This window comes from Indicator indicator, chromosome 3, assembly GCF_027791375.1.
Source record: "Indicator indicator isolate 239-I01 chromosome 3, UM_Iind_1.1, whole genome shotgun sequence".
Taxonomy (NCBI): Eukaryota; Metazoa; Chordata; class Aves; order Piciformes; family Indicatoridae; genus Indicator; species Indicator indicator.
Window position 1 is genome coordinate 48,943,396 of NC_072012.1, and position 70,790 is coordinate 49,014,185.

The 70,790-nt window shown below is 43.1% G+C and overlaps 2 protein-coding genes across 3 annotated transcripts; both read left to right on the forward strand.

The window, feature by feature from the left end:
- The first annotated feature begins 1,301 nt into the window (after window positions 1-1,301).
- CPSF6 (cleavage and polyadenylation specific factor 6) lies at window positions 1,302-29,344 on the forward strand. The gene is made up of 10 exons (XM_054399504.1): window positions 1,302-1,361; window positions 10,424-10,633; window positions 13,065-13,168; window positions 13,951-14,096; window positions 14,821-14,994; window positions 16,124-16,628; window positions 18,990-19,105; window positions 19,393-19,546; window positions 21,172-21,363; window positions 29,057-29,344. Exons 1-9 carry the CDS (start codon window positions 1,302-1,304, stop codon window positions 21,356-21,358), a joined length of 1,656 nt encoding a protein of 551 aa, XP_054255479.1. The 3' UTR covers window positions 21,359-21,363; window positions 29,057-29,344.
- A 15,190-nt stretch (window positions 29,345-44,534) lies between these two features.
- On the forward strand, window positions 44,535-51,267 carry YEATS4 (YEATS domain containing 4). Of its 2 annotated transcripts, XM_054399641.1 has the most exons (7): window positions 44,535-44,585; window positions 44,766-44,885; window positions 45,751-45,817; window positions 45,919-46,013; window positions 48,027-48,119; window positions 48,757-48,844; window positions 50,754-51,267. In XM_054399641.1, the coding sequence occupies exons 1-7, from the start codon at window positions 44,535-44,537 to the stop codon at window positions 50,921-50,923; spliced, it is 684 nt and encodes a 227-aa protein (XP_054255616.1). In that variant the 3' UTR covers window positions 50,924-51,267. The 2 variants fall into 2 exon arrangements, with proteins under 2 accessions (XP_054255616.1, XP_054255617.1); XM_054399642.1 differs by lacking the exons at window positions 45,751-45,817; window positions 45,919-46,013.
- Window positions 51,268-70,790: the final 19,523 nt, after the last annotated feature.

Here is a 70,790-nt window from a genome sequence, read left to right on the forward strand (position 1 = left end):
TGTCATATTACTAGGATAGCAAAGGTTTTCTTGACTCCAGAGGCCAGAAATATTGTGTCACAGTGGTTTATATTGCTCTGAAGATTAGTCACCAAATCAATTAATCATTAGCAAATACGTGAATTGCATTGAATCTCAATACTTCAGTAGTGCCTGCAGGCACTGTGACAAATCCAGAAGCAAATTTTTCTTGCAAAACCAATGAATCATTTAATTAGTATGTGACTTGTGCACTTGTAGATGTGAACTTCTGCTTTTAACTTGTCTTCAAACACAGTATTATGATAGAAAACAGCTCCATGGAGAAAGACCTTGGGAGTGCTGGTGGGCAGCAAGTTCTGCATGGGACAGCAACGTGTCCTTGTGGCCAAGAGAGCCAATGGCATCCTGGGGTGCAGCAAGAAAAGTGTGGCCAGCAGGGCTGGGGAGGTTCTGCTCCCCCTCTGCTCTGCCCTGCTGAGACCACAGCTGCAATCCTGTGTCCAGTTTGGGGCTCCCCAGTTCAAAAGAGACAGAGACCTATTGGAGAGAGTCCAAGGGAGAGCCAGGAGGATGCTTAGGGGACTTGAGCATCTCCCTGTGAAGAGAGACTGAGAGCCCTGGGGCTGTTTAGTGTGGAGAAGAGAAGGCTGAGAGGGGATCTGATCAATGTCTCTCAATAGGTGAGGGCTGGGGGTCAAGTGGAGGGGGCCAGGCTCTTTTGGGTTGTGCACAGCAGTAAGCCAAGGAACAATAGAGACAAACCTGAACATAGAAAGATTCACTTCAACACGAGGCTATTAGGCCATCTACGTGCTCTGCTTAGCCAGAGGAGCTCTTTCCTCAGAGCCGAGGCCGTGCAAGAAACACAAGCACCCATCTCCCGAGGCAGACGGGTTCCAAACAGCCGCTTTGCAGCACACCCCCGTACGGTGAAGGCCCAGCACCGCCGGCCCCGGGCGCCGCGGTCCCTTCCCGCGAAGGCACCGCGGACACGCGGCCTGGCATGGCCGCGCAGAGCAGAACAGAAGCGCGGACGTCTTGGGGGCGGGAAGCGGCTCTCGTGGACGACGAGCAGCAGGCGCCGCAGGGCGGGGCGGCCCCGGCAGGGCGGGACGAGACGGGACACGGCAGCCCCCCTCCCCGCCCCGGGTAGCCGCCACTTCTGTAGCCGCCGGAAGTCTCTCCTCTTCGCACGGAACTGACGATTCGCGTCCCGCCCCCTCGCTCGTTCGCTCGCTCCCTCCCTCACTCCCCCCTCCCGGCGGCGGCTCCGGAGCCGGGCGCGGCTGGCGGGGCCCGAGGCACGGCCGGGCGGGATCATGGCGGACGGCGTGGATCACATTGACATCTACGCTGATGTGGGCGAGGAATTCAACCAGGTACGTGTGGCCGGCGGGCGCGGCGCAGCCCCTCCCCTCCTTTTCCTTCCCTCTCCGGCCTTCACCGCCGCGCCGCCTGCAGGGCCCTCGGCGAGGCGGCCGCGCCGCCGCCGCCATTGTTCGGTCGCTGCGCCGCTGGGCTTTCCCGCCGCCGCTGCCGAGGGCACGGATCTGCGCAAGGATGGGGCGGGAGCAGGCCGCGCCTCAGGTCCAGCCCGTCCCTGCCCACGGGTGCTGCCGGGACCTGGCTTGGCGGGGAGCGGCGCGCCCCCCAGCCGTGGTCTCTGAGGGGAGGCTGCAGGGCGGGAGAGGCACCGCTCTGCGCCGCCAGCCACTGCTTGCCTTCTCAAGTGCCCGCGCAGGAGCGAAGCCAAATCCCTTTTCTGCCTCAGGTCGAAGGAGACCATAGGGGACGGGGCCCTCCCGGATGCGGTGGGGAGAGCAGCTTCTTCCCCGTGGTGGAGGGGAAATACTGCCATTGTTCGCAGATGAATAAAAAAGCCTCCGAGCGGCCCCTCTTTGCGGTGGAGGCAGGACTAGTGCAGCTTTATTCTGTAGCGCTAGAGAAACTCTTTTCATTTCCTTTTTTTGTTAAAGTTTTTACTAGTTATTTTTTCCTAGTCGTTAAAAAAGCCACGCAGCTCTTCTTTTGAGGAGGAGCTTTGTTTTGATGGGGAAGTGTGGATGGAATAAACAGAACTTCCCTGGCTCATAAGCAGTCCACTTTTCTGGGTCTTTTTTTACCCCTCATTTTCCCAAAAAAGCTTGAGCCTGCTATCCTGCCGAAACTTAGTGTTCGCATCAGTTTCGTGTGCCATCTGTCCCGTTTGTCACGCTTAACGTTTTGCAGGTTGTGTTGCCCCAGATTGCATTGTTCGTGCCCTAGAGCATAAATAATCAAGAACAACTGCACTTTCACACATTTACTGGGTTTACTGAGTGGTGCCCAATTGTATGCCTGCCTACCCCTACAGAGAACTGGGAAATAGGTAATAGATTATGAAAGTCACAGTTAATTTGGATAGCAACTTATAACTCTCTCAAGAAAGTTTAATTCTTGAGATACTTATTGACAAAGTGATTCAGAATATTAGTAACCACATAAAGGTATGCCATAAAAGAATGCCACACTAGAGAACAGATGATGGGAAGGACCTGATATGCTCTTAGTTTGCCTACATGTGAGGGTTTTCACTTACCGTTGAAGACCCATTATATGACTTTAAATAGGGGTTTCTTTAATCACACAGTATTGATTTAGTCAGTTCCAGGTAAAACACTGATAGCAAATACAGTTTTTCAGAAAAAAAATCATTTTAATCCAGTTGTGTTTGTGTAATGGGGCCAGAAGCCCTCAAGAGTAGAGTAGTTTTGTGATGTAAGTATAGTGCAGACAGATATTCCCATCCCTTCTGTTTTGGCAGTGATTGGTTGTACTGGCCTGCCCAGATTGTGGTTAATATTCCCTCTAGGCATGGTGCAAGAAGTTGAAGGGAGTCTTATGATGGTTTGGGAGACCCTTTTGCTCTTTTTTTCTGTGTTCACTCCAGTTGCTGTCCTGCTGGGGCTGTGCTTCTGTAGCCTGCTTCCTCAGTTTGTGAAACTTGCAAAATATAGGGCAGAAAAGTGAGAAATGGCTAGTGCCCGTTTTCCCTCAGCTTTGTTGGGAGCGTTTTTGTTGTGCTTTTGTTGTTACCCACCTGCACCCCCACCCCAAAAATTTTTTTTTTCTAATTGCTCTTTGTTCGTCTCCAAATTTTATTTTTTGTGACTTTAATATTGTCTCAGGACCTGCTTGGTTAACTATGTTAATTAAAATAGGAAGTTTTGCTGGGAGAGATGGATGCCTTTGCACTTTACTATTTCCTTCTGTCAAGTATGAAAGAAGGCTTAGTTGTTACTGCCTGCAATATTACTTCTAATTCTAATTTTGGTGGGTCCTCTAGAACCTTCCATTCATGAATTGAGCTGTTTCTGACTTGAAGCTAGCAGCTTAAGTTAAGATGCGACATGATTCTGCATACTTGTGGATAGCTGAAGATGATGAGAAAATGCTATAGAAACAAAGTGATTTGCATTATTAATTTATGTAGTGGGCATTTTGTGAGATGTTATTTGTAAGGAAAAGTTTGCTCTACGTGTAAATCAGTAAGATATAGTTTCTTCTTTGTGCTACATTAATTTGACTTGATATTAGTTTGAGGTGGACTATAAGAACCCTTTCCATTAGTTTTGCTAGTAGCAGGGACTGAAAAACCACACTTGAGCAGCATTGTTGTTCTGGATACAGTATAACTTTATTTATACCTGAACTGGGATGAAACTTTTTGTTTTCATCTGCAGTAAATGGATCTTTTAGGATTTGTGACTGAATGGGCCTCCCTTGGTGTTTTGCCTTGTTCTGGGCATCAGGGTACTTCTCCTTGTGGCTTTTCTGGGATTTTTATAGGGCCTTTTCAGAGGAGAAGGAAGGGAGGGGATCTTCTGCTTGATTAGCCTTAAATGATCCACAGGTTCTAAGGGTGAAATAAAGACCACAGAGCCACAGGTTTATGAGCTTGCTAAGATGGATGGCCAACTGAGAAGTGTCTTGGGTTATATTTACTGTTGGTTGAGTTGACTAACTCAATTTTATGTCAGATCTTTTTAGTAAAATTATGTCTTTTCCATTCCATCTGGAGCTCATCAAAACTATGTCAATGTTGCCTCTTGTTTGTTCATTAACTTACTGTTCATTGTAATCGTATTGTTTGTCCTTGGACTTACAGCTTTACTTAATTTGGCTCCCACTTAGTTGTATTTATTTTTTTAAATTGTGCTTTCCTTTCCTTTTTTTTTCCTTTTTTTTTTTCCTTTTTTTTTTTTCTTTTTTTTTTCCTTTTTTTTTTTCCTTTTTTTTTCCTTTTTTTTTTCATTTTTTTTTCATTTTTTTTTCCTTTTTTTTTTCCTTTTTTTTTTCCTTTTTTTTTCCTTTTTTTTTTCCTTTTTTTTTTCCTTTTTTTTTTCCTTTTTTTTTTTCCTTTTTTTTTCTTTTTTTTTTTCTTTTTTTGTTGTTAAGGGTTGGTTGAGTCATTTTCCATTTTGCTCTTCTAAACTGGCTTCTACATCCAGGGGTCTTTTGTATTTATTTGAAGTCTTGTTTTGAGACAAGTCTCAAATGTAGTACTTCTTGCATACATTTCTTGCAATCTGTAAGAAGTAGGTGTTGCATGGCATTTGTTTACTTTGACCACCTCCCTATGCACATTGCAGCTCTTCAAGAAAAAAAGAGATCTGTGCTTCACATGAGGTCTGCATAATCTGTATGCAAATAGCTGAGGCTGGCATTCTCTTGATGGCAGAATACTATAGGTATAGAGGTGCTTTAGCAAATATTAGGGTGTGATTTTATACACAAACCCCTAGTGTATCATTGCATGATACTGGGATAACGAGAAGCCTGGGCATGAGAGGCCAGCTTGTGTCTGACTGAAGGTTGCCTGCACCTTTGGCCATCAAACCGTTACTTTTCTTCAGTCATGAAGATGTGACCACCTTGCATTGCCAAGTTTTCTGGTGCTCTGATCAGCTTTGTGTTTCTCAGGTGTTGCTTTTGTTTGTTTTTTTCCCCACATACTCAAACAGTAAACAACTGTTTTTATTATACACACACATATATATATACACACACACACATATAAAAATCATTCTGACCAAGCAGAGTATACGAAACAATTTAAGAATATCTTATTTTAATGCTATGGAGGAAGTGCTGGCTTTGTTTATACTCTAATGAGTATACTTGCAGGGTTGCATTGTAGGTCTGTACAAACATGCCTGTAGTGTTATAGCTTGATATTTAAATGATAACAAATTAGAAATGAGCTTTGATTTTTGTATTTGGTAGCTGGACAATAAAAATGATACAGATGGAATAAGTAACTAAGAGGCTAATTATCTTGAAACCTCTGTGGCTACAGATGCTTAGGAATGCATGTTAACTCTCTTGATTCCATGTCTACAACACAGTGAGAAAATTATTTCTTTATGTGATAAGTAATTGAAAGGTAGTATTTAATGACTACATAAAAGATCATTAAGCCCAGCCTTTATATCAGGAAGATGGTTGTCTCGTTACGGGAGGGGATGGACACGCTGTGGTGTAATAAATTTCTACTCAGAAGGGCACAGCTGTCCTGGTCATAAAAAACACAAGCTGGCAGACAAGCTGTATTTATTATAAATTTTATGCAGAATGTCTTGTTGCATATGTATTTCCTCAGTTCTGTTGAGCTGCTGAAAAGGGTCTAGGGAAGAGAAAACCTTCATATATTTGCAAATATCAAGCTACAAAGAAAACTTTAGACCATCTTCTCTGTCACTTCTTAGCTTTGTTCCAATGCAGACAGCAATACTAACTATGTTTAATTCATACTTTTGACTACTTGGGAGTTTTTAGTTGCTCTGTTTGACAAGGGATCAGCTTGCTTAAATTTTAGTGGTGTGTTAGTTGTACAGCTTAGGAGTGTTTGGGCCTGTAGAGTAAATATAAATCTTAGTCTAACAAACTTGTTCGTGGTGGTGGATGTTTCTGCCAAAGGCAGTGTGCTATTTTAGAAACATCAAAGCCAGCTGTTTTGTTAAGGTTCCTGTCTGTGTTCAGCAGCTAATCGAAACCAGAAAGGCTTTTGCTTATCTCTATAACTTCAGGACCTACAACCTTTTTTTAAAAAGTAAGGATGCTAATGTCTGTTTAGAGTGTTTGACCAAACAGCACTGTAAGTGGAATGGAGAAAAATGATAAAGGAGAAGCCAGATAATTTTTTTTTCTCCAGAAACAATAGGAACTTTTAAAATTAAATTTTATTTAAATCACTGATATATAATATATATGTGTGTACATAGATATGTATATATATGTGTTTGTGTGTGTATATTTAATGTACTTTTGGAGGCTTAATTTAGTGTTTAACTCTTAAATTGAACAGAATTGAGTGGATAAAGCAAGTCTCAAAGATGGATGTATGGTTCAAGGAAATTTTGTTAAAAAAGAAAAAAAAAAAGAAGTTTTTTCTAAACCAGCATTTGTAAAGGGAGTGACCAGTTGTCCTCTGCAACTCAGAGGAGTATGGCTGCTAAGTTCCAGAAGAAATAGCAGTTTTAATTTATCCCTTCTGGATACGACCATGATGTTCCACGTGTTTATGGTTTTCATATTTCAGTGTTGCATAAAAACCTGCAAACTGTAATTAAAATATGAAAGATTGAGGTAGGGCTGAGTAACTGAAAATCTAACAGCCACCCTGACATGAATCTGAGAGCTTATCTTTTCAGTGCCCTTTTACTCACCCAGCACCACTTCATAGCACAGCATGTGGAATTTCAATCCCGGTTTTCCAGAGCGAATGCTGCAGTGTTTATGACTGTGGTCTAGTTAAAACATGGACTTTGGAAGTGTGTTACTCCTCTGAGTTAGTTGTAGAGGAGGCCAGAATAACCATGCTGACTTTGTTTTGTAGCCTGTTTATCTGCAAGATTGTGAGTGACTATAGTTGAGCAGATAAAATTTCTTTAAGTGCTTGAAGGTTTACTCTTAGGAAGTCAGAAGAGGTCAAAACCAATTCCTGGTAGAGGCAGAGCTTTTGTTGAAATAACTAAGAGTGGAGAAGTATCACTTCCTGTATTCTTTTTCTTACTCTTCTGCATCTAGGGAAGAAGGGTGTGTTTAGGTAAGTTTCCATGGTACACGTATAAAGGAAGAAGGGTTATTGGATCTTGTGCAACAGCCATCCAGACGCCTTTCTTCCATCCACACTTGCAGTTGCTGACTCAGATCAGTCTCAATCGTTTAACCACACACCTTGTTGACAGACTGCTAACCGAATGAATTCCGTGCTGGCTGCAGAACCAGCATGATGTAAGAGAATATTGTGGTGAACAGCATCAGGTTTTCTGTTGTGTCTTTAATGATTTTTTTTTTTTTTTTTAAATTGAGGCACTGATGCTGTCAGACGCTTTGACCCCTCAAAAAATTGGGTGAAGACTGTACTACCCTTATAATTCTCTCTCTCCTTTGATGGTGACCTGAAAGCCTATGTGATGGAAACTTCATGTGTTCAGGAGGAGTTTCTTGCCGCTAGGGAAGTGCAGCAGAGCACTCCGGTATTTTGGTAATGCTGACCTCAGCCTTCTCAGAGAGATAGGTTAGTGTACATCTGCTGTACGACTGGTGGCTGCCTGTTTGGATCTGCCTACCAAGACTAAATTCTCTTTCCCTGAAATCATCGTGCGTGCACACGGATGACTGGAATTACTGCACATTTAGCAGAGGATTTCCTTAATTGTCTTGTCACATCATCCTTAATCTTGCTGTAAGATGTCATGTTTAGGCCTGTCCCAGGCAGTTGTTTGAACCTACTTTCATTAACTATAGTGATAGAAGGAATCAAACTGGGATGGAGAACTAGACAGGCTAAGTGAAAATGTGAAACCCTTACTTAATTGAATCATGCTAAATTTAAGAAAGATAATTTTTCTGTTGAAGTTTAGGGTTTAGTGAGACAGTGCAGTTTATTGAAGATCAAATCTACTAGACCGATAATGCCAAAACTTAGCTTATCTGGTTTATTAATTTTCAGGTTTAGTGATACTTACTCATACTTAATGTGTAGCAGATGATAATGTTTTCATATTTTCAAGATAGCTCACCATCTGATGATGGTTGTGAATGTATTTGCGTTTAATCAAGTTTGCTAGCTTTGCAGCTGCTTTTCTGTGGAACCCAGCTTCATTCTCTCTAGTCACCATATCTAATACCTTAACCATTCTATCTATAATGTTTGTGTGGGTTTCTAGATATGGATTCACAAGATAGCAGATGCTGAAATACGTCTTGATGCCAAAACTTTGTGAGGCAGTTTCTGTTATGGGTCAGGGTGGAGGAGTCATAGACTCATAGATTTGTTTCAGTTGGAAAAGACCTCCAAGATAGTTGAGTCCAAGCATCAACCTAACACCACCATGGCTATTAAACCATGTCTGGAAGTGCCTTGTCTACATGTTTCTTGAACATCTCTGGTGGCCGTGACTGTACCACCTCCCTGGGGAACATATTCCAATACTGCCAGTCTTTCAGTAAAGAAATTTTTCCTAATACCCCATCTAATCCTCCCTAGGCTCTTTCCTCCTGTCCTATCACCTGATACTAAGGACAAGAGACCAACCCCCACCTCACCACAACCTTTCAGCTAGTCCTGGAAAACAATGAGGTGTCCTCTCAGCCTCCTCCAAGCTCAACAATCCTGGTTCCCTCAGCTGCTCCTCATAAGATTTATTCTCTAGACCTTTCATCAGCTTTGTTGCTATTCTCTGGACATGTTCCAGCACTTCAATGTCCTTGTAGTGAGGGGCCCAAAACTGGACACAGTATTGAAGGTGCAGCCTCACCAGTGCCAAGTACAGGAGCATGATCACTTCCCTACTTCTACTGCTCACACTATTTGGATACAGACCAGGATGCTGCTGGCCTTCTTGGCCACCTGAGCACACTGCTAGCTCATGTTCTGATTGCTGTCAAGCCACCATCCCCAAGTCCTTTTCTGACTAGCAGTCTTCCAGCCTTTCTGTCTCAAGCCTGTAGCATTGCATGGGGTTGTTGTGATCCAAGTGCAGGATCCAGCACTTGGCTTTTTTAAACCTCTCACAACTGACCTTGGCCTATTGATCCAGCCTGTCCAGATCCCTCTGCAGGGCCTTCCTACCCTCAAGCGGATCAACACTCCTACTCAAGTTAGTGCAAACTTAGCAAGAGTGCACTCAATCCCCTTATTCAGATCACTGATAGAGATATTAAAGAGACCTGGCCCCATATTGAGCCCTGGGGAGCACTGCTTGGGACTGGCCACCAACTGGATTTAATTCCATTCACCACCACTCTTTGGGCCTGGCCATCTGGACAGCTATTAACCCAGTGAAGCATCCACCTATCCAATCTGTAAGAAGCCAGTTTTTCCAGGAAAATGCTGTGGGAAACGATGCCAAAGGCTTTACTGAAGTCCAGCTAAACAACATCCCCAGCCTTTCCTTCATCCACTAAGCAGGTCACCTTGTAGAAGGAGATCAGGTTTGTCAAGCGGGACATGATCAACCCATGCTAACTGGGCCTGATCACCTGCCTGGATGCCCTGCGCATGCTGCATAACTGCACTCAAGGTGACCCATTCCATGACCTTCCCTGGCACCACAGTCAGATTAACACATCTACAGTGCCTTGGGTCCTCCTTCTGCCCCATTTTGTGGAGGGTTTTGCCAATCTCCAGACAATCGGGATCTCCCCGCTTAGCCAGGACTGCTGGTAAGTGATGGAAAGTGGCTTGGTGAGTAGTTTTGCCAGCTCCCTCAGTAGCTCAGGCCTGGGAACCCTCTGCAGGCTTTTGAAGTCCCAACTTTTGTATGTGGCGAAGTATCCTGTGAAAGTCGATGCTGTCGAATAGTCCCTCGGTAGCCCATGAGTAAATACATTAATACATAGAAACCTGTAGGTTTACTGAATTTTATGAAACAGAATCCTGGCCCTTCTGTGAATCAGGAGATAAAAATAAAGTTAGGAGTGCAGTAGAAATCTGAAAGGTAGAATACTGTGTTTGTCAAAAAGGCTCTTGAAGCTCCATCTGTTCACTCTACCAAGTGTTTTGATGGAAAAAAGATTTACTTGGAAGTGGATGTTAGCCTCTCATTTTGCACGTTGCTCATGACTGCTCATGTCTGCTTCCTTCTGAGAGAAGGGCTTGTAGGATTTTTGAATTTCTGTTACAAGGGCAAAAATATTTCAGAACAGTGATCAGACATAGTTTCTGTGGATTTTGTTTTTTCCCCCCTCTCAGTTTAGAATGTAATAATGTCATAAGAATTGTATGTACTTTAATGTGGATGAGGTTGGGGGTTGGTTGGCTTTCCAGCAGCGCGTGTGTTGGATCAGACTGACGATGTCTGTGGAATGCAGCGGCTGTCACAACATTTTCTTTCCACTGAGTTTGAGGTGTGTTTCGTGTTGAGTATAATCAAGGTGTCTTTTGTGTTTTTAGGAAGCTGAATATGGTGGGCATGATCAAATTGATCTGTACGATGATGTGATTTCTCCATCGGCGAATAATGGAGATGCCCCAGAAGATCGTGATTACATGGATTCTCTCCCACCATCTGTTGGGGATGACGTAGGTAAAGGAGCTGCCCCAAATGTTGTCTATACATATACTGGAAAAAGAATTGCCTTGTACATTGGAAATCTTACTTGGGTGAGTATCTCACTACATAGGTGTATCCAGGAGTTTTAATTGTGAACGTAGTTCTCTGTAAATATTTTTGGCTTTAAAAATGGTTTAATATAGGACAAAGGAATTGCAGAATTGTCAGAGTTGGAAGGGACCTCAGGGATCATCTAGTTCCAACCCCACTGCTATGGGCAGGGACACTTCCCACTTGATCAGGTTGCTCAGAGCCCATCCAGCCTGGCCTTCAAAAACTTCCAGGGTGGGGATTCTGCCTCCTCTCTGGGCAACCTGTTCCAGTGTTTCACTACCCTCATGGTAAAGAATTTCTTCCTAACATCCAATCTGAAACTACCCATTCCTACTTTTGCTCCATTCCCCTCAGTCCTGTCACTCCCTGACACCCTAAAAAGTCCCACCCCAGATTTCTTGGAGCCCCCTTCAGATACTGGAAGGCCACAAGAAGGTCTTCTCGGAGCCTTCTCTTCTTCCAACTTGAATAGCCTCAACTATATATATGTAGGCCCCCAAGCAAGGCAGGTAGGTTTGTTTTGTTGGTTTTTTGTTTATTCTTTTACCTGAAAGCTAGTAAGCCTCTCTAGAGCTGTCTTGATAACTGAAAAATTGAGGAAATGTTCGGTAAATATCACCTCTAAAGTTTCCTCGTTTTAGTGTTTTGGAAGGGCTGTTTGTGCTACCATCTTCTTAGGGTTTTCAGAGGACTGGATGAAAGAGAACAGGCTTAAACCACCAAGTACTTGATTCTTGCAGCTGCTTTAAGGGTACTTATAAAAAAGCCAAAGTTTTGGTAAACTCTTGCTGAAATTTATAGTTTACAAAGGAATGGGAAGATTGTGTGGGATTTCCTTTGAATTAGTTTTCACCTTCTTTCCAGGGCCTTTTTCCCCAGGGCACTGACTGTTGCAACAAAACTGTTTTCAGGTATTTGCCTTGAGGCTTATTTCTCCTGCCCTAGGAGTAACAGATTAGGGATAACTGGTGTTGCCCTTAAGACAATTACTTTTGTTAGCATTAAATCATTTTAATTGCAGTTAAACAAACAAAGTGCAAGAGCTGGCTAATAGCTGAATTAATCAGAGTTTATATCTGTTTACCTGAAGTAAAATTCTTCCAAGTCCATGCCTGAAAAGTTCTCATTCAAGTTTTTTTCCCCTCTGATTAATTTCTTACTTGTGCTAAACCTGGAAAATACTGTTTTATGGGTGCTTAGATGTTCTTTTCATTACTTGTTACACTATACTAATTTCAGGAGACAACAAGTAAGTAAAAGGAGAAGTTGATTTAATAGTTGTACCATTCAGAAATAGAATTGTAGAATGGTTTGTGTTAGAAGGAACCTTAAAGATCATCTGGTACCAGCTTCCTTGCCACAGACAGGGGCATAGTCTACTAGATCATGTTCTAGTGGAAGCATCTAGTGAAAGGGATCAGGATCACTTCTTTTGTCTGTAAATCCTGCTATTTTTGTGCAAATAATGTAGTTCACTAGTATGAATGGAATCAGTAAAACACGTGTGAATTGGCTGAGTACATCTAAGTCAAATGCCAGACGTTTTTAAAACAGGTGACCCAACCTGCAGCAATTTGTGTCCATTACTTATTATTTGACTTTGATCCACAGAAGTTGCATTTTACTTCAGCGTTGCTATTGTGTTTAATTTGTGCTTAGCTCTCGGGAGGTAATTTGAGTTTTTAGAAGAAAACTTGATTTGAGAGAGATCAAATAGTTCAGAATTTTGAAAGCCTGCTTTGCACTTCCCATGTGAAATTTGAAGAGATGATGGGTTACAGAAGTAGCAAAATGTATAAGTGTTGGTGTATTTGTGGTTCTTCAGATACCAGTGAAACTGTTAAACATTGTATTGCAAGCAATACGAAGTTACAGCCAAGCACGTTTGGTTAAGTGGAAGCAGTTACTTCTAACTGCAGTCTCTGTACTAGCTTCCCTTTTGTCTGCAAATCCTGCTCTTTTTGTGCAAATAATGCATAGTTCTCTAGACTCTTGTTAGTCAACGCTCTCATAAAGAACACCTGGTTAATTGTGTTTAAAATTGACTTTTGTGTGGGAATGATAGAATAGGTGGGAGAAAAAAAAGGTTAGTTGTGGGGAAAAGAATAGCAGTTCTGTAGAAAGTTCAGCTGAAGCTTTGTACTCAGAAAACAAATCTTTGCTGGCATTCTATAGTTGGTATATCGTGTGGAGGAATTGATGCAATGTAGCATACAGGGAAGTGTACTCATTTGAACAATTTTCTGAAGATTGTAAAATATAAATGGACTATGCTTTAAAAGTCAGAAAACTCTGACAGCCTGAATAAAGTATTTCTCTTGAACAATTTCACATCAAAAAAAAAAAAGGGGCATGGAAAACTTTTTTGCCTTTTTCATGGTGTTTTTAGATAAGCTTTCATAGTATGTTAATACTTTTTTTTTCCAGTGGACAACAGATGAAGACTTAACTGAAGCGGTTCATTCACTGGGGGTAAATGATATTTTGGAGATAAAATTTTTTGAAAATCGTGCTAATGGCCAGTCTAAAGGGTAAGAACTTGTTTGGTGTTTTTTTTTTTGGTGGTGTTTTTTGGTGTGGTGTTTTTTTTGTCTGGAAAAGAAAAGAAGTTTGAAAGGATAGAAACAGGAGAAGAATTCTCAATTTTCCTAACTGTCAGTATGTGAGCTGCTGGTAGTCTTTGTTTGTTGATACCCAACGGTGATGAGGTATATAATTTCATACTAACGACTTAAGTTTGAAGCATACATTTTTATGACAATATTGTGTGTCTCATTATTTTCTGAGTTAAATCTTGTTGGCAGTCTTCATTAAGATTCTGTTCCTAGGTGTCAGTTAATGTGGTGGTGATATTTGTTAGTCCTCACAATATACTCTGAGGAATCTCCATTATTAATTTTTTTGTTCACATGCTGAATTTGCCATTGTCTGTTGAAAGCAAGTGCTGGGGCCCGTTTTTCATTGGCAGCCTAATCTTCCTTGCCTTTCTCTTTAGTAGTGAGAACACAGTGAATGCTTAATAATAACTTGATCGTATGAATGAATATATAGGGGGTTGATACCAAAAAAGCTGCCTTTGTTGTGATATATTTTGATGCATCTTGTACTTGCACTTATGGTGGTTCTTGTATGTCCCAGAATGAGTATCTGTTCTGAAGCAGAACTAAGATAGTGAGGCAGTGTCTGTATTTAGTTTTCAAGTATTCTTTTGCTTGCTGTTTATAATCTTTTTTTCATGAAGCATCAGGATATCCAGGAAATGGGAAAACTCTAGTGTAACTTTTTTTTTTTTTTTTTTACTGCTTTCTTTCAGATTTGCCCTAGTGGGTGTGGGATCAGAAGCATCCTCCAAAAAGCTGATGGATTTATTACCTAAAAGGGAACTGCATGGGCAGAATCCTGTTGTGACTCCATGTAATAAACAGTTTCTGAGTCAGTTTGAAATGCAGTCAAGGAAAAGTAAGCCTTTCTCATGTACTGTCTCGGAGAAATAGAAGTGTATTCCAAAAGCAATACTGCAGCTCTTCTCTCAGCACCTGATAATTGCTATGTGGTTTAGAAAAGAAGTGTTTTCAGGGAACTGAATGAAATTGCAGATGGTTCTTGTAAAAGAAAAAAAGAAATCCCTTAATCTACTGAAAATCTGTTGTTTTGTCAGGAGAGAGCATTCACTGGAAGAAGGTTGCAGCTTTGTGAAGCTCTTGTCTTGCAGTTGGGGATGCTTTCTAAATTTTCTTGTGATTTAAAAAAAAAAAAAAAAACAAACAACGAAGCCCAAACAGTATTGAGAAATTTAGCATTTGTAGATAAATTGGACTAGATTCTGATGTCTGCATAGGTTGTGCCTACAATAAAATGAGGAGGAGAGATTCTGTGGCACCTTATCTTTTACTTCCCAATCCTAATGTCCAAATGTTCCTTTGTGGCCTTGGGCTGCACTAAAGGATGGACTGGCTGTCTTCCCAGATGCTGTTTCATTAGTATGGGGATATTGCCATATTTTAGCAAAGCACTTTTCCTCCCCATTCACCTTTGGGTGTGGTTACCTGAGGAACAAGTTGATGCTCCTAAGATCATGGTTTAGCACTACGTAAGACTTCAGATTGAGAGTTGAAAAGCTTTAACCTATTTTGATGTATATAATTGTGTTTCCTTTTTTTTTTTTTTTTCTTCCCCATTGCAGCCACACAGTCTGGCCAGATGTCTGGGGAAGGTAAAGCTGGTCCCCCAGGGGGAAGCTCAAGAGCAGCATTTCCACCTAGTAATAGAGGGCGAGGGCGTTTTCCAGGTGCTATTCCAGGTGGAGACAGGTTCCCTGGACCAGCAGGGCCAGGAGGGCCACCACCACCTTTCCCAGGTGAAGTAATTGATATATGAAATGTTAATTGCCTTGTGTTTTCTTGTATTATTGCACTTACTTGGGTAATTATGGAGATCAAAGGAGTTCAGTAATGTGCTATAATCAGTGTTCACAGCTGGACTGTAGGATTCAACAGTATTTCTTTGTTGATATTCAAAGGGGAAATTGTACTCCCTGAATTTCATAGCAATCTAATAACACTTTTTAGAGATGTTCTTTATAACGTGTCAGTGGATGTATTTCTAAAGTATTCAAAAATTAAGATAGATTATGTTAGCAAGTAGACTTTAGTGCAGTGTAGGCCAGATTTCCTGATCTCCTGAGTCGGGGAGAATGCCTATGTTGCACAGCATAAAGTAACTCTGTTCCTTACTGCCTTGCAAGCTTGCACATCATCAGAAATTCAGCTTTGACTCGTGCTCACTGACAGGCCAATTAGTTGGCACTTAGAACACCACAGATGTGAAGAGGAGGTGTTCATGTTTAGTCATGTATATGCTAGAGGAGAAATCTCTGTTAAATGATCACTGCAATGCATTACAATGAAAATCTAGTTTTAGTTTAAGTATTTCTAATAAATATTCAGTAGTAGATAGTCTCCTAACAGTCAAAGGGACATGGTCCAATTGAAAATCCACTTACGAGGACCTGAAAGTAGGTTCAGATATTTCATTTACCTTCTCCAATATAGCTTTTCATATATGTATGTGTGTGTGTGTGTGTGTGTATATATATGAGATATGATGTATATAATATGTCCTATGCCTCATATGAAAGACTAGCTGCAGGTGTAAGTAGGATGCAGTATTTTGGTGGCTGGGGGGGAGGGTTAAAGTGCTTGGGGAGGGGGTTGGTAACAACAGTCGATTAAGTGCTTGAGGGAGCTTGTTCTCAGTTTTCAAGTTGATGTTGTTCTCTGTTAAAAATGTTCCAAGCTAATAGACCCAAAGTGGGACCATGCATGTCTTGTGTGAATTGCAAATTGCTCTGTGACTTGGTTTTGTGATTTTTGTTTTGTTCAAAGAATAATTTTTTTTAAAAAGAAAGAATTTGAATTATTTCACTAAGTTGTTTATTTATTTGTATTTATTAACTCCTCTTATTTATTTTCTTTTTTTAATTTTAGCTGGACAAACTCCCCCACGCCCACCTTTAGGTCCTCCTGGCCCACCAGGCCCGCCAGGCCCTCCACCTCCTGGTCAGGTCCTCCCACCTCCATTAGCTGGACCTCCTAATCGTGGTGACCGTCCACCACCACCAGTTCTGTTTCCAGGACAGCCTTTTGGTCAGCCTCCACTTGGGCCACTTCCTCCCGGCCCCCCACCGCCAGTTCCAGGCTATGGACCACCACCAGGTCCACCACCTCCTCAGCAGGGTCCACCTCCACCTCCGGGTCCATTTCCCCCTCGTCCACCTGGCCCTCTGGGGCCACCCCTGACTCTTGCTCCCCCTCCACATCTCCCTGGGCCACCTCCAGGTGCTCCACCACCTGCACCACACGTGAATCCAGCTTTCTTCCCCCCACCTGCCAATAGTGGCATACCTACTTCAGACAGCCGTGGCCCACCTCCGACAGATCCATATGGTCGACCTCCACCATATGACAGAGGTGACTATGGGCCACCTGGAAGGTGAGTGCTTTTGGGGTCATGTGCTTGGTAGCAGATTTTACTCCTCTTGTAGGAGGGATTTGATGTTCCTTTTTAAAGCAGACTAATGAAAAATAGGGCTGGAGGGGGATCCCAACAGTCTTCTAATTGCCCCCTTTCACCTCTCTCGGTGAAATATCTCTCAGAAAAAGTTTTTGTAGCAGTAAGAAAATCCTGAAGTGAAACCCCAGTAATCTCACTTTCCCTTTTCAGCTCTGAACTGTTTGTCTTTGCTGTTTGTCTTTGGCAGTGTCACCATTCAGTGTGTTCTACGTGCAAACTTACAATAATTTCTTAAGCAGCAGCTTCTGTCTTACCTTGAAGTTCTGACTTGGTACCTTTATCATCCTGCTTTGCAATCTGTCCTGTTTAGAATGTTTAGAATGCTCTGGAGTTCTCTGAATATGTGCATATGTTGAGTACAGTGCCATGCCAAGCTTATACCATTCTCATCTTTCAGCATCTCTGCTTGTTCCTTTTTCCTTCAGGATTCCATTCAAGGTTTACGTCTTATTCTCAAATGCCAGGTGTTAACTTTACTGCGAGACTTTTGTCTGCCTTCCCTGTCAAGATGCTTCTGCTCCTTTGGTGCAACCTTGCTGTATTTGTAGCAGTAGCTTTTCCTGTGGTTAATCCTATCTAGGACAGTTTTGAGTCTCTGACTTGTTGAATTTTTCACATCTTGTTTGAAACACCTTTCTTTTTAATCTGTGCTTCCAAGCATCTCTGTCATCCTGCTGTTTCTTGATTTCTACCATATTTGTGTTTGTCACAGAGAATGTTGGGATAAATTGTAAGAGACTATTTCTACATAGTCACATTTGGATTTTATCAGCTGTGGTGTTACTGCTATTGTGAGAGATGCTTCTCTTGCTTAAAATGTTTTCTGTAAAGATGCTTTGCTTTGATTCTCCTTTCATCACAGATTTTAAAACGCCCCCACACTTCTGTACATAAGTATGTTCATATAGAAGCTGTAGAAATTCAAGCATTTGGCTTAATTGCCTGAAATATAATGAAACAATAAGGTGTTGGTTGTTTTTTGGTTGGTGGTGTTATTTTTTTTTTTTTTTTTTTTTTTTTTGCTGGACAGAATCGAGATTGTCTGCAGTTTGTAGAATGTCTGGGGAGGGAAGGAGTGGGAATAAGACAGTACAACTTGCTGTCCAGTATTTTCATTATGTTAAAACTATCATCCATAACTATTTAAATTGTCATTAATTATATATCATAGGCGTTTCACTGGAAATAACATGTCCATAAGAGAAAAATTACATATTCCATTCTATGGGAGGCACACGAAAAATAATACTCAAAACTCAGGGAGGTATGAATTTTTAGACATTTCCTCTTATGCTAAACTGGCTATAGGATCTTGTTCCACTTCTTGCAATTAAGAGGATAGCATTGCTTATTATTCTGCATTTTCTTTCTACCAGAAGAACTAACACTGTTGTAGAAATATCAAGCAGTGGGCCAGTTTAACAGTCAGCATTTGTCTCTAACACATTGCTCCAAATTTTCTATATGATACAAAGACTGGCTAATAGGACACTGCAAAACTTGTGGGAGAAGTGTTTTTTTGTATGCATTAACTTCTTGTTACTTTGGAAACCCTATCTAGGTAGCTGATACTTAAAATAAAAAGGTGTATGAGAATTCTACTTTATTGCTTCCTCCTTACTGTGACCAGTTTGGAGAGCAAATTGGAACAACTTGAACTTGACCAGAAATTAAATTAAAAAAATAATAATAAAAAGAAAACCAAAATTAGCTGTGAAATGTTGAAGTATCATTCAGAAAACTGAGTGTTTTAAAGATGATAGACTATATTTGCTGCTTTTCATAAGTTATAGCATTCTGGTCTTAGTTAAGATCTGGGAAACAGGATCATATAGTTGTAATTCCAGTATTGTTATAAAAATGATCTCTAATTTTGCTCAAAGTTGCATTGCCTCTGTACATGTATTTCCACATGGATTCAGTTGGGATAATACCTACTTGCATACCTTCAAGGATTTAACGAAAATTTATAAATATTTGTATAGCACAATATTAAGTGCTGCTGAATCTTCAGAATAGATGGGATGAACAGGCATAAGTCTATTTATACAGCAATGACTTAATTGTTTTGGGGGTTTTTGTAATTTTGTTTGTTTTTTCTTGGTTAGGTTTCAGCATTTTTATACTGTAACATGGTCCTTAAAACCCAAACCCAGATCCTGCTTTCTTTTCTGTTTGTCACTTTGCTTAAAGATGCAAACTTGGATTGTTAAAACTGCAATGATACCTTAAGAGGTTTTTCTTAACTCTTTAAACGCTAGTTTTTTTTGTTGCTTGCAGAGAAATGGATGCTGCAAGGACACCTCTGAGTGAAGCAGAATTCGAAGAAATCATGAATAGAAATAGGGCGATCTCAAGCAGTGCCATTTCGAGAGCTGTATCAGATGCCAGTGCTGGTTAGTAAAACTCTATCAGTGTGTTAGCTCTTCTATCCAGCTGAAAGATTTCAGAGCTTTTCTGTTAGGATACTGGCAGCCTTAAAGCCTCTGTACAACCTATGACTGATTTTTATGCTGTGCTCCAGTCTTTGCTGATCTGGACAATATTCTAATTTTTGATTCCACAGTAAATTATCTGAGTGTCTGTTGAAGGGAAAGTACTCAAAACAGTAACCCTGCTGCAGATAAATGTTTTTGTTTTTAGCATGCCTAGTTTTCTGATCACGATCTTCTGTCATTTTCAGGGGACTATGGAAGTGCTATTGAGACCTTGGTAACGGCAATTTCCTTAATTAAACAGTCCAAAGTATCTGCAGATGATCGCTGTAAAGTACTTATTAGCTCTCTTCAAGACTGCCTTCATGGAATTGAGTCCAAGTCTTATGGTTCTGGATCCAGGTAAAACTTTCCTTTTCCACCTCCCTTTACTTAAAGGAAAGGTGTAGCACAGGGCTAGTTAACAGTTCTTCCCTTTCAGGGAAGAAAATAAATCTTTTAAGATGCTTAGTGATTTGCAAAGTTGCACAATAAGTGTGTGAAAGAACCAAATAGAGGTTTCCTAAGCTTAGCTGCCTTATAATTAACTCTTTTTTTCAAAATTGGTCTGACTAGCTTACATTTAACTCTTAATTTTATTTAGTATTCTCTCCTGTGTGGTACTCTTGTAATGTGTAAACTGCCAAGTACAATTATCATATATGGATGGAGATGTTCAGTGTATAGCCTAAAAGTTAAGGTTGAAGGTGTTTGCTTAAAGATAATTTTCTCTGCAGTACACTTGAGTTAGGGGAAAAAAGGTAGGGCAGAATGATTCTGTCTGTGTGTTGTCATTTGTTGTACAATCTAAAAAATCAAGAGTTAGATAAATTTCCAATTCATGGACTCTTCTACCTAGTACCAAGAAGATATTTGTTACTTCTTGCAAAACTTAAATAGTTCTCCTTTCAGTGTCAGGACAAACACTGAGCCTCTATTTCATTTGGAGACTGTAGCAGTGGGTCTGAATGTTGAGAACACAAAGAGGGCTGATTTTTGGCACATGCTTTCAGTGTGCAATTTAGCAACCATCTTGTACTGATTGATTGAGGTGTGATGCATTCCCCCAGGTGGTTTCAGCCACCTCTTTCTCCATTCTAAGCATGTGTTTTCTGACTCTCCCCTTGATAAATTAGAAACTGGATGCACATTACTTTTGTAACTGAGCTCTTACCCGCTAAGAACTCAGATTAGGGGACTTGAGCACCTCCCCTGGGAAGAGAGACTGAGAGCCCTGGGGCTGTTTAGTCTGGAGAAGAGAAAGCTGAGAGGGGATCTGATCAATGTCTATCAATAGCTGAGGGGTGGGTGTCAAGTGGTGGGGGGCAATCTTTTTTGGGTGGTGCACAGTAATAAGACAAGGAATGATGGTGACAGACTTGAACAGAGGAAGTTTTAGCTCAACATTAGGAGAAACTTCTTTCGAGTGAGGGTGACAGAGCACTGGAACAGGCTGCCCAGAGAGGTTGTGGAGTTGTCTCCTCTGGAGACTTTCCAACCCCACCTGGATGCATTCCTGTGATGCTGCTTTGGCAGGGAGGTTGGACTCGATGATCTCTGGAGGTCTCTTCCAACCTCTGATGTACTGTGATACCTTTTATACCAGCTGTTTTCCATGTTACGTACAAGAATGTATTGGATGTTAGGAACAGGTTCTTTACCATGAGGGTGGTGGAACACTGGAACAGGTTGCTCAGGGAAGTAGTTGAGGCCCCATCCCTGGAGATATTCAAGGTGAGGCTTGACAAAGCTCTCTGAGCAACCTGATCTAGTGGAGGATGTCTCTGCTGACTGCAGGACTGGATGATCTTTGGAGCTCCCTTCCAACCCAAACTGTTCTGTGATCCTCTGTCTGCATCGGAGTGAACAGGTGTTGTCCTCATACCCTTTTTTTCATCAAAGTGGTTACTTGCAAAGGGAATCCAAAACCGGCTTGCAGAAGGCTCGTGCTTTGAGGAAAAATTTAATGAAGTAATTTCTTTTAGAAGACGTGAGAGATCCAGAGAGAGGGACCACAGCAGGTCACGAGAGAAAAGCAGACGCCACAAATCGCGCAGCAGAGACCGTCACGATGACTATTACCGGGAAAGAAGCCGCGAGAGGGAGCGGCATCGTGATCGCGACAGGGATCGCGACAGGGAGCGAGACAGAGAGAGGGAATATCGCCACCGTTAAAGAAGGTGAGAGTTTGTTTTGATGTGTTTTAACTGACTTACTAAAGGTAACTGGCTCTAGATTTGGGGTTATTTACACCATTAATGCCTGCGTTTAAATGGCCCTGCGGTACATACTGAATCGCTCTCTTCTTGCAGCATCTGACATGAACGTAGGTAAGTAACGACAGGTAACTGGTCGGGGGGGAGGGAGTATTTGTGTGGTTATCTTCTGCAGCTTGCATGCTGCCTTTTTCATTTTAGGTGGTATTAATGGGTTTTTTTATGAAATGCAATTAAACCAGTTCTTTAGGGAAAAAACCAAAAAAGGCAGTAAGCCAGCCTGGTAAGTTCTGCTCTTTGTAATCTTAGAGGGTTCTATGTAAATTATGATTGTGTTTCTTGTTTCTGTTTGAAAAAAACTGGTTTGGTATCTTCAAATCTACTTAAGGGCTTCAGTGTTTAGCCTTTCATGTGTGGATTGTTTCAATTTAGAGGACGTGTGCACAGGGTTACTTTTCTTGCACAAATACAGAGGGGCTTCTTTTGGTGTGTGGTTTTGTTGTTTGTTGGTTTTCTTGTTGGTTTTTTTTTTTTTTCTGTTTTTGTTTTGTCTTGTTTTCCCTAGTGAGTTTTATTCCTATCTAGTAAATACAGCCAGACTTTGCTCTTTTATTTTATGAAGTGTGACCTGTCAGTATCTTCTGCTTTCTATTTACATTCAGATCTTATCTTCAGTAAGATTTATGATCAGTTGCTCCCCACAACCCTAATTTTTTCATTCTCTCTCTCCCCTCTGACAGTAATTTTCTGAAGACTAGTAAAGAAATGTAATTTGCCAAGATTGTTTCTTTTCTGATTGTTCACAAACTAACATGTTCTTTTATTTCATATCGCAGTCTTCTGTGCAGCAAATGTCTAGATAGCCACAGAGCAGTGTGCAAAAAAGTGCTTTGATTTTTTTTTTTTTTAGCATAGTGCTGAGAGCATTAAAATAGAGATGTTCATCACATGATATAATGTACTGTTTTGAGGTTTGGGAATTCAGGCTATCTGTGACTCCTTATCAACAACTGGAAAACTCCCTACCTATTAGTTCCTCTGCAGTGGTCTTTTCCCTTTTTAGAAAAATTTGCCATTGCATCTATACTAAAAGTGAAGCTTGTGGACTTGCCTCTGTGCCCAACTTCCATTTCTTACACTTGCTCTCAGATGTAGTTCTCAGTCTTGCCTGTGGTATTTATTCATGGAAGTTCATTTACAGAAGTTAAACAGAATAAAGCTTTTTAGAAATCATATACAATGCAGTATACTCCTAAATGAAAAATGTGAATTTTGTATTAATGTGAGGTTTTCAGTCAGGCCTTTGTGTCACTGACTCTTTTCAGGAGAGACCAGATTCTGGTACTAATGCTCTAGTCTGTTGAGTACTGAGATGTCTTGGCTTCATATACTAAGAGGGGACACACAAAGCAATAACAGATGTAGATAAGAGGAGTCAAAGGCTTAAGTAGGAATGTGAAACATGCCAACTGAAAAAGTTGGCAATAGTAAATATCTGTTAATACCATTCTTTGGTTGTGAAAAAAGGATTGGTAGAAATACTCCTGGAATTACATCAAACCAGCAACTATCTTTCTTTATTGTAAAGTATCAGAGCATAAAAATGCAGTTTTAACAAAAGTGAATGCAGCTGCTTTCATTGAACTGAATTTTTACCTTTTATATCAAATGAGTATTTGTGCTGTTTGCAAGTAGTTGTTACTAATGTAATAGGAGGCAACCACTGAGCTGAGTGATGGGTGCATTTACAGAGTCCAGTGAAGATGAGCAAGCCATACTAAAACTTGTAAATAACATAGAATATAAGATAGATTTATGCCAAGGGTTAAAAAAAAAAATCTTTGTTTTTTGTGTATTTAGTGCTGTGTATGTAGATACAGAGTTTCTGTGCCAAGTACAGATTTCCTACCCTGTCACTCCAAGGAAACAAAGCAAATAGCATTAGGTTGCATTTTATAATTTTTCAAAGCACAATTTCAAAATGAGACTTATTTTCAGTCTTCAGTTCAGATGGGATTTATATATGCAACATCCTTCAACTTTGTGGGCTGGGACTACAGTTTGCTTTCAGAGGGGTTGCATTCTTAAGGTTCCCTTGTGAAAGAATAGGTCCTAAGAACCTGATTTAAAGGGCAAATTTTAGTATTCTGCTTGTAAATGAACAAATTTGGTATTTTTTTAAAGTTAAGTTGTAAACATTTTGTCTTGTTGCTGTCTTAATGAAGAAGCTTTTATTGTAGTTTTGGTTTTATATATTTATACACAAGCACATATAAAAGAAATGCAGTTCTCTCCTGGTTTGTATGTTTCATTTTCACTAAGGTGTATGTTGCCATACATTTATTTTTTTGTTTCATTCTTTACATTGAATAATATTCATAAATGGATTTTAAAGTCTCAATCTCTTAATAAATATCAGCAGCACTGCAAAGAGTTGCTCCCCATAGTACTATGTTTTGCCAGAGAACATGAAGCTGCCTCTGTGCCTGCACCCTGTGACTGGCACCCATACTTCTCCTTATTGTGTATCTATAGTCATAACTGTGATTCTGTACTGGCATCTTCTTTGAAAGTGCTACACATCTAGTTTAGAAGGATTTTAAAGGTCCATTGTGAAGAGTTTTGTATGCGGTGAAATTCAGTTTGTTCTGTAATACATTTATAGAGATGGGTTAAATTGGAATAAAAACGTACTAAATGTGTTTATAATAATAATAAAACTCTGAAAAAAATTTAGATGTACCACAGCAGGTGTTTACACTTCTGTTTGTACACTTCATGAGGTAAAATTGAATTCTTGTGATGTAAAATTGGATTTTTGCAAGATTTTTTTGTGCCTTCATTGGAGCAAGGCTTCATGTGCATTGGTAATCCATTCTACAGAATTTCTGTAAACTGAATGTTTCCTTGAAACGTCTTCCCTTTGCTTGTAGAAAGCCTATAGACAAAAAGAAGAACAATGGATTTAAGACAAGTGGCTAACTGGTGTTAGTCATGAGAACTAAGAATACAAAAGAATGATCTTTAAGAAGGATTAACATCAAAATTAATGTGTACAAACAGAACAGTAATGTATATTCATCAGCATGAGTCCTGGCTCTTTTTTTTTTTTTAGACAGATTTTTTTTTTTTTTCAGTTTAACTGAAACACAAATGATGTACTTCTAGCTGATACATTGTCCCAGCCTTAATCTGTCTGAATTTCTATAACTACTGAATGTTAAATTTTTCATTTTATGTTTTTGTTATTGGGTTGATTATTTCCTATTTAAACTGGATTTGGTCTGAATTGCAAAGACAAAACCACAACATTGTAACAGTTGATATGTATGTAGAGTTTGTACTCCATATTTCATGTTTTTTCCTCTGGTTTTTCTGCTCTCAAACCACTGTAAGCAAAGTAACTTAAAGTCTGAGGCTCTCATGCTTCTTTAAAAACTGTCTCTGAAATAGCCTCAGCTTTGAAGTGATCTAAAAATTTACATGGTTGGAAATTTTATTGGTGTCGGTAGGAGGGCAAATGGCACTGATAATTTAAGTAATATTCATTATTTTTGTTTGTGTAAGTAGGAACCATCCTGTAACTGTGTTAGCAATAAATTATGCATCAAGTGAAGTATGAAATTAGCCTTTTAAGAAACCTTGTAAATTAACAGGAAAATGTCTATTTTTGGAAGTTATTTTAGTAATAAGCTTCTAGTAAATAGCAGAAAATCAAGCGAGTTGTGGTAGCATTGTTCAAGGCCTGGGTCTATGTACCTGTCTAGCATTATTTCAGATCTTCTTAGTGTTGAGCTATTATAAATGTTATTTACCTAACCTTTTGGTTTTAAAATGTGTATTTTTTGAGGAAGCACATGCGTGGGGCTGCCACTATTCTACTGCTTGTAGAATCATCAGAGAAACAATATTTTGTGCATTTGATTAAGTGTTTGTGATCCACCATAGAGTGAAAGAGGCAAGCACTGCCACTATTTCATGTGCTGCTTCAAGTTTATTTCATGGCTACTCTGGTGCTTTACAGAAACACAGAGTTTGTTTCTTAATGTTCAGGAATTTCTCTCATTTTTTTGAGGGTCATAAGGTAATTTGAAAAATGAACTGAAAATCTTATACTGTTGTTTATTTTCAAATGCATAACTACCTAACACTTAATTTTTTCCATGCACACATTGCTGTTATTTTTGTGTTCCCCACAATTTGTGCTTTTTCATTTGTGAAGTTAAGTAGTTTTGACAAATTTGAGCTGTGTGAAAGTTCTCAAAAAACAAAACCAAAAAACCCAAACAACTTTAAGCCTTAAAGCATTTTAAACAAAGTTACTTGCAAATGACAATGTTGCTTTGATGCAGTGTTCTCCAAAGAATGAAGAAACACCATTTTTTCCTTTTGCTCATTGTGGTTTGAGAACTAAGATTTCCTTTAAAAAAAAAAAAGAGAGAGAAATGAGAGAGATATCTTCATTTTTATGTTTTCCTCTGGCAGCCTGATCTACCTTTTTTGTGTCTTCCTCATATTTTAATGTGCAAGATAGTTGCCAATAATTCACACCTTCTTAATTTGTAAACTAAAAGTTGAATTTTCTGAACACACCTCTGTTCATCAGTTATTCTTGGCCAATAGGCAGAGTAGAACAAATACCTATAATGAATTAAACTAGTTTGGGAGTGTTTATTCTTTTTTCCATCCTGTGTAAAATCATTTATGAAATCAGGAAATTGTTCTGGTGTTCACCTTAAATTATACACCAAGACTGAACAAAGATGCCAGGTAAGTACAGCAATAATAGGCAGCAAATAGAAGGTGGTGCTAGTGGTGGTAAAATGGAGTCTGTTTGTACATGTGTGATGAACAGAATCAAATCTGTGTCTCATTTTACATGCAGAAAGACAAATAGAGTCAAGCTTGAAATGGCTTCTTTCTCACTGTACTGTAGCTAAAGCATCACAGTGTTTGGAGGTTTGTGATGTTCTGGAATGTAGGTTAAGTTAAAACAAATTTTGACCTTTGAGCTGATACCTTCTGTGGGATTTTTTGCTTTGTGTGTTTCCTTTCTTTATGTATAGAATGAAGGAAAATTACATGAAGTAATTCCTAGGAGCTATTTGGATATAATGACAAATGTGTATGATACATTTTGCTGAATTGTGAAAGTATTGAGAGATTGAAATTCAATCTCTGAAAATACCAGAAATTATACTACTCTAACAAAACTTGATGGGTGTATGCACATACAGCTTTAAACTACTGTAGAATTTTTACACTTGGGAAAGCTGTTTGAAGCTTTTATTTGCTTATTTGGATAATTGGGATTAAAGGGGAAAAAAATTATTGCTACTGCAAGATGCTTTTTATATATATATACATATGAGAAAGCTGTTGGGTTTTGTTGTACGAGTCTGTGGGGAGAAAAAAAATGCTCAAGTTGCATCTTGCATAAATACAAAATATTCTGTTTAATCACTCAAGTTCTGGGATTTAATTTGTGAAACATTCTGGCATGAAGTCCTAACTTTTAAACCACAAAATAACTCTTTAACACAAGTCTGAAATTTGGGGTTTACTTAGGAGAAACGCTGTGAAACTGGTTGCTCTATGGTGGTGTACAAACTTTAAGACATGCTTGGAACAGAGATAGCTTATGTGAGCTTGAGGCAGATGCAAAACAGCAGTGCCAAGAACTACCAACTAGGGATTTTTTTTTTTTTTAAAGTTGTTCCATACTTCAATATTCTACTTGCTTGTAGAATACTGAAAAGGGCTGAGCGTGAAGGTATAATCCATACAGATTTATATTTCTTCCTTTTGAAACCACAAAGGTTTCCAATTTTGCCAAAGTATACTTGGAACCAAAATGCACACTGCTTTGGATTTTAGTTGGTCATGGTGTGTTATTTTTTTTTTAATGAAGGTTCAGTGTGGTGCTGACTGTCTTTAAAGCCCTGTAATGAAAAATATTGATCCTAAGTCCAGTTTACCATGGCATCTTTAAAGTTCCTGTAGTTCCATAAGTACCCTTACAAATCTAGCAAATTACTCCCAGGAACTGAAGCTTTCTTCTGCTAGTATTACAAATGACATATATGGTACTTTGGATCTGTTAACTGTCTCCATAGAAGTGATAAAGATCCATAATTCATGCCACAGCAATTGTATGATGAGAGCAGCAAATTCTGACATGCAGTCTCACAGCTGTCACATACTTAACTATCTCCACTGGAAAAAGAACCTGAGAGTCTCCCCTGTCTGTTTGTGCTAACTTGGCTGGCAACTCTGGACACATCTTACAGAGGCAGCACTTTTTTTCCACTTGGCTACTGATTGATTTTAAAAGCACATGACACCAATGAAAATTCTCATCTCCAGGGAAGGAAGTTCCCTCAAAAGTGGTAACTGGCTGATACATTCATGGCTTGGGAACAAAGTCTGCAGATGAGAAAAAGAAATTCCATTGCTTCGGATTTGAATTAGCTGGTGGGCATACTCTAGTGTACACAGCCCACTTGGTGATACATTTTGTGTTTTAGAAGTATTAAGAGTCACTTTTGAGCAAAGGGGAGAAGAAACGTGTCAGTTCATGCAAAATTGAGTCATTTTGGTTTTGCAACTGCTTTGAAATTATTGTGCTAGTAGAAGAATATTTGACAGCTGTGTACTGGTACACGTTCATGAAATTGCTCCTCTAAATGTCTTGGTTTTCAAATGAATCATTTAATGTGTTGTGGTTTTTTGAACCATTTGATTTTAAAATTCTTTTGAAATTATTTGAATGTTGAAATTGTAAATTACTATTGAAATGAAGATAGCTAATTGTTTGTAATGGAATTCAACTGAAATCCAGTGTATGGAATTATACCATCCCAAGTTATTTTGTGAACTCTTACAGTAATTAACTCTGAATGATGTGGTTCCTTCATTTGCCAAAATAAGATGAGAGTAGGAAGTAGGGCTTGGATTTGTTTAGGTTTGGGTTTTGGTTGGTTGGTTTGGGTTTTGTTTTGTTTTTTGTTTTGTTTTTATCCCCCTGGTGCAAATAGATGAGGAAAACTGCAAATCTCTGTTGTATATTTGAAAAGTGTGTTTTTAGATATGAAGCCCATCCTGCTTGCCACTAGCCTGAAAATTACGAAATACCAGTGTCAGACTCAGTGCACTTCTAAATGTTACTGAGCTGTGAGCCATCCGCTTCATTATACATTCAGTGCATTACTTTAAATGTCAAACCAGCTTAAAACTTCTGCAAGTGGGCAGGGAGAAATGTAACAATCATAGTTGTGGTAAAATTAACCTTACCTGCTTGTTCCTTTGCTCTTGCAAAGTGCATAGCTTAGGGAATATTCTATGCCAAGTGTTCTATCAGTCACAGAACAGTGGGCTGTCTCTTCCTTTATCATTTGGTCCTTCAACTGTGAATTTTGATACTTTCAACTGTGTTGTACAACAACATTAGTTTGATTTTATTTATTTAATTTTTTAACTGTTGTGTTAGAAAATAGTTTAATGCACAAAGAAGTAGCTACTGCTGCTGGGCATTTTGTGTTAGTTTTACATTATGGTGAAGTAGGTGCACGACTTGTGTATGTATAGATAAGCCAACATTTTTCTGTGTATTATGGGGACTAGCAAAATCTACATCACAAATTTTGACACATTACAGCTGAAGGAAGAGGAACAGCGTGCAAGACAAGATTCTTCAAGGAAAGATGCTTGTCCAGCAGTTTGCTTCATGTGAATGAACTGAGCCTGTAAGGATTCATGGATAAAATGAACAGGAATAGATCTGAATAAAGCAGATCTGCATACATGGTAACCAGTAGCTCTTTTACTTTTTTATGTTGCTTAACTGTTTTGTTTGAGGGAAACCTGTGTGATTTAAACCTTATAGCTTTTGCAACCTTATTACTGGTTATATACATTTGGCAATTATAATGTGCAAGCAATTGGAGAAAAAAAAAAAGTCAAGTAAATGCTTGTTTTTATAGTAGTTTGTTCATGTTAAAATGTTCATATGATAATGTCTGTACACAGCACCACTGATTACAGTAGATGTAGTGTTGTAATAAACTGTTTAATGGGGCTGATGTGTAAAGCTGTTCAAGTTATTTGATGTTTACACCTCAGGGAAAGTCTTGTGTTCAGCAATATTTAAAGATAATGTTACAATGAGAACATTGATGCTGTCTTTAAAAAACATTGCAATAGTTTTTTTTTGCATATGCCTCAACCTAATCTTGCATTCAGTGAGTTAAACATACTAATGTTGCTCTCTCAGATTCAATTTTGATATGAAAATAGGTGGTTACACAAAACCTTTAATGCTATTTTGCTTTCTAGCAGTGTCTAGGTGGCTTATAAATTTGCTAATCGACATATAAAACTGTAAAAACTGCAGCTCTTTATGGTCTGTTGTTTTGAGGAGAGGTGGCCCCAAGTCTGTGATTTTTTTAGCACCCTGAAAATTTTATCTCTCATACAGCCTTGATCCTGATTGACACTACAGTTAATATAATCTTAAACTGTCCATAATAAGGGGTGGAAAGCTTAGGTTTAGAAACCAAAACCAAACCCTGCAGTTGTTTACAGTTTTATTGTGCTTGTGTGTGTTCCCTCTCCACCCCACCAAGGCTGTAGCAATCTGTACATAGTTGTATATTAGAAATGTGCCAGAAGAAATCAGATGTTTCAATTTTTTCAGACTTTATAGCTTTGGTGTTTTCTTACTACTTCTGGATTTATTCACACACAAATCTAAGAGAAGGTACACTTGTATGGCCTTGTTCAGTGATGGGCAACATTTAAATGTCCTGACACTAATTAAATCTTGTCAGATGAGGTTTTGTAAATTTACCTAAAAACAAATAATTTGAGCTCAGAGTGAAAGCTGACTTCAAATTTAAGAACTGGGTTTAAATTTCATTGAAGAGTGAAAAGCAAGTCAAGAGAAAGTTCAGACAAGTTGGAAAACTTAACATTTCTGACAGCCTTGCATGAAGGCTCACTTTTAGCCTGTTGTAAACTGTTATGTAAGGGATTTATTCTTGGGAGTTTTCACTTAACTGAAATAGCTGCACTTAATGTTTTAAGTTAAGTTTCAAGACCTCAGATGGCTTTAAGAGGCAAGGCTTGGACAACTCTTTCTTCTTTTTTCTTTTTTTTTTTTTTTTTAACTGATTTTGAAGATTTTACAGCCAACCTGAAATGTTACCCTGTTCAGGAAAGCACTTAAATCCATTTGGTTTTCCAGAGCATTTAAAGCATGTGCTTACATTCCATAGATTTCAAGGAATGTAAACATATACTCCAAGTAGTTTATTTGCCTGTGTGAGTGATTTTTATGCTTTACTGACTAGGGACCAGTAGCCTGTGCAACTACAGAAGTTTTTCATCAGTCTGAAATGCTCTAACATTTTGGTCACCTGCCACTCAGCCGTGTTAATGCTGTTGGACTTGGCTAAAGCTTCAGACTCTCCCTACCCCCCCTTTTTTTTTTTCTTCCCCCTTTCCCATGAAATTGTGTACCTCAGTTCCTCATGCATGGGATCACTGGTGTTTATTGAACTATTTGCTACTGAGAAGCTATTTGACATGTTTATTTAATCCTGTTTGGAAATGAAAACTGCCTTTTAAAAAATTTTTGTAAACCTGAAAGTTGTATCAGACAAGTCATAACTCATTTCCTGCTTTTTGTGAATAGGTGTGGGTTACAAACAGTACTGTTGTAATACTATTATGTTTTTTTTTCTTTACTTAAAAACATTGTTTACTGCTGTGTGTAATAAGTTTAAGGAAGAAATAACCTGCCTGTAGCTGTTACATGGGGAATAGCTAATACTGGAGAGGCAGCAGGTAAGTAATGTTCCATTGCATAGATACATTAAATCTTAAAATAAAAAAAAAAAAGTAAATGTGCAAGCTTTTTATGCAGGAACTGATATTTTACTCCTCATTGAAATAGATTTAAGGAGGTCATTGCTCTTTTACACAGAGTGTCATTGCTCACTCGCATATACAGATTTCCATTGCTGGCAATGGAAGTAGCAGGGAGGGAATAGCAGGGGGAAGATAATATAAGTTAAAACTGAGCAATCATTGTGACTTGAGAGATCAGGTCCCCATATGAAAGCCCTTATTTCTGCCTGTTCTTCAAATATTTCTTTTTAACTGAGCAATGTACTGTGTTGCAATTTAGATGATACTCTTGTTACTGTGACTTTTTATTTGTGAGATTTCTGGGTTTTAATGAAACAAAAAAATGTACAGAAAAAAAAATCCAAAGACCCTGATAGACACCAAAAAGGAATTTGCCTCATGCACATCATGTATAACTGGATCTGTAGTAGAATTTTTACCAGGCTTTGTTTAATTGGATGTTACTGGCAACTTCCTGTGCACACTCAGGAAATAACAGTTTTGGTACCTTACTGACTGGTGATGATGCCACAGTGGTTGATGCTCTGCTCTTTGGTATTCATCCAATTGTATTTCATCTTCCTTTGCTGATGAAATGACAAAATAAGTCTGTGAGGAAATACTTTATTTCTTTCAAGTCTTGATTTTTGCAAGCAGCTTTGGAAAGAATATCTTAAGCTTGTGTCCTTTATCTTGAAAGATAAAACCAACAAGTAGGACTTAGGGGTGGCAGTGCTTTAGCAACTGAAGTTGTTTTACTGGAGGCTTGGTTTGATGGTTTGGGTTTTTTTGTTTTTTTTTTTTTTTAGAGGTAGAGGAATTTTTTTAAAGTGAAATTTCTACTGGACTGTGTGTTTTGACAGGTCAAAAATACTTCAGAAGAACATAGCATTTTGAAAGCTGTACAGTCTTCTTTCCTCATTCTTTTTTTTTCTTTCTGTGCCAATGATTTCAGTTCTGATTGCATTTTTTTAAAATGCAGAACTCCCGATTTTTATTTACAGTGTGACTTACAAGCTTGGATACCTGTTTTTGTGTTAAACCAAATTATTAAAATTAGGGGGGGAGGGTGTTTTTTGGGGGGAATTGTCACTTGGGGTTTTTTTTTTTTGGTTTTTTTTTTAAGGAGTGAGTGGTTTCTGGTTTTGTTATTTGGAAACTGGCAAGGTGCAGTTTTCCTAAGTGTATTTGGTTTGTTTTTGTTTTTTTTTCACCTGATTAGTTGCATACCCAAACCCTTGTAAATGTGTTCCTAGTTGTATGTGGGTGATCAGAGATTCAAATGTTGTATATACTTGCCATGTGTGTTTCTAGTAGAAAACAGCATTCTTTATAGAAATACTTAATTCCTGATTTCCTTCTCTTAGCCACTTGCTCCCGGTGTACAGGTTAAACAGACTTTGCTCCTAGTTTTATTTGAAGAATTTTATACATAGCCTCTTAAAGTTATCATTGGTTCTTGTGTAAACTGAGGTACAGCCTTAAATTTCCTGCCATGATGCTTATCAAGATACTTTCAGTCATGTAGATTCAAATATAAAACATGCATGTTAGTGACCAGCAGTCCAAAGAGATCCAAGACACTTAAGTTCCTTCTGCAGTGAAATACAAACCCTTCAAGACCTTAGGGAAAGTGCAGGTCAGCATGCATGCACTGAAAGAAAACGGAATTCTTTCCAAAGGAAGTGTTTAGACATAGCAAAGCAGAAAGAGGAATTGTTTGGGATTTAAATTATGATGGTGATTGAGCATACAGGTCCTAAAGATAATGGTTGCAGCATGCCAGTTAGCCATGATGTTCATGCAGAAACACTGGCCCTTGCAACTGTTCATGATGCCTTGCAATCAGTATTGCAGGCAGGCTTGGGGTGGGTTGGGGGTGTTGAGGTTTTTTGTGTTTTGTTGTTGTTGTTCTCCCCCAAAATTAAGATCTCACATGCCATGTACTTCAGATTCATTTGAGCTTTAGAGGATGAATTACTGAGGAGCAGTTTGGAGCGTGGAGGTTCCTCACTTTGATGTTCTCATGGGGTTTTTATTTTTATTTTTTTGCCCATGTTGGACAAAATACTGTAAAGCATCTCATTCTATTTGTATATTGTGCACTTGTTCAATTCTTCAATCCTTTCTGTGGCCCCAGTTTTTGCAGTGGCTTCTAGGTTCTGGTATGACCTATGCCTATGCTTAAATCTTGTAAAGCTTCCTTGGAAATACACTAGTTTGCTCTTTTCATGACTTCCTGAAAACATTATACCTTTGATCACCATGAAGTGGAGCATTTAAGCTGTTTGAAATTCTTAGCTATCTAGTCATACCATGTAATGTGTTTTTTTTTTTACATGATTCAGTGCTGACCCTTTGGCATATATTCAAGTAATAGACTTTGGCCTCACCTCTTGTATACTGTATTTTGTAAAAGAAAATATTTTAAACTGTGCATATTATTATTATTATTACATTATGAAATTGACATTCCCTTGATCTTCAAGTGTAAGAAAATGAGGAATATGTGTGCTTTTATAAATACAAGTGATTGCAAATTCAGTTTACTTACTATTGAAGGTGTCCTTTTTTAAAAATAAAACACACCAAAAAAAAAAAAAAAAAAAAAAAAAAGAAGGGAAGAGGGAAAGAAAAAAATAGGGAAGGGGGAGGGGGGAAAAAAGGAAGAGAGGAAGAGAAAAAAAAAAAAAGGCAAGTGTTTGAAAGGTGAAATACATTCCTGTTTGGTGAAACTGCACATTTTTATGATGATTACCAGCATTGCTGACTTTCTAAACAACGAGCTGTATTGTCTTCCTGTACCATTCCATGTTCCTGATTCCCCTTTTGCACAAGGTTGTGTCAGTAAACTATTCAAGAGATGGGTTTGAAATACAGCCAGGGAAGCTTGTCTAGCTGGAATGCAGAATTGCAATGCAAAAATGTAAGGTGTTCTCTGTGAGCCTGCCCTGGGTGCTCCTGCTCTGGCAGGGGGGTTGGACTGGGTGAGCTTTCGAGGTCCCTTCCAAGCCCTGACACTCTGTGACTCTGTGAAATGGATGCGTGTCAGAGTGCCTGACTCCAGAGGGGTTTGTATGCATAGTATACAGTTTCCTGATGCTGGCAGGCCAAAGAGTCTGTTGAATACTTGAGTTTCTGGAGACCTGTATTTCTCAACAAGGTAAGATTGGTATCATAGATGTGGATTTTAATACATTTTTCAGCAGAGGTACTTAGTTAATCTCTACATTTAGGGATCATTTCATCTTTTTTAGATGCTATACTTGAAATGCTACATAATTTTTAGCTTTCATGGGTTTCTTTTTTCAGCCTTTAGGAGACTGTTAAGCAATTTGCTGTCCAACTTTTGTGTTGGTCTTAAACTGCAATAGTAGTTTACCTTGTACTGAAGAAATAAAGACCATTTTTATATTAAAAAACAATTTTGTCTGTCTTCATTTCAGCTTGCCTAATATCCTTGCAGTGCTCATTCTCAGAGTCTTTTCAGAACTTCAGGCATTAGAAGAACTTAGACCACAGTCTAAGTTTTACTGTTCTAGCTAGATTCAGTGCAGTAATTATTTCTGAATTCCCATCTGGCCTTTAAAGACAGGTTTTAGAGTTTAAAATCAGTTGAGAAGTGCAAACTGCTTTCATAAGGTAACTTTTTTTTTGTCAGTGGCTAGCATGTAATGCATCAGCGGAAGGTGAAACCCAAAAGCATGCTGCAAAGCATCTTCAGTCTCTTAAAAGTAGATTTTTAGAATCAAACATCAGTGTACTGCTGTTTGGAGCTGTAGGCTTGCTATCTAGGAGGCATTAAGCCAGTGTTGTATTTTAATCTGGCTTCTTGAGCTGCCATTTGGCGAATGTAAATTATTGCAAAGCCTGTGCACTTTACACACAGCAGTGGTGAAGCAGTGGTGTGGCAGTTTGAACTCTTGCTAGCTCATCTCATGCAGATAGCTCGTCTGGTACTAATCATAGAATCATAGAATCAAGAAGGTTGGAAGAGACCTCAAAGATCATCGAGTCCAACCTGTCACCCTACACCTCATGACTATCTAAACCATGGCACCAAGTGCCACGTCCAGTCCCCTCTTGAACACCTCCAGGGATGGTGACTCCACCACCTCCCTGGGCAGCACATTCCAATGGCCAACCACTCTCTCTGTGAAGAACTTTCTCCTCACCTCCAGCCCAAACCTCCCCTGGCACAGCTTGAGACTGTGTCCTCTTGTTCTGGTGCTGGTTGCCTGGGAAAAGAGACCAAACCCCCTCCTGGCTACAACCTCCCTTCTGGTAGTTGTAGAGAGCAATGAGGTCTCCCCTGAGCCTCCTCTTCTCCAGGCTAAACACCCCCAGCTCCCTCAGCCTCTCCTCACAGGGCTGTGCTCAAGGCCTCTCGCCAGCCTCGTTGCCCTTCTCTGGACATGCTCCAGCAATTCAACATCTTTCCTAAACTGAGGGGCCCAGAACTGGACAATGACAGTGTCCATCCTGTAAGGGTTTACAACTAATTGTGGCACTGGAATTTGATGGACTAATGTCTTCACTCTGCTGCTAAATGAGAGCATTGTGTTATGAAACAGATACCTACTTGTGTTACATACCAAAAGTGGTGAACTTTTCATAACTCATGTTTGCTGAAGTTCGTTGACTATAGCACAAGATGACCTATGTCCCTTGTACCATCTTAGACTGCTGCTGTTGGCTCAAATTTTTATCTGTGAGATAAACAGAACACTGCTTTTCATTGGGGAGTTGTTTGTTGGTGTTTTTTGGTTTTTGTTTTTTCTCCTGATCTTCATAGCTTGAAAAATAAGTTTGAAATGCAGTCTCATTGGCTTGGGAAACCACAATATTCATGATTTGATTTAAGCCTGATTTGTGAATGAATGAAGGTGGACAGTTGTACAGAGGAAACAATTGTGCAGAGGAAACAAAATGCTCATTAGAAAATGCACCTGAGCTGCTTTGGCCTAGTGCTCTAAACCTCTATTAATGAAAATAACATTCACTTGCTCTAAACAGCTCAGACATTTAGTTGTTGTTCAAACTAGCAAGCAACAGGATAGCAGAAGTAACGTTGCCATTGATTATTTACTGTCTGCATTTACCAGTTAAACCAAGTTTTTAACAAGAGGACTCTTATTTCATGGACCACAAGTGAAGGTTTAGAGATGGAAAAAGCATTGGGCTGTGGCTGGTGGGGTTTGGGGGGATTCTGGGCTTCCTTTGGAGTGGAGAGCACAGGGGGAGATGATTGCTAGTTTTGATTTTTAAACAGTCTCGTTGCAATATCCCTCCAGGTTAGGGTTCTCCGAACTTAACCATTGCTGAATGGGAGAGAATTGTCAAGCATCCTGCCCCCCGGAGCAGGATATACAATATAAGGATTTGATAGTACCTGGATACATTTGATGGGGAAGTGTTCAAGCATAGGCCAGCTAACCAGGATGCAGATCATCAAGGGATGGTTTGAAATGTTGCCAGAGGAATGAGGAAGGTAAGCACTCTGAGTAGGGTTGGGAGGGTTTAGTTCTACATAAGCAGTCTGGGGAAAATACCATTCCTTGATTTGGAGACAAGGAAATAATCTGACTGTACACTTACTAGAAAAATTGTTCCTTGCTCAGTTCCACTTGCAGGAACCTTGCCTACAACCTTTTTCAGTGTCTTCTCCATAGCTGCTGCAGATAGAAAGACTTAGAGCCTGAGGTGAACTGGGAGGAGAGATCCTGCTGGAATGAATTCAGACTTCATCAGAAGATTATTGTCCTTGCTTGTTTGTCCAGTGCCTAGCAATGTGGAAAGCAGTGTTGGAAGCCTCATCTCTGCCACTCTTGCTGCAGGCCTCACTAAAGAGCTGACTCTTCCCATCTAATCTATCCTTTGAGGGCTGCAAACAAGGAGGGAAAAACAAAAGAGCCCACACCAGGAAAAACCTGTTCCTGACCACAGCTCTCCTTGTCTGAGTAACATCACTGTGTGGCCCTTAATATTGACTGGCAGTTTTTTGGAAGAAGAGAGATGGAAGGTGGTTGTGAGGTTTAGCAAAGAAGCCTAAAATACTCACTTCTGTGAGCCATGTGTTCTCCTGCCAGCTGCAGTTGAAAGAAAGATTTCTGGACTGCAAGACTTGTTGTCTCTGTGAGGTAGTTAAGGGGCTCTTGTGCAGATGTTCTGCTATGGGTTTTGGAGGCCAGGCAGTGGGACAGTGAAGTCCCCAGGATGTCTTTATGGAAAGAGAAGGTTTTCCCTCCTGCTTCTGCAGCCAGTTCTGACCCAGCCTCGCTGAAGGCAGTCTTGAACTTTTATCCTCTGTAAAGCTGGCATCTTGCTTCATCTGCTGTCAATAGAGGAGTGTGACTGATGGGAAGGAAGCTTTGGGCTTTTAGATTCGTTGCTATGGAAATGAAAGGCATCTGAGCACCTGCTGGGAAGCAGACACTGAGCTCAGGTTGAGAATGTTAGTCCTGTTCTCTGTCTTTTTATTCTCCCCTGCTTTGTCTTTCAAACTGTTCCACAATATTGCAGCTGGTCCCGGGGGGAAATAATAAGTTGCGAAAGAGAGGAGCGGCAGAAAGCAAATAAAGGCCAAAATCAACAAAGCAAAGTCTGTTATGAAGCTGTGAAAAGTAAGTTTGTCCAGTGTAGGCTGAGTAAAGGAAGACAGAGGTCTGTGTGTCACTTGGGATCACAATGCCAGCTTTCATACAAACAGGAAAGTCAGCTGCAAGCACTTGAATGTCTTTGTACCCCTTACCCTAAAATGCTAGGCTATAACAGTTTATGACATGCCAGGCAAGGAGACACTTGATTTAATAATACTGGGGCCAGGAACCTCTGGTTTTGCTTTGGGATTCACTTGAGTCCTCTGGAAGGCTTATGCATCATGCTCTCAGAAGTAGTCAGCTAAGAATGGATGGCAAGTTAATTTCTGCATGAACCAGCTGGTAGCATAGCATACTTGTTACAGGACTGTAGTCTGCACACATACCCTCTTGGACAGTGGGCTGGGCATACCCTACAGCAATTAAAACATGGCACTGCTTGACCAGTGTGCCCAGGTGGCCAAGAAAGCCAGGGGCACCCTGGCTGGGAGTTGATGCTCATTCATGCTCCATGAGAGCAGGTAAAGCCACTGCTGCTCAAGAGAGTTTGTCATGTAAGAGATGTTCCAATCAACTGGGACTGCAAGAGGAAGAGAATATCAGTCACATGGTATTTTATCACTGCTTTCGACTCAAAGCAATTCAGATGTGCATGAGTGGTGTAAAAGAGAAGGGCTGTGGTTAGTAGGTCAGAGAGGTTCTCCTCCCCCCCCTGCTCTGCCCTGCTGAGGCTGCATCTGGAATATTGTGTCCAGTTCTGAGCCCCTCAGTTCAAGAAGGACCTTGGAGAGCTGCTTGAAAGAGTCCAGCACAGAGCCACAAAAATGATGGAGTGGAACATCTTCCTTATCAGGAGAGCCTGAGGGAGCTGTGGCTCTTTAGCTTGGGGAGGAGGAGCCTGAGAGGTGACCTCATTCATGTTTATAAAGATCCAAAAGGTGAGTGCCCAGAGGCTGGAGCCAGGCCCTGCTGGGTGATGCCCAATGACAGCACAAGGGGCAGTGGTGGAAACTGAGGCATAGGAAGTTCCATGGAAACAGGAGGAAAAAAGTTTTCCCTGTGAGGGTGACAGAACACTGGAACAGGCTGTCCGGGGGGGGTTGTGGAGTCTCCCTCTCTGGAGATATTCCAAACCTGCCTGGATGTGTTCCTGTGTGATCTGCTGTAGGTGCTCCTGCTGTGGCAGGGGAGTTGGACTGGATGAGCTTTCGAGGTCCCTTCCGCTCCCTAACATTCTGTGATTCATTGAAAAGGGTCTCCTCATGCCATCTGGTGGCTTGAAAAAGCCTCTCCACTCTTTGCTCCATTTATAATCTCACTAATTGTTACATAATTGCCCTAATTGTTAGGTCTGTGATAGCCAAACATTTGCCATTTATCACCTCGTTGTGAGCTCTGAGCTCTGTCAGCTGAACAAGATGTGATAATCCTCAACTGCCCTCAGTTTAAAAAGATCCTTCTTCCCCTTTCTCTACAAAATACACTGGTTTGGGTTTTTTTGTTTGGGTTTTGGGGTTTTTTTTGTCCTTGCCTTGAGACCTGATGAACAATTCCTTGTTTCTTGCCCTTTTCTGCATATTACTTGTATGTCCTATGAGTGCACTGCTGTTAAATTCTTGTGCATGTTTTCCTATACAATATTGTTGGAGTAGAGGAAATACTTCAATGCTTAAAAGCCCTTCTTTGACACTGAAAATCTTGGAAGCTCCTGTCCACACAGGCAGGGAAAATGTTTGCTGTAGTTGAAGGAAGGCCAATGGCTTCTTGGCTTGGATCAGGAATAGTGTGGCCAGCAGCACTAGGGATGGAATTCTGCCCTGTGCTGGGCCCTGGGTGCAGCTCTGGGCACTCACTGCAAGAGAGATCTTGAGGGGCTGGAGTAGGTCCGGTGGAGGGCAATGAGAGTGGGGAAGGGACTGGAGGGGAAGTGATGAGGAGAGGCTGAGGGAGCTGGGGGTGTTCAGCCTGGAGAAGAGGAGACTCAGGGGGGACCTTAGCACACTCTACAAGTACCTGAAGGGAAGTTGTAGTCAGGTGGGGGTCAGGCTCTGCTCCCAGGCAACTTGGGACAGGACAAGAGGGCATGGCCTGAAGCTGTGCCAGGGCAGGTTTAGGTTGGATGTTAGGAAGCAGTTCCTGATGGAAAGGGGAATTAGAGACTGGAATGGACTGCCCAGGGAGGTGGTGGAGTCACTGTCCCTGGAGGTGTTTAAGGCAAGATTGGATGTGGCACTCAGTGCCATGGTCTGGTGGTGTGGTGGTGATAGGTCATAGGCTGGGCTCAGTGATCTCAGAGGTCTATCCCAGCCTCAGTAATTCTGTGAATGCAGCTCCAAAGCCTTGCAGAAGATGGGTGGGTTCCTATGTGGGACAGGCAACATTTGGCTCTGAGGAGCAGGGAGCTCTACAGAGTTAGTGTATTTCAGAATGATTAAATTGATGCCTAAAACTGATTTCTAGAGCTCACTGGTAACCCCTTCCCCTGTTCAGCCATCTTTCTCACAGACAGGAAGCTACCCTCTTGTGGCAGTTTGGGCTGGGTGCCCCCTGCCACTGCTGCATGAGATACACCTCTGGTGTCCTGGGTGCCCATCCACTAGGGGTGGACACAGGACTCGGCGTATTTCTACCCATAAATCCTGCGCCCTATCAATCCATCTGCAGAGTCATTCTCTTCCTCTTTCTTCCCTCTCTGCTCCCATGGGAGATGCTCTCTCTTATCGGGTAATGCCGGGGGAGTATCCTCTTAGGCTTCTGTCTAGGCCTAATGCCAGGAGGAGAATGGAGGGGGGGCAGTCTCAGACCTGGCCAGCCTGAGACTTGCCTAGCAGAAGGAGGGGAAAGAAAGAGCCCTGGGGGTTTGGGTAGACCCTCAGGTGGGAGGAGGGAAGGATTGGGAAGCTTTGGGAATTCTGTGAGGGGTTCTGTATGCTTTTGGAATATTCTTGGCACTATCCTTTGTAGTCTTTTGTAGCTTCACCATTTAAACTTTCCATCACTCTCCAATCCGTTTGTGTGAGTCTCATTCTTTTGTCCCTTTCGGGGCAAGAGACGATCTGTCTGGCCTCAAACCAGCACACCTCTCCACCTCTTACACTCTGCAAATTGTGCTTCACTTGTGGCTCTGCCTTGGATGTGTTACAGCTCCAGACTGGTGGGAGGGAATGAAAACAAACCATTCAGCCCAAACAGAATCCTTATTCATGGGTCAGGCTGGAAGGCACTTGGGCTTCAACCTCAACATTTAATTGGAGCATGTACATAATTGAAGCTGCAGTTCTCCTTTTCTAAACTATTTAGCCTGAAATCTTAACAAGAGGTATGTCCACAGCCCCTATTTTCTCAAAGACTCATAGTGTAAGGGTAAAGCAAATGGTGCATGGTGTGGGATGGTCACCAGAACCCTGCAGAAGGCACTTTGAAATAATGTCTGAATTGTGTGGTTGGTTCTTTTTTTTAAATACCTAAAGTACTTTGAATGGAAAGGGCCAGAGGAGGCAAATGTTTTATTAGCAGCTATAAAAACATGAGAGTGATTTGCCCTTTTCACTGCTAGCAAAGCTGTATTTTGAGCTTCTCTTAGTATAAGTTTTCCATAAGCATTAAAGCTATCTGCTGGCTGATTTCCTTCTCAGCTGGAGTTCCAGTTCTCAGCTGGATAATTTCTTTTGATGTTTCTTTCACAGTGTAATATTTCATAAAAAACACTCTTTTTTTCCCCTTTTTTTTTCTGTCATGTCTCAACTAATTTTGTGCCCTCCTAATTTTAAGTTACCCTCTGTTTCATTTATTTATAGGCTTTTAGAGTAATTTTATGCCTTTGACTCAAAATTATTTTAGAAATAAAACTCAACTTACACATTATGACCACCTTCAGTTTTTTAGTTGTTTGGGTTTTGCTGTCTTGGGGGGTTTTGGTTGTATTTTTTTTGTTTGTTTTCCTGGGGTTTTTTGTTATTTTTTGGTTGGTTGGTTGGGGTTTTTTGGTTATTGCAGCAATAACTAGCTTGAATGTTTAACTTTGAGAGGCTTGGGTGCATTACTGAAGAAGGCAATGTTTCTAAAAATTCAGGTCTTTTATTTAGCCAACTGCCAAGACCAAGACAGTATTACTACCAAATTGAATTAGTCTGTTAAAACTGCCAAGGGTAGCAAGTGAGGGTGATAGAGCATTCATTGCTGGAGCCTGGTTTGTGTTATTTCCAGCTAGGTCTGATTTTTGGAGCAGGCAGCCTCTCCCCCCACTCAGGTTTTGTTCTTTCCAGCACTGGAGAAAGTTTGAGGGAAGTCTTAGGTGACACTTCTGCAAGGTCAGCACCTTGCAGAACTACCTCCCTGGGCAACCTGTTCCAGTGTTCCACCACCCTCATGCTAAAGAACTTGTTCCTAACATCCAATCTAAATCTGCTCTTCTATAATTTAAAACCACTGCTCTTCATCCTATCACTTTGTAAATGGTCCTATGCCTTTGTAAACAGTCTCTCTCCAGACTTCTTGTATCCTGCTTCAGGTACTTCAAGGCCACTATTAGGTCTCCCTTAGCTTTCTCCAGGCTGAACACCCCCAGCTCCCTCAGCCTGTCCTTGTAGCAGAGCTGCTCCAACCCCCTGATCATTCTTGTGGCCCTCCTCTGGACCCTCTCCATCAGCTCCCTGTCCTTCCTATATTGAGAGCTCCAGAGCTAAATGCAGCACTCCAGGTGACTTCTCCCCAGAGCAAAGTGGCAAATCACCTCTCCCTTTATATTTTTGTTTCTTCCTTGTCAGTGACAGCATAGTTCTGGTTATTGGAGTCAGCTTCTAAATAAGAAGCAAATGAGGATAAGAAATCTAAGTTTGAAGATTAAGATTTTGGCAGCATTTATAATGAAGAAATGGAGACCTTTACTGGATAGCTATGGTATTTAGGTGACCCTTTGCCTGTCCTCAGCAGGACTCAGGTAAGAACCCAGATCTCCAAAGCTACTTGGTTGTAAGGCAACATTAATCCCCAGAAAAGAAAAAAAAATCTAATTTTGTAACAGATCTGAGCAGCAGAGGTTAGCCAGCCAGCTCCATCCTTGGTAGGGGTTGCAACAGATTTAAACGCAGTTCTGAGACAGTGTTACTCTGTTCTCTGGCTTTCGGCACTGTATAAGAAATGGGACAGGTTTGGAGTGCTTGTTTGGAGTGATGTGCTGAAGAGCCTGCGTTTCTGATTGCTACAGAGCAGAGGAACCAAAAGGGGGTGGGAGAAGGTGAAGAGAGGAAACAGCACAGCAGAGCCTGTGGCCTCAGTGTTAAGAGGCTATGTGCTCTACCCTAGCAACATCAAGCCTTAACTAATCCTTGCATTTTCATAGAATCATAGAATTGTCAGGGTTGGAAGGGACCTCAAGGATCATCCAGTTCCAACCCCCCTGCCATGGGCAGGGACACCTCAGACTACAGCAGGTTGCTCACAGCCACATCCAGCCTGGCCTTAAAAACTTCCGGGCATGAGGCTTCCACCACCTCCCTGAGCAACCAGTTCCAGTGTCTCATCACCCTTATGGGGAAGAACTTCCTAACATCCAATCTGAATCTACCCATTTCTATTTTTTTTTTTTCAATTCCCCCTAGTACTATCACTCCCTGACACCCTCAAAAGTCCCTCCCCAGCTTTGTTGTAGCCCCCTTCAGATACTGGAAGGCCACAAGAAGGTCTCTTCAGAGCCTTCTCTTCTCCAGACTGCACAACCCCAACTCTCTCAGTCTGTCCTCATAGTAGAGGAGCTCCAGCCCTCTGCTCATCCTTGTGGCCCTTCTCTGGACATGTTCCATAGGCTCCTGGAGGAGCTGGCTCCTGCTCCTGGCTGTTCTAGGGAAGATATAGGAAAGGTGTGAGCTGGCAGCAGCTAGGAAGCATCTTGCACCAAATAACTTTCTAGAGCACAGCCTGGGCCTCTGTAGGTCCTGGGTGTATGTGGGGTGGGCATTTCCATTTAGCAAGCTTTTCTTCCTTCAACTGAGAAGAGAGGAATGAGAGGGGATTTAATAAATGGTTATAAATATCTTGGGGCTGGGGGTCAAGAAGGAGGGGACAGGCTCTGCTCAGCTGCACCCTGGGATAGGACAAGAGGTAATGGATATAAACTACAACAGCGGAGGTTCCACCTGAATATGAGGAGGAACTTCTTCACTGTAAGAGTCACAGGGCACTGGAACAGGCTGCCCAGAGAGGTTGTGGAGTCTCTGTCGCTGGAGACTTTCCAAGACCCATCTGGCTGTGTTCCTGTGTGACCTGTGCTGGATTCTATGGCCCTGCTCTGGCAGGGGGGTTGGACTGGATGACCTTCGAAGCCCTCACCTCCTGTGATGATTCTATGCACCGCACAGAGAGCAGCAGCTCACCGGAGAATCAGCGGGGCTGCCGGTGACAGCTGTAGCACGCCGATGCGCTCCAAACCAGACACGCATCGAAGCCCCGCCCCCGGGTCCCGCCCCGGCCGCTGCCGTGACGCCATGGCGCCGCCGGAAGCCGCGGGGGATGGCGGTCGCGGGCCGGCGGGGACCACGCTCTGGGCTGCGCTGGGGCCGAGCCTGGCGGCCGCGGCGCACAAGCTGAGGCCGGGCGGCGCGGCTGCGGGCGGCGCCCCCCCGGGGCAATATGTTCAAGAGAATGGCTGAGTTCGGGCCTGACTCTGGGGGCAGGGTGAAGGTGCGGACGCGCCGGCGGCGGCCCGGGGAGGTGGGCGGGAGGAGTGCTGGCCGAGGCGGGGGGCGGGAGTTGCTTGGCGGGGCCTCTGCAGGCGCCAGTTTAATTCGGGCTGCGAAGAGTACCTCGGCAAAGGCCTTTGGAAGGCGGCGGGTGAGGTTTGCTGTGGGGTTTGTTTTTAAGGGCGTTACCATTGTGAAGCCGATCGTGTATGGGAACGTGGCGCGGTACTTCGGGAAGAAAAGGGAAGAGGATGGCCACACGCACCAGTGGACGGTTTATGTCAAGCCCTACAGGAACGAGGTAAGGCTCACAGCATGTTCTAGGGGCTGGAAGGGACCTCTGGAGATCTTCCAGTCCAATCCCCCTTCCAGAGCAGGACCATAGGATCCAGCACAGGGCACACAGGAACACATCCAGACAGCGCTGGAAAGGCTCCAGAGAAGGAGACTCCACAACCTCTCTGGACAGCCTGTTCCAGGGCTCTGGGACCCTCACAGTGAGGAAGTTCCTCCTCACGTTGAGGTGGAACCTCCTGTGCTGCAGTTTCCATCCATTGCTCCTTGTCCTATTCTGGGGCACACCTGAGCGGAGGCTGTCCCTGTCCCTTCCTTCCTGACCCCCAGCCCTCAGCTACTGATAGACTTTGATCAGATCCCCTCTCAGTCTTAACAGCCCCAGGGCTCTCAGCCTGCGCTGGCCCCAGAGTGGGCGATGGGAAGGTATCGCTGCTGGCATCAGGCATGGGACTGCAGCAGGGCCAGGGCAGGAGGCACGGGTGGGGGGGACAGTGCTGCCCCTTGCCCCGGGCTGTCAGCCCAGCAAAGCACCAAGACAGTGAGTTAGGGTTCGAGGGAAGGGCAGAGGGATACTGGGTCAGAAGCAGTGGAAATGGGGCAGGGAGGGTGTTCAAAAAGTACAAATAGGGAGGAAGCTTTTCTTCTTAACGTTTTCAGAGTGATCTTTCCAGACTGGGGGAAAACCGTAGAGAATTCATGGGGACAAAACATTGGCAGACCTCTGCAAGTGTTAATCCCTGGATTTATCGTTTTGCTTGCCTAAAGTTTTTAAAGGTAGCTGTGTCAGAAGAAACCATGTAGGGTGGATGAACAAACACTGTTTTGGTGTGCTATGTAAATAGTCAGCAATCACAACTTTTCTGTTTTAGGATATGTCTGCCTACGTGAAAAAAATCCAATTTAAGTTGCACGAAAGCTATGGTAATCCATTAAGAGGTGGGTTTTGTATTTGGGCATTTGTTCCTTAGAACTGGGATTTTGATTAGTTCCATGCAGGCTTTTACCACCTGCATTAACACCTCTGCTTCCTGCTGCAGTTGTTACCAAGCCACCCTATGAAATCACCGAGACAGGCTGGGGTGAATTTGAAATCATCATTAAGATATTCTTCATTGATCCAAATGAAAGACCTGTAAGTACACTCAACTTGTCACAACAATGAATTCATTTTAGTGGCCTCAAACTGTGCTGTAGGATATCACTGCTAAAATAAGTCCCATCAGCCATGGCAGCGATGAAGCTTCTTCTGATAGGAAATCTGTTTAATCTTACCTGGGCTGAGCACATACTGAGAACTGCTCTTCTGTGTGGCTTCCTAGTTACAGGATTTTAGAATGTTTTAATTCATTTTTATTTTGTCTATGAGATTTGGTCAACATCAGTCAAAAAGCAGCAAAAGTTCTACGCTAGGATGAGTGTACAATAAGGTTAAGACACTTTTGTACTTGTATAAAGCATTAGGATGAATCTCTTCAGTGTACAATGAGGTTAAGACACCTCTGTAGTTGTATAAAGCATTGAAATGGATTTCTTTAGGATACAACAAGGTTAAGACACTTCTGTAGTTGGATAAAGCATTGGAATGGATTTCTTTCTTCCCATCCTGTTTTAGATGTCCCTTGCAGGTTGGTTTATCCAGATTTTGATAGGAAACCTGATGAGCACATTGTAGGGGAAGGGATGTGTATTTCTGGAAAGACTCAGTTCCTTCTGTCACACAAAGAACAGCAATCCTTTTGCTTGAGCAAAAATCAATGAAAATTGGTACTAGACTAGAAAGGGTTTCCTGTGCTGTTGTGCTAGGTAGCATCCTGACTTGGCATTTTAATTCTGCTCACAGTTTGAACAAGCTGTTGTAAAGTTGGCTGTTGGGTGTTTGGGTTTTTTTGTTTGTTTGTGGCTGTTCTTGGAAGGCTGCTGCAGTGCTTAGCCATGGAAGAAGTATAGAATCATAGAACTGTTAGGGTTGGAAGGGATCTCAAGGGTCATCCAGTTCCAACCCTCCTGCCATGGGCAGGGACACCTCACACTACAGCAGTTTGCTCACAGCCACATCCAGCCTGGCTGCAAAAACCTCCAGGGATGAGGCTTCCACCATGTCCCTGGGCAACCTGTGCCAGTGTCTCACTACCTTCATGGTGAAAAACTTGTTCCTGACATCCAACCTGAATCTGAGCAGGGTATTGCTCTCTTCCACAACCATGGAAGTGCATAACTGTGGCCTGTATATGCTCTCTTTAGGCTGTGGTCCAAGAGTCAGGGTTTCCTGAGGGCTGGACAGAGGGCTTCTATGCTTCTCCAGCTCCTGCTATTGGCAGTGCAATAACAGGAGAGTAACTCTGCTGAGAGAAATAGTGATGGAAAGCCATTCACAGGCCCCTCTGGTGTTTTTCCTTCACAAGAAGGGCTGATAAGGTCGTAGAAAGTACTTTAACTGATGAATTGCTAAAGCTGATTTGAACTAAATCATCTCTCTAGAAATGTTCACAAGAAGGTGGCCTTAGTAGTTTTTATACACATATCCTACACCACTTTCCCAGACATTTTTAAAACACTAAGAAACCTTTGGATAGTTGGTGTGGTTTAGACTGGATATTAAACTTTATTAAGTGATAGAGAATTTATTTTTGCACACCTAAAAGAGTTTTTTTAAACCCTGTACAGTTGCAGGATCACAGATCACAGGCTCACAGGATGTTAGAGGTTGGAAGGGACCTCTGGAGAGCTTCCAGTCCTACCCCACTGCCAGAGCAGGACCAGAGAATCCAGCACAGGGCACACAGGAACACATCCAGACAGGGCTGGAAAGGCTCCAGAGAAGGAGACTCCACAACCTCTCTGGGCAGCATGTTCCAGGGCTCTGTGAGCCTTACAGCAAAGTTCCTCCTCATGTTGAGGTGGAACCTCCTGTGCTGTAGCTGACATCCATTACCCCTTGTCCTGTCCTAGGGCACAAGTGAGCAGAGGCTGTCCCTGTCCCTTCCTCCCTGACACCCAGCCCTCAGCTATTGATAGACATTGATCAGATCCCCTCTCAGTCTTCTCCTCTCCAGACTGTGTAGTAAGAACACAACCTGTTGGTATCTAGAAGAAGATTTGTGTTTCCTTACAAATGTCAAGCTGATAGAATTCTCTCTTTGTCTAGGTAACCTTGTATCACCTGTTGAAGCTTTTTCAGTCTGATACCAATGCCATTCTGGGAAAGAAAACTGTAGTTTCTGAATTCTATGATGAAATGGTATGTAAATTTTTCACAGAATCACAGAATATTAGAGGTTGGAAGAGACCTCCAGAGATTATCCAGTCCAAGCTCCCTGCCAAAACAGCATCACTCAGGGGAGTCCACACAGGAATGCATCCAGGTGGGGCTGGAAAGTCTCCAGAGAAGGAGACTCCACAACCTCTCTGGGCAGCCTGCTCCAGGCCTCTGTCACCCTCACTGCAAAGAAGTTTCTCCTCATGTTGAGCTGAAACCTTCTCTGTTCAAGTTTGTCTCCATTGGTCCTTGGCTTATTGCTGTGCACCACCCAAAAGAGCCTGGCCCCCTCCACTTGACCCCCACCCCTCAGCTCTTGAGAGACATTGATCAGATCCCCTCTCAGCCTTCTCTCCTCCAGACTAAACAGCCCCAGGGCTCTCAGGCTCTCTTCCCAGGGGAGATGCTCAAGTCCCCTAAGCATCCTCCTGGCTCTCCCTTGGACTCTCTCCAGCAGGTCTCTGTCTCTCTTGAACTGGGGAGCCCAAAACTGGACACAGGATTGCAGCTGTGGTCTCAGCAGGGCAGAGTAGAGGGGGAGAGGAACCTCCTTTAATACAATCTTCACTTTATTTTGAAGAGTATTAGTGACATTATGTATTTTTCTCTCCTTCTTTAGATATTTCAAGATCCCACTGCAATGATGCAGCAGCTATTGACAACATCTCGTCAGCTAACACTGGGTGCTTATAAGCATGAAACAGAGTGTAAGTTGAAAACTAAAATACTAGCATTTTAGAAATAACAGTTGGGTTTGCTTTTAGTGGTTTTTTTTTTTTGGCCTGTAATCACAGAATGTTAGGGGCTGGAAGGGACCTCAGAGCTCATCCAGTCCAACCCCCCTGCCAGAGCAGAAGCACCTAGAGCAGATCACACAGGAACACATCCAGGCAGGTTTGGAATATCTCCAGAGGGAGACTCCACAACCCCACTGGGCAGCCTCTTCCAGTCTTCTGGCACCCTCACAGGGAAAACATTTTTCCTCTTGTTTCCATGGAACTTCCTATGCCTCAGCTTCCACCACTGCCCCTTGTGCTGTCATTGGGCATCACCCAGCAGAGCCTGGCTCCAGCCTCTGGGCACTCCCCCTGCACATCTTTATCACCAGCAATGAGGTCACCTCTCAGGCTCCTCCTCTCCAAGCTACAGAGCCCTCAGCTCCCTCAGGCTCTCCTCATAAGGAAGATCTTCCACTCCCTTCAGCACTTTTGTGGCTCTGTGCTGGACTCTTTCAAGCAGTTCCCTGAAGTCCTTCTTGAACTGAGGGACCCAGAACTGGGCACGATATTCCAGATGTGGCCTCACCAGGGCAGAGAGTGGTAATTGTACAGTGGATTTGGATGCTGCTAAAAAGAGATATTTTTGCATTGAATTATCCTTGACTTCTGCAAAAAATATTAATATTTACTTGAAAACTTTGACAGTTTTCTGATCTGGATGCCTGCTGGGAAAGAAGTAAGAAAGAAATGACCAGTTTCTCAATCTGATGAGTACTGGCATGATGTATGTCTCGTTTGACATCTTTGGAATGAGTTAAAGCAAAGAATAAATGAAGGCCCAGTGTATTTTTGGTCCAGTTCCATTCAGCTCAGCAGGATGTTAAGTGCAAGGAAAGGTAACACTGCAAGCACTGAGATAAGGGACAATTAGTACAGCTTAAGCCAAAGCAGCCCTCTGGGAATACAGTAGTGTCTGAAAGCTCTTCCTGTCTTTTTCCTATTGTGTTGAATCCTTTAAATGTAAGTCATTTCATAACATACTTCTTCAGTGTAGCTTTCTCTTCTTTGCATCCTTTTTATCTCACCTGTCTTTAACTATAAACCAGAATATTAAGAGAACTAAAGAACGAAACTTAAAATAGATTGATTCATAAAATATAATGCATTTAGTCATTTCTGGTTTGCTCTTCTCTGTTCTGGATTTCATCTCTTCTCAGAAAGCAAATATATTATTTATTGAACCCAAATCCTGCCTTGTTAGTTACAAACTCTAATGCCATCCCAGTCCAGCTCACTTGGCCTCTGGCTCTTCTGACAAACAAGTCACAGAATTGTCAGGAAGGGGACCTCAAGGATCAGCCAGTTCTAACCCTCCTGCCATGGGTAGAGACACCTCACACTCGATCAGGTTGCCCAGAGCCACGTCTAGCATGGCCTTAAAAACCTCCAGGAATGAGGCTTCCACCACCTCCCTGGGCAACCTGTGCCAGTGTCTCACCACCCTCACGGGGAAGAACTTCTTCCTAACATTTAATCTAACTCTCCCTTCCTCTAGCTCTGATCCATTCCCCCCAGTCCTATCACTCCCTGACACCCTCAAAAGTCCCTCCCCAGCTTTCTTGGAGCCCCCTTCAGATACTGGAAGGCCACAAGAAGGTCTCCTCAGAGCCTTCTCTTCTCCAAACCGAACAACCCCAACTCTCTCAGCCTGTCCTCATAGGAGAGGAGCTCCAGGCCTCTGCTCATCCTCATGGCCCTTCTCTGGACACATTCCAGCAGGAATCTCTAAGGCTAAAAGGATACACACCATCCAGATTACTGTTGCAATCAAACCAATGAATAATTAACAGCTTTTTGTGGTACTTAAAACATTAACTTTTCTTCCTCACTCCCCCAGTTGCAGATCTTGAAGTGAAAACCAGGGAAAAGCTGGAAGCTGCCAAAAAGAAAACAAGTTTTGAAATTGCTGAGCTGAAGGAAAGGCTGAAAGCAAGTCGTGAGACCATCAACTGCTTAAAGAGTGAAATCAGAAAGCTTGAAGAAGATGATCAGTCTAAAGACATGTGACAAGGCTTGACTAGGAGACAGAGTGGAAGGACTTCAATCATGTAATTGCATGGAATTCCCTAGCTTAGTCTATGGGAATCTCACTTGCAAATGATTGAAGTCCCTAACGATTGACTTCATACATGGGGAGGACAAAACAAAACAAAAAAGAATGTGTCCTTGGTTTATAATTTTAATCTGTGGGTACTTCATGATTTATTTCAAGTAGAAGAGGACTTGGAGACCAGACTACTTTTTTTTGTTTGTTTGTTTTAACTTCCTTTGAGTGGTGTATAAAAACTTTTGTATTAAGTCTTGTCTTAGTTCAATGTGGTTTTACAAAATGCTGGTGTTTACTTTTTTACTTTTGGGGTTGGTGGTTCTTTTTCCTACTGATTTTCAGAGATGCATCTTTAAAGCTGGAAATAAAATAAGGTGGGGTTTTTATTTTAATAATCTTTTTGTCTCTCTCCAGTTGTTTGCTTCAAGATCGATAGCAAGCAGCATACCCTGAGCTAAGGCAGAGGTTGAAACACTGAGATGGAGGCTGCTTACATCTGGTCACAGTGATTTCTGTCTGTCTGTTACCAGCCCAGCGCAAAAACTTCTGAATATAGGATTTTAAATAACTTGTATATCCCCAAATAAGAGTTTCTAGCCCCACAGCTGCTTTAACACAAGCTTTACAAGTCATGTTCAGAAGCCAAAATTATTCCAGTCCTGTTTTACAGAAGTTTGTTGAACTGGGCTGCATTTATTGTGAAGTACTGACCAAGTTTTTCCTCTGAGCTGCATCAAAAGATGTGTGGCCAGCAGATCCAGAGAGGTGATTCTGCCACTTTGCTCTGCTCTGGTGAGACTTCACCTGGAGCCCTCAATATAGGAAGGACATGGAGCTGATGGAGCAGGTCCAGAGGAGGGCCACGAAAATGATCAGGAGGTTGGAGCAGCTCTGCTATGAGGAGAGGCTGAGGGAGCTGGGGGTGTTCAGCCTGGAGAAGAGGAGGCTCTGGGAAGACCTTATTGCTGTCTATGACTACCTGAAGGGAGCCAGGTGGGGGTTGGTCTCTTCTCCCTGGCAAGCAGCAGCAGAACAAGAGGACACAGTCTCAAGCTGTGCAGGGGGAAGTTTAGGCTTGATCTTAGGAAAAAGTTCTTCACAGCAAGAGAGATTTGCCATGGGAATGTGCTGCCCAGGGAGGTGGTGGGAGGTGTTTAAGAAAAGCCTGGATGAGGCACTTAGTACCATGGTCTAGTTGCTTACATAGGGCTGGGTGATTGGTTGGACTTGGTCATCTTGGAGGTCTCTTCCAACCTGGTTGATTCTGTCATTTCAGACACTGCTTACTTGCTACCTAGCAGTATTTATGCCTAGTCCTTTTTTTTTTTTTTTTTTTTACCTAGCTCCATCTCCTACCTTCTTTCCTTTGCCTTTGGGTTTGGCACACTGTATTTTAATGTTGTATAAGGCTGTGCTCAGGTGGTTACAGAATCCCAGAATGTTAGGGGTTGGAAGGGACCTTGGGAGATCATCCAGTCCAATCCCCCTGCCAGAGCAGGAGCACCTAGAGCAGATCACACAGGAACACATCCAGGTGGGTTTGAAATATCTCCAGAGAGGGAGACTCCACAACCCCCCTGGGCAGCCTGTTCCAGTGTTCTGTCATCCACACAGGGAAAATATTTCTCCTCCTGTTTCCATGCAACTTCTATGCCTCAACTGCAGCCCATTGCCCCTTTACTCATCAGGAGTGCCATCACCTGTCAGATGTGTAGATACACAAGATACAATGATTCACTTGGGAAATTTTGTGGTTAGTAGAGATGAGACTGGAAGGAACATTAGGTCACCCTGGTCCTTTGCTTCCTAGAGAGGTGCTGGTATTAGCTCCAACCTAAAGACATTTTGAATTTAATCCATATTACATACATCAGTGTTTTCTTCCTGGCATCCTGGCTGGGATCAGCAATGCTGTGTCCAGCAGGAGCAGGGAGGGGATTGTCCCCTGGGACTCAGCTCTGGGGAGGCCACACCTGGAGTGTTGTGTTCAGTTTTGGGTACCTCAATCCAAGAGAGATGTGGAGTTGCTGGAGTAAGGGCAGAGGAGGGCAAGGAAGCTGGGAAGGGCCTGGAGAAGAAATGTGATGAAGAGAGACTGAAGGAGCTGGGGATGGTTAGTGTGAAAGAGAGGAGGCTGAGGGGAGACCTCCTGGCTCTCTACAACTCCCTGAAAGGAGGTTGTGGAGAGGTTGGTGCTGGACTCTCCTCCCAGGTCATTAGTGATAGAAGAAGAGGGAATGGCCTCAAGCTGCCACTGGGTAGGTTTAGACTGGACAGTAGGAAACATTTTTTCAGGGCAAGAGTGGTGAGGGACTGGAATGTGCTGGGTAGGGAGGTGGTGGAGTGCCCAAGCCTGGCTGTGTTTGAAGGTGGTTTGGCTGTGGTGCTTGGGGCTGTGGTTTAGGGGTGAGCCTTGTAGAGCAGGGTTCTGGGTTGGACTTGGTGATCCTGAGGGGCTTTTCCAACCTGAATGTTTCTGTGATTCTTAAGGGGAATGTGTACTTCAGAGCACATTGGGTTGTCTGCAGCCATGAGGCTGCTTTCCAAACACCAGGTGGCAGGTATGCCCAAAGTATTCTCCAGTCTCAGCAGCATATTCATTACTGGGATTTTGACAGATCTGGGATATCATTGGTCCATCTCATTTGCTTTGAGACCTGATCATCTGATTAGATCTCTTGTATTTGTTTCTGTAGAGATGACCAAATTACCTCTTATGTGTTACAAAACTGTTCAGCCATCTAATGCTTGCAAATGTTTCACTTGGCAAGGGAAGCAGCATTCAAAATAAAAATCCCTGGGGTTGATTTTAGGTTGGTTGTTTAAGGCTAAGATTGTGTGGCAATAGGCATGAGCAAAACATAACTTAGGTACTGTACTGGACTGCATACTTTGCTTGCACTCACAGAATCACAGAATTGTCAGGGTTGGAAGGGACCTCAAGGATCATCCAGTTCCAACCCCCCTGCCATGGGCAGGGACACCTCACACTAGATCAGGTTGCTCAGAGACACATCCAGCCTGGCCCTAAAAACTTCCAGGGATGAGGCTTCCAACAGCTCCCTGGGCAACCTGTGGAGTGTCTCACCACCCTCATGGGGAAGAATTTCTTCCTAACATCCAATCTGAATCTCCCCACTTCTAGTTTTGCTCCATTCCCCCCAGTCCTATCACTCCCTGACACACTAAGAAGTCCCTCCCCAGCTTTCTTGTAGAATCATAGAATCATAGAATCAGTCAGGGTTGGAAGGGACCTCAAGGATTATCCAGTTCCAACCCCCCTGCCATGGGCAGGGACACCTCACACTAGATCAGGCTGGCCAGAGCCTCATCCAGCCTGGCCTGAAACACCTCCAGGGATGGGGCCTCAACCACCTCCCTGGGCAACCCATTCCAGGCTCTCACCACTCTCCTGGGGAAGAACTTCTTCCTCATGTCCAGCCTGAATCTCCCCACTTCCAGCTTTATTCCATTCCCCCCCAGTCCTATCACTCCCTGACACCCTAAAAAGTCCCTCCCCAGCTTTCTTGCAGCCCCCTTCAGATACAGGAAGGCCACAAGAAGGTCACCTCGAAGGCTTCTCTTCGCCAGCGTGAACAGCCCCAACTCTCTCAGTCTGTCCTCATAGCAGAGCAGCTCCAGCCCTCTGATCATCGTCATGGCCCTTCTCTGGACACCTTCCAGCATGTCCATATCCCTCTTGTAATAGGGGCTCCAGAACTGGATGCAGTACTCCAGGTGGGGTCTCACCAGAGTGGAGCAGAGGGGGAGAATCCCCTCCCTGGCCCTGCTGGCCACACTTCTCTTGCTGCAGCCCAGGCTCTGCTTGGCTCTCTGGGCTGCAGGTGCTCACTGCTGGCTCATGTTGAGCTTCTCATCCACCAGCACCCCCAAGTCCTCTCCTCAGGGCTGCTCTCCAGCAGCCTGGATTTGTGTTTGGGATTGCCTCGACCCAGATGCAGGACCCTGCACTTTGTCTTGTTGAACCTCATAAGGTTGGCTTGTGCCCACCTCTCCAGCCTGTCAAGGTTCCTCTGAAGCCCCCTTCAGATACTGGAAGGCCACAAGAAGGTCTCCAAGAGGGTTCTTGCTTTCCTGAAGAAGCCCACTCCTTACATACTGAATGGACATTACAAAAAATCCCTGCCATTTGTGTTCCTTGTCTTAAGATGTCAGGCTATGTTCAGCAGCAGGTTCAGAAACTGAGCCTTCCCCCAGGCAGGGGTGAGACCCTTCCAGAGGGTCCTCTGATTTTTAGCTGCCTGTGTAAATCACAATGCTGAGTTCTCTGCTCAAGTCTAAATGGGTTTTGGAGTACATGGGACAAAGACAAATGAATGAAGCAGAGCAAAGTCTACTGTAGCAGTTCCCAGAACTGTTTCACTGCTTTCACCAACAAATGATGATGAAGAGGCAGGCAAGAAGAATAATCCTGCCAGTGTGGGCCTGGGTTCCCTTTGCAGATCACCACTGAGCAGGCAGAGTTGTTTAGGAACACAGAATCACAGAATTATTGAGTCTGGAAAAGACCTCTGAGGTCATCAAGTCCAGCCTATGACCACCACATCAGCTAAACCATGCCACCAAGTGCCACAGCCAAGCTTTTCTTAAACACAGAGCATGTTTCACTGGTTTTCAAAGTGAGAATCTGACTCCTTCAGAGCAGCCTTTATTTCTTGCATGAAGTGATTTAGCCACCCCAGAGAAACTGCACAAGGTCATTGCAGCCCAACTTACATCAAAGTTAATTGGAAGTAATGTCATTTATCTTCTCTATTCCAGATAGGAAAAACACTGGATGAAAACAAGCACCACTACAGCTGATTTTGCTAAGTCAGCTCTATCATTCCTAAGGGGAGAAAAGAAATCCAGGCTGCACCTTCAAATGTTCTTTTAAAGGTTCCTGCTGAGCACACCAAAAGGCAATGTTCATGACAGAGCCAGGGGATCTGCCTCATTGCACAGGACACAGAAACTTGTGTGTTAGAAAAGGGAGTTTCAGAGATGCAGAAAGTAACTCTGTTATGGAATGTAGATTAGAATTTAACATTAAAGACCATTTCCCACAGACTGATCAGTCATTCTGCCAACCACAAGGTCCCTTAGTTATGCAAGGGCCATGAGGATGATCAGAGGGCTGGAGCTCATCTCCTATGAAGACAGACTGAGAGAGCTGGGGCTGCTCAGTCTGGAGAAGAGAAGGCTCTGAGGACACCTTCTTGTGGCTTTCCAGGATCTGAAGGGGGCTACAAGAAAGCTGGGGAGGGACTTTGTAGGGTGTCAGGGAGTGATAGGACTGGGGGGAATGGATCCAAGCTAGAGGAGGAGAGATTTAGATTAGACATTAGGAAGAAGTTCTTCCCCATGAGTGACAGAACAAGAGGGAATGGCCTCAAGCTGCCACTGGGTAGGTTCAGACTGGACATTAGGAAACATTTTTTCAGGGCAAGAGTGGTCAGGGATTGGAATGTGCTGGGCAGGGAGGTGGTGGAGTGCCCAAGCCTGGCTGTGTTTGAAGGTGGTTTGGCTGTGGTGCTTGGGGCTGTGGTTTAGGGGTGAGCCTTGTAGAGTAGGGTTGTGGGTTGGACTTGGTGATCCTGAGGGGCTTTTCCAACCTGAATGTTTCTGTGATTCTGTGTGATAATGAGGGTGGTGAGACACTGGCACAGGTTGCCCAGGGAGGTGGTGGAAGCCTCATCCCTGGAAGTTTTTAAGGCCAGGCTGGAGGTGGCTGTGAGCAACCTGCTGTAGTGTGAGGTGTCCCTGCCCATGGCAGGAGGGCTGAAACTGGATGATCCTTGAGGTCCCTTCCAACCCTGACAATTCTGTGGTTCTGTGATTCTAAGTGCTCAAGAAGAGCAGCAACTATCTAACTATCTGCCTATGCCAATGCTCATCTTTCCACCAGGATTATGTATTTTTGTGAAGGTATTGGCTGCCCCTTATAGGCTCTGGGTCCTCTCAGGGTTTTTATGACAATCTCCGAGCACAAAATAAAATGTTTCTTTAAATGTAGTCCTGGAACCTGGAATGATTAATCCATCCCTTCACAAAAACCTTTGAAGGTGTTATTAAAGCTGTGCTGGATTCTGTGGTCCTGCTCTGGCAGGGGGGTTGGACTCAATGATCTCCAGAGGTCCCTTCCAACCCCTGTGACCCTCTGAAAAATATTCTGTAAGCTAATAGCAAAATACATACCAGGACCACCTGTAAAAGCTTACATGCTGTTTGCTGCCATGCTATGGTCAGACCTTCTGCTCCTGCAATGCTTTTCCTGACTGGAAACCCTACTGGAAACCCTAGGGAAAAAAAAGAGAAGAGGTGTAATTTTTAACATTTTCTTTCTGGTAGCCCCCATGGCTTACAACATCTAGTGCAAAAAAAAAAAAAAAAAAAAAAAAAGGAAAAAAGACTGAGAAAACCATTGATTGGCTTAAATCTGCCTTAATTTTTTGTGCAAAGGCAAAAAAAAAAACCAAAAAACAAAAACACCAACCCAAAACCCAACCCTCCTCACACTGGTGCTTAATCATACTTGGCATCATGTACAAGCATGCAGTTTTCCATAGAAATTCCATCAGGTGTTTAATCTGCTATTGCAAAAATACTTATTTGCATACAATCACACCCTGCTGTGGTTTGAAATGCTTTCTGAGAATGCATTTTGAGCTTATTACCTTAACCTCATTGCCTTTCTACCCACATATAGGCTGGCAGACATATGCAAACCCTTCTGGTTTTAGTCAGGCCTGGCTGCAATTAAGTTGAAGTGGATTTGTGCTTAAAAAGTATAGGGCTCAGCTTATTCCTGAAGTATTGTCCTCAGTACAGGAAGGACATGGAGCTGATGGAGCAGGTCCAGAGGAGGGCCATGAAAATGCTCAGGGGGTTGGAGCAGCTCTGCTATGAGGTCAGGCTGAGGGAGCTGGGGGTGTTCAGCCTGGAGAAGAGGAGGCTCTGGGGAGACCTAATAGGAGCCTGCCAGTGCCTGAAGGGGGCTACAAGAAGGCTGCAGAGAGACTGTTTGCAAAGGGCTGCAGGGACAGGATGAGGGACAATGGCTTCAAACTAGAGCAGAGCAGATTGAGATTCGATGTTAGGAACAAGTTCTTTACCATGAGGGTGGTGGAACACTGGAACAGGTTGGGGCCCCATCCCTGGAGATCTTCAAGGTGAGGCTGGACAGGGCTCTGGGCAGCCTGTGAAGAGAGACACAGAGCCCTGGGGCTGTTTAGTGTGGAGAAGAGAAGGCTGAGAGGGGATCTGATCAATGTCTCTCAATAGCTGAGGGGTGGGGGTCAAGTGGAGGGGGCCAGGCTCTTTTGGGTGGTCCACAGCAATAAGCCAAGGACCAATGGAGACAAACTTGAAGAGAGAAGGTTTCAGCTCAACATGAGGAGAAACTTCTTTGCAGTGAGGGTGACAGAGCCCTGGAGCAGGCTGCCCAGAGAGGTTGTGGAGTCTCCTCTGGAGACTTTCCAACCCCACCTGGATGCATTCCTGTGAGGACTCCCCTGGGTGATGCTGCTCTGGCAGGGGGGTTGGACTTGATGACCTCTGGAGGTCCCTTCCAACCTCTGATACACTGTGAGACTGTGAGACTTGAGTTCTACAGCAGCAGTGGGATACCATTTCTTTCTTTCCCCTGGGTGCCCACTTCCCAGAAAAAGTGAACAGCTCCCTGTCTTCTCTCCATGAGAGAAAGGGAATATAATTCAGTTAAATTCCTTCAGTTAACTTCCTTCAGCCACTTCTGTGATATTCAAACTGAAGTTCAAGTGTTGGTAAGTCACATTTTAAACAGAAGCTGTTGTCTATTATGTCTTATTGTTCTTTTCTACTTTTCCTTCTGTCTGGCCTCAGAAACCAGAGCTTCATACTGTTCTCTGAGTGTTTTCTACCACTGATAAACACAACGTCACAATATTTTCTGCCTTATTCTGCCTTCCTTTTCTACTACTTACTGCTCTATCCACTTACTATATACTTACTGTCTATCAATAGCTGAGGGCTGGGGATCAAATGGAGAGGGCCAGGCTCTTTTGGGTGGTGCACAGGAATAGGACAAGCACCAATGGAGACAAACTTGAACAGAGAAGGTTTCAGCTCCACATGAGGAGAAACTTCTTTAGAGTGAGGGTGACAGAGCCCTGGAGCAGGCTGCCCGGAGAGGTTGTGGAGTCTCCTTCTCTGGAGACTTTCCAACCCCACCTGGATGCATTCCTGTGTGGAACCCCCTGGATGATGCTGCTGTGGAGGGGGGGTTGGACTGGATGATCTCTAGAGGTCTCTTCCAACCTCTGATGTTCTGTGACCCTGTGACACTGTATGCATTACAGTTACTGAGACTGCATTTCAGCTTCTAGTTTCACACCCATGCTACCGAGCAGAACGAGATCCCTTTGAAACTCCCTGCTGTCAGCTCCATACTCCACCACTGCAGAGCAATTTGCAACAGCAGCAAACTGTGCTGCTTCCTTACTCACTCTCTTTCCAAGACCATTTCTGAGTATGCTAAGTGGTGCAGGTCCCAGCACGAATCTCTGTGGGAGTCCAATCATAACTCTTCCACAGTGTAAAAAAATGACTATTTATTGCTCCTCCATTAACCCTTCTCTTCCAGCTAGTCACTCACTCACAAGACAGCTTTCTTTCCTCACCTATGCCCGCCAATGTTCTTCAGCAGGGCTGGTGAGGCTCTGTGCCAAAACCTCCTTTGAAATGGCCAGGATGTATTTATTGCCCCAGTTTATCAGCTTGATTTCGTCACAGAGCTTCACAGTTATGACAAAGCTTCTCTAGATAAAAAAAATAAAACAAAACCAAACCAGCAACCCACCAACATGTTGATTTTTCCACAATCTGACGTATTTGTCTGTGTGCAGGAGCCTCACCCCAGCTCCCTGTCACTGACTTGCTGCTATTACCTGAGACAAGCCTCAGTGACGACACTGGGGACTACCAGAGGACACAGATGCTGCAGGTGAACACTTGACACTCCTTACATCCCAAATGACTGTCTTCAAAGTTCTCATCCAGTTATTTTCCAGCTATGGAGGTGGTTACATTCCATAAATTTTTCTTTCAGTGAGGTTCCCAAAGCATCTCTGACCACTTTAGCATATGTTTTCCAGCAAGCCAATTCTGCTCTTAAAGGTCCAGCTCAGATACATGATACAGCTACATGATTTTAGTGACTAGGATTAAGGAAGCTGTAGTAACCATATGATGATTACAGTATCACAGGATCACAGTACATCAGAGGTTGGAAGGGACCTCCAGAGATCATCCAGTCCAAACCCCCTGCCAGAGCAGCATCACCCAGGGGAGTCCACACAGGAATGCAGCCAGGTGGGGTTGGAAAGTCTCCAGAGAAGGAGACTCCACAACCTCTCTGGGCAGCCTGCTCCAGGGCTCTGTCACCCTCACTGCAAAGAAGTTTCTCCTCATGTTGAGCTGAAACCTTCTCTCTTCAAGTTTGTCTCCATTGGTCCTTGGCTTATTGCTGTGTACCACCCAAAAGAGCCTGGCCCCCTCCACTTGACCCCCACCCCTCAGCTCTTGAGAGACATTGATCAGATCCCCTCTCAGCCTTCTCTTCTCCACACTAAACAGCCCCAGGGCTCTCAGGCTCTCTTCACAGGGAGATGCTCAAGTCCCCTAAGCATCCTCCTGGCTCTCCCTTGGACTCTCTCCAGCAGGTCTCTGTCTCTCTTCAACTGGGGAGCCCCAAACTGGACACAGGATTGCAGCTGTGGTCTCAGCAGGGCAGAGCAGAGGGGGAGCAGAACCTCCCCAGCCCTGCTGGCCACACTTTTCTTGCTGCACCCCAGGATGCCATTGGCTCTCTTGGCCACCAGGGCACATTGCTGTCCCATGCAGAACTTGCTGTCCACCAGCACTCCAAGGTCTTTCTCCATGGAGCTGCTTTCCAGCAGGGCAGCCTCTAACCTGTCCCGGTGCCTGCTGTTATTCCTCCCCAGGTGCAGGACCCTGCACTTGTCCTTATTGAACTTTTAGCACCAAGACCTTGTCACTGGAACCTCAGTCACACAAATGTCCTTGGCTTTTCACAGTGCAAAGTTTAGGCAGCTTCTTGTTCAGACTGGATCCCACGTGACCCCACTCCTTCACTTGCTTCCACCACATCCAGTATAGGAATCCTGGACATAGAATTAGTTGTGATTGATTTCACCCACAGCAAGGTTCTTCAATGTTAACTGACCCAAATTCAACCAGTGCAGTACCAAGACCCTCTGGAGACCTAATCCAGGCTCCCTTGTAAGTAAAATGAAACTATTGTTTCTTCTCTTGTAAAGAAAAGACAGAAATAATTCCACTAATGCTAATGAAGTATCAACTAGCACAAGGACAAAAGCCCTAAGAATATCTCAGTAGTTATTCACTGAAAAAATAAACAAACAAGGCAAAGGGAACTTGCTGCACACGGAGATTTAAAATGAGCAGCCCTGCTCTGCAGTGAGAGGCATTCTCTGTCCTGAATGAGGAAGGGCCAAAATGAAAAATGGCATATGAGAGGCTTCTGAATTCTACTCTACTTTGTGCCCACAGGTGAGTGAAAATTACAGTTGTACAAGTTGCAGAAGGTCTGTCATCTTCCCACAGTCATTCCAGGAAGAGTTTCACTATGGGAATTAAAATCTCCAGCTGCAAGACAACTTCATTTATTATTGAACAATTTTTTTCTCCCCCACTTTTAACTGAAATGAAAACAATTTAACCATCCCTGGAGGTTTTTAAGGCCAGGCTGGATGTGGCTCTGGGCAACTTGATCTAGTGTGAGGTGTCCCTGCCCATGGCAGGGGGGTTGGAACTGGATGGTTCTTAGGGTCCCTTCCAACCCTGACAATTCTGTGATTCTATGAAGAACAACATTCAATGAAATAGTGAACTACTGGTTTAAATTGGGTGAATCTTGTCCTTTATTCTGGCAAAAGAAACTACTATTAACTTTACTGGGGAGGTTGCTTCTTCCTCAAGAAGTGCAGGATCAGGCCATAAGTGTTTGCTATATAGCCCTTGCTGAATGCAAAGGCTTTGTTCAGCTGTGAAAACAAAAAACCTTCTTGATTTGATACACAAAGGGTCATTCTACTTAGCATGCCACATATGAGGGGAGGCAGAATGGGACATGATCGGTGTTACTCTGTTCAGCCAACCTCTCTCTCTCTCTCTTTGAAAAACTGCTTTCCCATTCCTGAAATGTTGAAATAGTCTGAATGGGTAGGGGTTTGGTGTTAGTTTTTTTTTTTTTCAATTTTTTTTTTTTCACCTTGTCAAATGGATTTTGGGAAGGTGGGGGCTGGCCAGAGTAAAACTGCAGTCTGGGTAGCCTCTTAGGACAGAGAAAGGGAGCGAGCATCTCTACCACACTTGATCCAGAAACATGCTTTTGCTGCTGTGCTAGTTTCAGGGTGATGCCTAGGAAAATTTTCACACAGATTGAGTAGAAAGTGGTAGAATGTAAATAAATTACCATTGGAAGTAACAGTGAAAATAATAAAAAGGTCTAAATAATGCCATTGGTCTGATAACTAACACGAAGTGAGCTGTATAGGTGTATTAAGAAGAGCGTGCCCAGCAGATCGAGGGAGGGTCTCCTTCCCCTCTACTCTGCCCTGGTGAGACCTCATCTTGAGTCAGTACTGGACAGTTTTGGGCTCCCCAGTTCAGGAGGGACAGGGACCTGCTGGAGAGGGTCCAGCAGAGGACTATGAGGATGATTAGGGGACTGGAGCACTGCCTGGTGAGGAGAGGCTGAGGGACCTGGGGCTGTTTACTGTGGAGAGGAGAAGACTGAGAGGGGATTTAATAAATATTTATAAATATCTGAGGGCTGGGGGTCAGGAGGGAGGGGACAGCTTCTGCTCACTTGCTCCCTGTGATAGGACAAGGAGCAATGGATGTAAGCTCCAGCACAGGAGGTTCCATCTCAACACAAGAGGGAACTTCTTTACTGTAGGTGACAGAGCACTGGAACAGGCTCCTCAGAGAGGTTGTGGAATCTCCTTCTCTGGAGACTTTCAAGGCCTGTCTGGATGTGCTCCTGTGTGACCTGAGCTAGATTGTATGGTCCTGCTCTGGACTCGATGATCTCTTTGGGTCTCTTCCAACCCCTGACATCCTGTGATCCTGTGTATAAACTAACTCCTTTTTTCAGCTTCTTTGCTCAGCATCTTCACTACCTGACACTAGCTGGATGCTTCTGCTGGTTTTGCTGACCTTGGCTGTGTTTCTTTGTTGTGGCTAAGTACTAACAAGCTACTCTCTGCTCTTCTCTCTCTCTTTTCCTTTCTGTGGGGGGAGGGAGCAGGGAGGGGGAAGCAGTTGGTAACCCCCTGGTTTTGTCCAGGGGGGGGTTCTTGTGCTGTTTATAAATCATAAATACATGGAAATATTGTAGATTTTGTACATATTCATTGCATTTCATATTTCTAGATTCTAGTGTGCTTGTAAACAGAGCTTCATTGGCTTTCCAGCTGAGCTGGTCTGGCAATTTTATTTATGGGGGAGGGGGGTAATTCTCTCAAATTAGTTTGGGGGTAATTTCAACCCATTAAAGCTGCTGAGTCATAAACCCCAAAAGACAGTGTCCATAACAGAGCCCTCACCCTATAGCTGAGCTCTGTGGTGCCTATAGCAACAACGAAGGCCTCCTTTTTAGTATAAAACTAAGTGACTGAAAACTTCTATGGTTGGCACTAGGATGTTGCTATGGTTTTATCTGTAAGAGAAAAATGTTTACTCTCCTATGTTTATTCCAAAGTAGAGTTTACAGTTGAAACATTACTGATTAAATCAGTATCCATCTCCAAAAACATATCTAGGCTGGTATATACACAGCTCATACTGATCAGAGGAGCTTTCCCTGATGAGAAGAGAAGCCATACACAAAATGGGATAGTTACAAAGTTCTTGGGCGTAAGGAATATTGCTGCTTCCTTTCATACCCTTGAGTAGTTCATTGCCACGAATCTCTGAACAATATATGAAAGGAAAGTGCAGAAAGATAATGCAGAATTTGGCATTCTAGTCCCCAGGAGCTCCCTCTTTGTAAGGCTCAGGCATCAAGAGAGAACACAAACCAGGGAGCACTTTCTTGATGAAATATATCTGCTGTTAAAATGTTGTCTGTGACTGGGCTGCTCTCTTGCTTACAGAATTGAATACTGCCTAGGTCAAAGTAGGTCACAGGCAAAAGCATTTGACCTGCAGAGTCCAAATTGCATGAGAAAAAAATCCACAAAATGTTGGTACCATCTTGTAAGAATCCAGCAACTGGAAAAAGAGGAGTCTGTGAACCAACACCAGAATACATCAGGACAGTGGAAGGAGAACTTCTGGAAACACAAGCTACAGTACATCTGATGCAGTTCAATTCTATTTCCTTTGGCTTAAGCAAGGCCTTCAGTTTCCCACAGCATCCTCCTGGGGAAGCTGACTGCTCCTGGCTTGGACAAGTACATGCTTTGTTGGGTAAAACACTGGCTGGATCTGGAGAGTTGCGGTGAATGGAATCAAATCCAGCTGGCGTTATTACAAGTGGTGCTCCCCAGGGCTCATGACTAGGGCCAGTTCTGCTGAACATCTTTATCGCTGATTTAGATGAGGAGATTAAGTGCACACTCAGTAAGTTTGCAGATGACACCAAGTTGGGTGGGCATTTCAAGCTGCTGGAAGGCAGGAAGGCTCTGCAGAGAGTGGTGGACAGACTGGATAGATAGGGATAGATGGACTGCCCAGGGAGGTGGTAGAGTCACCACCCCTGGAGGCCTTTAAGAAAAGATTGGATGTAGCACTTGTTGGCATGGCTGATGTGGTGGTGTTAGGTCCTAGGTGGGACTTGAGGTCTTTCCCAGTCTCAGTAATTCTGTGATTCTGAGCTTCATCACAGAATGTCAGGGGCTGGAGGGGACCTCGACAGCTCATCCAGTCCAACCCCCCCTGCCAGAGCAGGAGCATCTACAGCAGATCACACAAAAACACATCCAGGCAGGTTTTGAGTATCTCCAGAGGAGACTCCATAACCCCCACTGGCAAGCCTGTTCCAGGGCTCTGCCACCCTCACAGTGAAAGCATTTTTCCTCATATTTCCGTGGAACTTTCTATGCCTTAACTTCCACCATTGCCCCTCGTGCTGCCCTTTCGTAGCAGCTAACAGGAGCGTTAAGCGTTTCCACAAATCCACACCGAATGCAGGTGTGGCACCATCTTTCATTCTTCCTTTCCCACGTGTTTCTTGTTGCTGTATCTTTGTTTTCAATGTGCACACCATCCACCTTTGCTTTCAGTTGAACACACTGTACTTCATGAGGAGAGCACAGCTTCAACGGCTGTAGAGGAGTTACCACGGCAGTGTCTGCAACGGCACCGCGACATCCTGCACCACGCAACTGACGGAGGCTGCCTCGCAAGAAATTTAAACCAACCGACTGAGTCAAGCCTTTCTGAAGCGGTGCATGCAATTACAGCTTCAATTCCTTTTTCTTTTTTTTTTTTTTCTTCTCCTTAACCTGAGAAACCAGTAAGACCCGCTTCTTGGCTGCCCTCCCTCACAGCTGGCCCCCGCACCACTCGGAGGCATTCTGCGCGCCGCTTCCCAGCCCTGTTGGCTCCCCCACCGGACGGGTGACGGGGCCGCGGCTGGGAGAGGAAAGAGGGGAGTAGGAGCCGCCCCTGCCAAGGCTCCCCACGCCGAGCTCCCCTGCGCTCCGCCCGCTGCCCCCCGGAAGGCTTCCGCGCTGTGCCCCGGAAGTTGTCGCGGGCAGAGTCGGCCCAGAGCGCGGCCCTGTTGCTGCCGCTATCGGGAGGCGCAGCCGTTACCCGCGGCGCGACGCGGGGCTGCCGTCTCGCCCGTCACAGGCGGCCCGCCCGGCTCGGCGCGGCGGCCAGCACGGGGCTCATGGCGAAGGTGGGTGCTGGGTCTCTCCCTCCCACCCCTTCCCCCGGCTCCTTCTCGCGGGGGTGCCCAGCCGGCTCCGCTGGGAGGGGGCGGCAGCGGAGGCTCCCGGGTCTGGGCCCGGCCCGGCTCGCCCGTGGGCGGGAGCAGCCCCATGTCTCGCCTCTCCCTGTGGGAGCCGGGCTGGGATGTGCCCGGCGGAAGGACCTGCCTCCTTCCCATTCCGAGGTGTGGGTCCGAGGTGCGGGGGCTCGCAGTGGGGGTGGGTGGCGGGAGCTGGGTGGCGGCTGGGGCCCCCTGGGGCGGGGACCGTGGGGGCAGGGGGTGTTGCGGCCGAGGGTTGTTTGTGGGCAGGGAAGGCCGTGGGGGCACCACCGCCTCGCTCCGGGGCTGCAGCGAGCGGGACGGAGCGGGGGTGGATGAGCGAAGTGTGAGTTTAAAAACAAAAGAGGAGCCGTTAAAGTTGTCCTGGCGGTTGGCTTGCTGGAGGCAGGTCTGGCGCGGGGTGTGGATCTCGGCTGCCTGACCGCTCTGCCTCTTCGGTGCTTGGTGCGTCTTGATAGTTGAGTCTCATCTTGCGTGACCTGTCAAGCGCTTACATCTTCCTCTAGGTCAGCTGCCTCTGTCACATGCCTCTCAAGACAAGTGCATTTTCTGTTCCACGTCGCCGAGCACGTCAAGGGGCTTTCTAGGTGCGAGCCCTGGAGAGCTCTGTCGGGTCAATGGGTTAGGGTCAGCAGACGGAGCCTCTCGAGAGGAACGGGGTCCTTGGGACTTCTCAGAGTGCACGTATGAAAGAAAGTGATGCCTGGATGACTTGTTTGTCCTTTTAAATTCCCGTTCCTCTGACATATCCATAGATGCAAATGTAGCAAGGATAGATCTGAAGAGATTCAAAGGTCAAAAGGTGTACTGATTTGACTTGGTTCTCCATCTAAACTTGATTTTCTGGAAAATGAAAGCATGTTTTCTTATCTTCCTGCTCACTGCTGCCTTTTTGTTTAAGCTTAAGGCATAAGAAGTGATAATCACAATTAGAATTCACTAGGAATGTAGTTGGACTGAGAGTTGGAGATAATACAGTGATGAATGCTTCCTGTAGATTCAGTTGATTTTACCAAGTGTTGGAAAAGTCGCCAGCTGTGGTTTGATATTAATAGTGCATTTAACAATTTTTTTTCAGTTGTGACTGTTTTGAATAGTCCTTGAATTTTTAACTTTTTTCTTTTTTTTTAACTTAAAGTTAAGTATTAGTGACAAAGTGGCATTTAGTGAAATGAGAAAAAAATCTGGGCAAGCATTTTTTGTCTTCTAGGATGTTAATGTTAGCAGTAATTCTGTATTATGAAGCTGCCATTAAATCTGCTCTGCTAACTACAATGTAATTGAATTTAGGGGAATGAAAAACTAATTAAAAAAAAGAAAAAGATCTATTGCTGTATTAAAACTGATTTGATATTAAGACACATGAGTTTAGATCCAATATTAGATCCAATAAGCATCCTGTTTTCTTGTTAAAGTCAGCAGAACTGCCAGGGAAGTTCATTGTCTGGTTTCCTCAGTTAGCAAGTGCATCTGAAAAGCACACCTGTCTCTGTCTGCTTAAAAAGAAACCTCTATCAGTATAAACCACTAGTTTGAATCCAAAACCTGTTAACTCCATTCCAAATGGCAAGTGATTAAGATTCTTTGACTGAGATTCCCTGAGTTTATTTGCCTCTATATCAAGAATGCTTTGAAAATACTTGTTGAAATAGTGTGCCAGCACTTCTATGTCTCTCAGGATGTAAACTACAGCACAGGAAGTTCCACCTCAACATGAGGAAGAACTTCTTTACTGTAAGGCTCCCAGAATGCTGGAACAGGCTGCCCAGAGAGGTTGTGGAGTCTCCTTCTCTGAGGCTTTCCAGCCCTATCTGGATGTGGTCCTGTGCGACCTGTGCTAGGTTCTCTGGTCCTGCCTTGGCAGGGGGGTTGGACTGGAAGATCTCCTGAGGTCCCTTCCAGCCCCTAACATCCTATGATCTGGTTAAAAGGCTTTCCAGGGTTTTGCTTACTTTCTAGTTCAGTGTCTCATCGTAAATGTTGGTGGCAAGTTGTAGTCAAAATAAACTGTTATTTCTTCTGTGTAGCTCTTACAGGCTGGGTAGTTTGGAGCATTTTTTCATCATACAAGAAATTTCTGTTAGGAGAAAGGCTGGCTTAAATTGTCACAATAGGCAGGTGGTAGTTGGTGGAAGGATCTGTAAGAAAGGAGAGTTTTGTAAACTGGGAAAATGTTTGGAAAGAGTGGGTTGCAGATACGTGAATAATTCTGCCCTTCATATATCTATGCTCTTCATATGCAGTTCTCCAGTTGTAATATTGATATGCCTTGCATTTTGAATTGATATGATTATGTTTGGTTTTTTTTTTAACATTTATTTGCCATGAAAATAATTCCCTGCTAAATCTAACAATCCCGTAGTAGATTCTTGGAAGCTAGCAAGATTATTGCTAACAGTCTGGTTTTACTCCTGCTTACTTTACTGTTCAATAATTAGCTTGAAAGTACCTAGATCCACGTGTTTTAGGGAGCTGAATCTGAGCTTATTTAAATGAATTTTGTTCAATTCTGTGACCATTTAGTCTTGTAGTTTAAGCAAAACAGCTCTTTGAATCACAGAATGTTAGGGAGCTGGAAGGGACCTCGAGAGATCATCTAGTCCAACCCCCTTGCCAAAGCAGGATCACCTAATAGTGGGTGAAATTAACTCTTGAGCAGAGGGACTTGTAAGACCACTTCAATCACCCAAACCATTGTCAAAATTCCTTGTAAAAGCTGAACTTCGGTTAAGACAATGCTTAACATGACTGCATTGGCTTTATTATGTATATGTTCTTCCTATGCAATTACGTGAGGTGATTGAATCGGTGATATTTAAAAGAATATCTGGTATAAGGATCATTAAGTTAGAAGAACTAAAGCTCCATCTTCATTTTATTAAACACTAAAAGAGAAATTGGTTGATGGAGTGAACAGGCCTCACTTCCTGCTGCTTGTGCTCAAGTAGACTATGGCTGCCTAGGTTTCTAAAAAAAAATGAAAAAATGATAAGGTTTAAATTTAGGAACAAATTAATTCAAATAATCATGTTCAACTGCTTTGGCAAGTTTAAACTTAAAATCTGGCAGTGTGCAAGCGTGTTTCCACAGCATCACAAGCTCAGAATTGGACCTCCTGTCTTCCAAGCCTTCTTCCACTTCCTTTGCTGGTAAGGGTTGTACCAGGAGCTGGTTTGGGAAGCTGAACTGGCTGAAAACTAGCAAGTGTTTTGTTAATTTTAAGTTGATACTGTGCCCTGAACAAGCTCACCCTGCAGTTGTGTACCTGTCTGTGGCTCTGTGAGTGAAGAGGTGGGATCTGAGAGAGAGGAAGAACGGTGCTCATAGGCCTGAAGGTGTGAGACTGACGTTACTGGACTCCAGCCTGCAGCCTTCTGCTTTGCATAGGCGTACAGCTGGCATGGACCAGCTCCACCATTGAAAAACATGGTCCTGTTTGTTTCCACCCCGCTCTGCTGCTTCCTCCTTTGTGCAGGCAAATACTTGTATGGTTATGTGGTGAACTGGGTTGAGTTTTGAACCAACTTGGGGGAGGGGCAGGGAGGGGAGAGTTAGGTTTAAGCTGGATCAGTTTGCTGCACAAACATTTGAGCTGGCGCAAAGATGGGGGTGGAAGCAAGCAGTGAGGGGAGTAGGGTGTGACTGTTTCTTTTGGTGACAGTGACACACACTATGCCAGTTGAAAGTGTATTTGATACTGGCCTAGTTCTGTGAGGTTAAACTTGTATGGCATTGAGGATTTGAAGACATTGTTCAGTTACGGTTCGTGGGCATGTTTACATCTAAGACCCTTTAATCCATGGCAGTGATTTCTTGATGTACTTGGAAGGGATTCTAAGGGAAGAATCTGGCCTTCTATATAGGAACTAAGGGGTTTTTTAAGTATTTTTATTCAGTACCTATTGTTTATTAATGGGAAAAATATGTTCCTGTTTATAACTGCCGTTCACCCATCAAATTCCTGAAACAGTGAATTTGTTCAGCATCTATATTGTGTTTTTGAATTTAAAAGACTACAATCAGAAAATATAATCAGTGTCCACTAAGAAAACTGCAAATTATTTTGCAGGAATACCAAAATTAAAAATATCCAAATGACCAAACCTATGACAATGATAAGGCTGACCTAAGACATTAACACAGAACTTCAGACAGTTTCCTTGGAGGCACTATGTGACTTTTCTTCTTAAGTAACTACTTAATGGTTAGTGGTTCTCTAAACCTCTCTTAAGGCTTTCAGGCTAATCACAGAAGTTGTACTTAATGTTTCAGGATATGGATTGGCATTTTCAGTTGTTTGTTTGGGTTTTTTTTTCCACGTTTCTTTTTCTTTTTTTTCCCCCCCAAACATCTGTGAACACTGTAGATGTCTCTCAGCCATTTGTCTCTACTGCTCTGCTGTAGATGACCACACTTAATGATCCTTTCCACCAAAGAAGCTGCATGCAGTGTTCTGTGCTAGTTGAGGCATTACAAGCAGTTGAATGGAGAGGAGTAGTTTGATATACTTTCACTGATCAGTTACTCTGATAAATTTTTCCTGAAGTGGGTTAGTGTGCTCCTAGAAGATTTACTTTCTTTGTCAGGGTAGTAACCTCTCTTTGTTGGGTGGCAATCAGTAACTCTAGGGAGTAGCTACTGCTGGAAGAGGTGAGTTACCTGCAGATTTTTGATGATATTTTCTGAAACAAATGTCACAGGTTTTATTTTTGCCTGCTACTGAATAAGATTGGTTTTTAACAAAGCTATTTGAGGAGCTGCTGGCTGAAAACTGCTGTCCAGGGATGTGTGATTTCACACAG

Bases quoted from the DNA above. Each gene is read 5' to 3' on its own strand.
- CPSF6 (XM_054399504.1), top strand. From the start codon at position 1,302: ATGGCGGACGGCGTGGATCACATTGACATCTACGCTGATGTGGGCGAG. The intron at 19,106-19,392 runs GTTAGTAAAACT...TGTCATTTTCAG, and splicing joins TGTATCAGATGCCAGTGCTG to GGGACTATGGAAGTGCTATT. The intron at 19,547-21,171 runs GTAAAACTTTCC...TTCTTTTAGAAG, and splicing joins TCTTATGGTTCTGGATCCAG to ACGTGAGAGATCCAGAGAGA.
- YEATS4 (XM_054399641.1), top strand. From the start codon at position 44,535: ATGTTCAAGAGAATGGCTGAGTTCGGGCCTGACTCTGGGGGCAGGGTG. The intron at 45,818-45,918 runs GTGGGTTTTGTA...TTCCTGCTGCAG, and splicing joins CTATGGTAATCCATTAAGAG to TTGTTACCAAGCCACCCTAT. The intron at 48,845-50,753 runs GTAAGTTGAAAA...TCACTCCCCCAG, and splicing joins TTATAAGCATGAAACAGAGT to TTGCAGATCTTGAAGTGAAA.